This window comes from Erinaceus europaeus, chromosome 1 (assembly GCF_950295315.1).
Source record: "Erinaceus europaeus chromosome 1, mEriEur2.1, whole genome shotgun sequence".
NCBI lineage: Eukaryota > Metazoa > Chordata > Mammalia > Eulipotyphla > Erinaceidae > Erinaceus > Erinaceus europaeus.
Genome location: NC_080162.1, coordinates 157,751,984 through 157,807,869, shown reverse-complemented (window position 1 = coordinate 157,807,869; position 55,886 = coordinate 157,751,984). Strand labels below are relative to the sequence as shown.

The 55,886-nt window shown below is 40.5% G+C and overlaps 1 protein-coding gene across 1 annotated transcript; it reads left to right on the top strand.

Annotated features, from left to right (window-relative positions):
- The first annotated feature begins 8,842 nt into the window (after positions 1-8,842).
- Positions 8,843-39,480, top strand: LOC132540494 (DNA repair-scaffolding protein-like). Its single transcript, XM_060198659.1, has 5 exons — positions 8,843-9,310; positions 28,524-28,676; positions 29,268-29,334; positions 32,466-32,645; positions 38,235-39,480. Exons 1-5 carry the CDS (start codon positions 9,278-9,280, stop codon positions 38,441-38,443), a joined length of 642 nt encoding a protein of 213 aa, XP_060054642.1. The 5' UTR covers positions 8,843-9,277; the 3' UTR covers positions 38,444-39,480.
- Positions 39,481-55,886: the final 16,406 nt, after the last annotated feature.

Below are 55,886 nucleotides of genomic sequence, written 5' to 3'. Positions count from 1 at the left end.
AGACAATGCCCTGAGGGCACAACATGGCGGAACAGGCACTCGCAGAACAAGCAACAGCCTGAGGGGACAACATGGCAGGTGTGACTGCATCTGCACAATTTCCCAGCAATTCTCAACCATGAGTTCCTGAGTTCAATGCCTGGCAGCATATGTACCAGAGTGATGTCTGGTTCTTTCTTTCTGCCTGTCTTTCTCATGAATAAATAAATTAATTAAAAAAAAAAGACTCATGTCTTCCTGAGTAATCTATAAAAAAAACCCCACAAAATAAAAAAGACATTGTCTAGAACATAAATAAAAAGAATAAAAGCTAAGAGTTAGAGGCTCTTTTTATTATTTTATTTAATTTATTTATTATTGGAAGAGACAACCAGAAATCAAGAGGGAAGGGGGAGATAGAGAAGGGTAGAGAGAGGAGGGGCCAGGCAGTGGCGCACCTGGCTAAATGCTTATATTACAGTGTGCAAAGACCCAGGTTCGAGCCCCTGGTCTCTACCTGCAGGGGAAAAGCTCATGAGTGGTAAAGCAGGGCTGTAGGTGTCTCTCACACACTCTCTCCCCTCCTATTTCAATTTTTCTGTCTCAATCCAATAATAAATAAATATATATGCATATATGTTTTTTAAATGAGGAAGAGATCTGCAGGTAGAGAGTTTTCACCCTAAAGGTGAAGACCAGGGCTCAAGCCCAGTTCCTTGCACACTGTAACATGTGTGCCACCACCCTGCCATTATTATTATTATTATTATTTTGCCTCCAGGGTTATTGCTGGGTCTCAGTGCCTGCAATGAATCCACTGCTCCTGGAGGCCATTTTCCCCATTTTGTGGTCCTTATTATTACCCTGTTGTCATTATTATTGTTGTCATTGCTGCTGTTGTTGGATAGGACACAGAGAGAAATCGAGGGGGGAATAGAGAGGGGGGTGGGAGAAAGATGCCTCAGTCCTGCTTCACTGCCCATGAAGCAACCTCCCTGCAGGCTTTTAACATTCATTTCTCTTTTCCTGGATTTTACACTGTAGATTAAAGCTGCTGTCTTTTGCTCATACTAATGTCGGCAGCTGGGTCTCCTACAACGTGGCCAAAGAAGTGGAAGAGTTGACTACAGAAACTTATTCATGACCCTTTGGGCTCCTGCTCTTCTTGCATACCTGGGACACCCTCATTCACTTTGACTAAGTGACAGATGGCTGAGATGAAACATGTGAACAGTTCCTCCCATGCTCCTTGCACATATTTTTCTCTCTTTATACCATGGGTCTTCAAGGTCCTGGGTTGTTCTGATTTCTCTACTCCTGTCAAGAACATCATACATCCTATTAGCCCACTAAATGATTTTATAGAGTGATGATTTTTATATAGGAAAATGGCTCAGTGATAAGAGTGTAAGACTTGCATGTGTGAGGCCTTAGGCTCAATCCCTTGTGATGTGTATAGTGGAGTAGGGTTCTGTCTCTTTCAGTCTTTCTTTCTGAAATAAATGAATACATTTTAAAGAATGGAAAATATACAGAGTAATTTTTTGGGTACATTTCCATGTCTGCAGTGCAATTTTTTCCATCTTTATGCCTGAAAGAGGTTTTTATTTTTTTTTTACCTCCTGGGTAATTGATGGGGCTTGGTGCCTGCACTAGGAATCCACTGCTCCTAGAGGTTATCATTCTTTCCATTGCTGTTGTTGTTGCTGGATAGGACAGAGAGAAATTAGAGAGGAGGGGAAGACAGGGATGGGGAGAGAAAGACACCTGCAGAGCTGCTTCACCACTTGCGAAGCGACGCCTCCCACCCCGGAGGTGGGGAACCGGGGACTTGAACAAGTATCCTTGCACCAGTCCTTGGCTTTGCACTGTGTGTGCTTAACTTGGTGTGCTACCACCCACTCCCTTCTCCTCCCTCCCAGAGTTCTTTGATCTTCATGGGAAAACATGGTAGATAAATTACATATTATAAAATTTTGCCTAGTAATGATTCTATAGTACTCCTCTCATTGTATAGAATGAGTATGTATTTTCAGAATTACTTGACCTAGGAGCTAGTCATGTTTTCTTTCTTTTTATTTATTATTTTTTAAAAATTTATTTATTTATTGGGGAATTAATGTCTTACATTCAACAGTAAATACAATAGTTTGTACATGCATAACATTCCCCAGTTTCCCATTTAACAATACAACTCCCACTATGTCATTTATCATCCTTCATGGACCTGTATTCTCCCCACCCACCCACCCCAGAGTCTTTTACTTTGGTGAGATATTTGGGTCTTCTCCCCTTTTTGTTTTGTGAGTCTGGCTAAAGGTTTGTCGATTTTGTTCACTCTTTCGAAGAACCAACATTTACTTTCGTTAATCTTTTGTATGGTTTTCCTATTCTCAGTGTTATTTACTTTTGCCCTAACTTTAGTGATTTCTGTCCTTCTGGTTGCTTTAGGATTCCTTTGTTGTTCTTCTTCTAGGTCTTTAAGATGTGCAATCAGGCTGTTTATTTGTGCTTTTTCTTGTTTCCTAATGTGTGCTTGTATAGCTATGAACTTCCCTCTTAGGACTGCTTTAGCTGTGTCCCCAATATTTTGATAGCTTGTGTCTTCATTTTCATTGAACTCTCGAAACATTTTGATTTCTTCCTTGATTTCCTCTTTGACCCAGAAGTTGTTAAGAAGTGTACCGTTGAGCTTCCACATTTTGGCACTGTTACTAATCTTTTGTTGATTGTTAAGTGTTAGTTTAATTCCACTGTGGTCTGAGAAGATGCTTGGGATGATTTCAATGCTCTTGAATTGGCTGATGCTGTCTTTGTGGCCTAACATATGGTCTATCCTTGAGAATGACCCATGTGGATTTGAGTTAAATGTGTATTCCAGTTTCTTGGGATGAATGACTCTGAAAATGTCCAATAGTTCTAGTTTATCTATCTCTTCATTTAGCTCCCTTATGTCTTTATTGATTTTCTGCCTGGATGATCTGTCAAGTTGAGAGAGTGGGGTGTTGAAGTCCCCTACTATGATTGTGTTATTTTTAATATATTGCTGTAGCTCTTTCAGTAGAAGTTTGATGTATTTAGATGGCTTCTCATTGGGTACATAGATGTTATTAATTGTTAAGTCCTCTTGATTGACTGATCCTCTGAGCATTAAGTAGTGTCCATTCCTATCTTTTTTAATCTTATCTATTTTAAAGTCTATCATGTCAGCTATGAGAATAGCTGTTCCTGCCCTTTTTTATGGGCCATTGGCTTGTATGATAGTTTTCCATCCTTTCACTTTAAGTCTGTGTCTTGTTGAGTTAGGTGGGTTTCCTGTAGACAGCATATTGTTGGGTTGTGTTTTCTGATCCATCTTCTTACTCTGTGTCTTTTAATAGGTTAATTCAGGCTATTGCCATTTATTGATATCAAAGATTGAAGATATTTTAACGCCATTCTTGTAGAGTTTTAGAGTGTTTTGATATATATCCTATTTGTGGTGGTCTGGTTGTTTATAGGAGACCTTTCAGAACTTCTTTCAGGGCAGGCTTGGTGATGGTTGGTTCCTTCAACTGTTGCTTGTCTGAGAAGGTTTTGATGCCTCCATCTAGTCTGAATGACAGTCTAGCAGGATATAGTATTCTTGGCTGAAAGCCTTTCTCATTGAGCACTCGATAGATATCTTGCCATTCTCTTCTGGCCTGTAGTGTTTGTATGGAGAAGTCTGCTGCTAATCTTATGGGTTTTCCTTTGTAGGTTTTCCTTTGACTCTTTGTTTTTCTCTTGCAGCCTTGAGGATCCTTTCTTTATCCTTACTCCTTCCCATTCTAAGTATGATATGTCTTGGTGTCTTTAGGTCTGGGTTAATTCTGTTTGGGACCCTCTGGGCTTCTTGAATCTTTATGTCTTTGGTGTTGTCTAGACTAGAGAAGTTTTCAGCTATTATGGCCTGGAGAATGCTTTCTTCCTCTCCTTCTCTTTCTTCCTCTGGTATGCCAATAATGCGTATATTGTTTCTTTTGAAGTCATCCCATAGGACTCTGTTGTTTTTTTCAGCCTCTCTTAATCTCTCTCTTTTTTTTAAATAATTTATTTCTTTATTGGGGAATTAATGTTTTACATTCAACAGTAAATACAATAGTTTGTACATGCATAACATTCCCCAGATTCCCATTTATCAATACAACCCCCACTATGTCATTCATCATCTTTCATGGACCTGTATTCTCCCCACCCACCTACCCACCCCAGAGTCTTTTACTTTGGTGTAATACTCCAATTCCATTTCAGGTTCGACTTGTGTTTTCTTTTCTAATCTTGTTTTTCAACTTCGGCCTGAGAGTGAAATCATCCCATATTCATCCTTCTGTTTCTGACTTATTTCACTCAACATGATTTTTTCTTTTTTTTTTTTTAAAAGATTTTATTTATTTTATTAATGAGAAAGAGCCAGACATCACTCTGGTATATGTGCTATCGGGGAATTGAACTCAGGACCTCATGCTTGAGAGTCTAGTTCCTTAGCCACTGCACCACCTCCCGACCACTCAACATGATTTTTTCAAGGTCCCTCCAAGATCGGCTGAAAACGGTGAAGTCACCATTTTTTACAGCTGAGTAGTATTCCATTGTGTATATATACCACAACTTGCTCAGCCACTCATCTGTTGTTGGACACCTGGGTTGCTTCCAGGTTTTGGCTATTACAAATTGTGCTGCCAAGAACATATGTGTACACAGATCTTTTTGGATGGATGTGTTGGGTTCCTTAGGATATATCCCCAGGAGGGGAATTGCAGGGTCATAGGGTAGGTCCATTTCTAGCCTTCTGAGAGTTCTCCAGACTGTTCTCCACAGAGGTTGGATCAATTGACATTCCCACCAGCAGTGCAGGAGGGTTCCTTTGACCCCACACCCTCTCCAGCATTTACTGCTGTTACCTTTTCTGATGTGTGACATTCTCACAGGAGTGAAGTGATATCTCATTGTTGTCTTGATTTGCATTTCTCTGACAATTAGAGACTTGGAGCATTTTTTCATGTGTTTCTCGGCCTTTTGGATCTCTTCTGTGGTGAATATTCTGTCCAAGTCCTCCCCCCATTTTTGGATGGGGTTATTTGTTGTCTTGTTGTTGAGTCTGGCAAGCTCTTTATATATGTTGGTTATTAAACTCTTATCTGATGTATGGCATGTAAAGATCTTCTCCCATTCTGTGAGGGGTCTCTTAGTTTGGGTAGTGGTTTCTTTTGCTGTGAAGAAGCTTTTTAATTTGATGTAGTCCCATAGGTTTATACTTGCTTTAGTCTTCCTTGTAATTGGATTTATTTCATTGAAGATGTCTTTAAAATTTATGTGGAAAGGGGTTCTGCCAATATTTTCTTCTAAGTATTTGATAGTTTGTGGTCTAACATCCAAGTCCTTGATCCACTTGGAATTTACTTTTGTATTTGGTGAAATACAGTGATTCAGTTTCATTCTTCTGCATGTTTCAACCCATTGTTTCCAACACCATTTGTTGAAGAGACTCTGCTTTCCCCATGTAATAGTCTGGGCCCCTTTGTCAAAGATTAGATGTCCATACGTGTGGGGCCTCATTTCTGGGCTCTCAATTCTATTCCACTGGTCAGTGTGTCTGTTCATGTTCCAGTACCAAGCAGTTTTGATGACAATGGCCCTATAATACAGTTTGAGATCTGGCAGTGTGATGCCTCTGGTTCTGTTCTTTTTTCTCAAGATTGTTTTGGCAATTCTAGGTCTTTTCTGGTTCCAGATAAACATTTGTATCATTTGTTCTATTCTCCTAAAAAATGTGCTTGGGATCTTGATGGGGATAGCATTAAATTTGTAGATGGCTCTGGGTAATATATTCATTTTGATGATGTTAATTCTTCCAACCCATGAGCATGGAATATCTTTCCACTTCTTTGTGTCTTTTTCAATTTCTTTGAGTAGTGACTCATAATTTTCAGTATACAAGTCTTTCACTTCTTTGGTTAGGTTTACTCCTAGATATTTTATTTTTTTTGTTGCTATAGTAAAAGGAACTGATGTCTGGATTTCAATTTCTTCTAACTTAGTGTTTGCATAGAGGAATGCCACTGACTTTTGAATGTTAATTTTATAGCCTGACACATTACTGTATTGCTTGATGATTTCCAAAAGCTTCTTGCTGAATTCCTTAGGTTTTTCCATGTATACTATCATGTCATCTGCAAATAGGGAGAGTTTGACTTCTTCTCTTCAAATCTGTATTCCTTTAATTCCTTGCTCCTGCCTGATTGTTATAGCAAGAATTTCCAACACTATGTTGAATAGTAATGGTGATAGTGGGCAGCCCTTTCTGGTACCTGATCCTATTTGTGGTGGTCTGGTTGTTTATAGGAGACCTTTCAGAACTTCTTTCAGGGCAGGCTTGGTGATGGTTGGTTCCTTCAACTGTTGCTTGTCTGAGAAGGTTTTGATGCTTCTATCTAGTCTGAATGACAGTCTAGCAGGATATAGTATTCTTGGTTGAAAGCCTTTCTCATTGAGCACTCGATAGATATCTTGCTATTCTCTTCTGGCCTGTAGTGTTTGTATGGAGAAGTCTGCTGCTAATCTTATGGGTTTTCCTTTGTAGGTTTTCCTTTGACTCTTTGTTTTTCTCTTGCAGCCTTGAGGATCCTTTCTTTTTTTTTTTTTTTTTTTTTTTTTTGCACTCAGTTCGTAGCCCCATCGATGAGCTTCCCTCCGCCCTACGGATCCTTTCTTTATCCTTATTCCTTTCCATTGTAAGTATGACATGTCTTGGTGTCTTTAGGTCTGGGTTAATTCTGTTTGGGACCCTCTGGGCTTCTTGAATCTTTATGTCTTTGGTGTTGTCTAGACTAGAGAAATTTTCAGCTATTATGGCCTGGAGAATGCTTTCTTCCTCTCCTTCTCTTTCTTCCTCTGGTAAGCCAATAATGCGTATATTGTTTCTTTTCCATAGGACTCTGTTGTTATTTTCAGCATCTCTTAATCTCTTTTTGAGATCTCTTACTTCTTTTTTAGTTGTCTCTAATTCATCCTCAATCTTGCTAATTCTGTCTTCTGCCTCATAGATTCTATTCTCTCTGCCCTCTACTGCTTTCTGGAGTTCATCTATTTTGTTACCCTGCTCTGATACTGTTTTAGCTTGTTCAGCTAGTTGCATTCTTAGGTCAGCGATTTCAGCTTTCAGCTCTCTAATAACCATGAGATAATTAGTATTTTCTTCCTTATTCTCATTTGTTGTTCCTACGTTTCTGATTACAACTTTTTCAAATTCTTTACTCACTCCTGTTATTATTTCCTTAGCTAATGTTTGGATGTTGAACTCGTTGTTTTGTGCTTCACCCTCTGGAGGACTTTAAGCTGGACTCTTGTCCTGGTTCGATTCTCCAATGTTTTTTCTTGTTGTTTTAACCATTTTATATATTATGTTATGAGTTCCCTTTATCAGTACTTTTCAAATTATTGATCACTATTGCTTGGATTGACTTGTGTCTAAGTAAATTAATTAAAGGGTTCACAGTGGTGGAAGTTAACAGTTGTTTCAATCCCTGAGTTGGAGCTCAGTGGTTTAAAAGCCTCTTTTTTTTTTTCCTTCCCTGTAGGCTATGGGAGCCTGAGGGCTTTTAAACTATCAATAGGCTTCTTAGCTTATTCACTGACTCCTGACCAAGAGATAAAGCAGGGTGTGGCAGAGATAACCCAGTGGTTATGCAAAGAGACTTTCACAGCCCCTCAGCTATGCCACCGAGGTATAGGTCTTCTCCTGAGTTTCCTGGTTAGATCTCTGTCCCCTGGTGTCCCTCCTTGTCACTGCTCCAGATTCTGAGCTAGTAGCAATGGAGACTCAGAGTTGCACTTGGTGAGTCTCTGGGGAGTCCTCTCCTCCCTTAAGCTGTCCCCTTGTTGGTGGAGCAGACTGGAGGTGGTGTCTCCACTGATAAACTGCTGAACTGTTAGCAGTCACTTAATCTCTCCTTAGGCTCCTCTCTCCTCTCTGTCACCAGCCACGCATGTTTGTACTCACGGGTGATTTCCTGGGTTCCTGTGGTCATTCTAGTCCTGTCTTGTTTAGGTCCTGGGTGGTCTCCTTTGGTATTCCTAGTTGATCTGGGAGAGGAGAGGAGAGGAGAGGAGAGAAAGCGATCTGCTGCTCGTAGCTCCGCCTCCGGAAGTCGAATCCCCTTTCTTTTTATTTTTTTAAATATTTATTTTCCCTTTTGTTGTCCTTTTTATTGTGGTTATAGTTATTGTTGTTATTGGTGTCGTCCTTCCTTTCTCCCTCCCTCCCTTCATCTCTCTCTTTTTAAATATTTATTTATTCGCTTTTGTTGCCCTTGCTTTATTGTTGTAGTTATTGATGTCGTCATTGTTGGATAGGACAGAGAGAAATGGAGAGAGGAGGGGAAGACAGAGGGGGAGAGAAAGACAGACACCTGCAGACCTGCTTCACCGCCTGTGAAGTGACTCCCCTGCAGGTGGGGAGCTGGGGCCTCCAACTAGGATCCTTATGCCGGTCCTTGTGCTCTTTCTCCCCTCCCTCCCTTCTTTCTCCTTTTCTTTCACCAGAGCATTGCTCAGCTCTGGCTTATGGTGCTACAGGTTATTGAACCTGGGACTTTGAAGCCTCCCACATGAGAGTCTCTGCATAACCATTATGCTATCTATCCCCTGTAGGCATTTTCTGTGTTTCTCCCTTGAGGTCAGCTTCTGACCATGGAGTTATATTTCATTTGTCTGGAAGGATGCCTCAGGCATGAGTCTCTTTGCATAACCACTATACTATCTACCCCCGCCTCTCCTACAAGCATTTCTTTTTTCTTTTTTTTTAAGAATTTATTTATTTATGAAAAAGATAAGAGAAAGAACCAGCCATCACTCTGGTACATGTGCTGCTGGGGATGGAACCCAGGACCGCATCCTTGAGAATCTAGTGCCTTAGCCACTGCGCCACCTCCCGGACCACTACTGTAAGCATTTCTTAAGTGTTCATTATTGCATTCGGGTTTTCATTGTATTTTAAATTTAAGGTCGCATTCAGGCCCGCCCCTCCCCTGTGCACCTGGTTCACTGCAGCTTGGCGCCTGGAACAGGGAGGACAGCCTCTGTGAGGTCCCGCCCCCTCCAGCGTGCCCACCCGCCCATTGGGGGGATCAGCGGGGCTCGCGGATGGGGGCGGTTCCTCGCGAGGCTCCGCCCCTCCCCTTGCGTCAGCGCCGGCGTGGGGGGGCGAGTGGGGCGGGGCTCTGAGTCTGTTCCCGGGGGTGCAGTCTCCTGGCCTCTGGAGGAGGTGATCTGTCAGGAGATGTCGGGCGGTGGCGGCTTTCGCGGCCAGAAGGTACATACAGTGGACCCGGAGCCGCGCTTCCCGCTCCGTCCGCGCCCAGGGTGCACATGGCTGGCCCGAGGCGGCCAGGGGCGCGCGGCGGGCGCCCTGTCTGGGCTGAGGTGGGCGGGGCCTACGGGGCGCCTGCGCCGAGATGGGCTCGGTCTCGCAGGACACGCGCCCCTTGGAGGCGCGGGGACTAGGCTTCTTCTCTGGGGAGGGACAGGCGCCAGCGCGGGACGACAGTGGGCGGGGCTTCCAGGGGTGTGGCACCTGTGCCCTCTCAGTCACTCCCGCACTCGCGTCCTCTCCTGCCATCCCCGGGGCCACCCGTCTCCTTCCTGCAAGTCCAATGTCCTCTTAATGTCTGCTGCCGCCGGGACGTGGGTCCCCGCAGAGGCGCAGGGTCTGGTCGCGGAGTGCGGGGTAGTGAGCCGCGCTGGCATGATGTGGAAGGACTTGCATGTCCTTTCATCCGCCCTGGCGTGTGTGCTTTCTATCATCATCATCATTATTGTTAACTATTATAGTAATGAAGTTTCTTTTGGCTTTATTTTTTAAATCATAATTTTAAAATTTGTGGTGAACAGTGACTCGCAAGATTGTAAAATTGCAGGCCATATAAAATTCCATATGGTACCCACCACTAAAGTTATGTGTCCCCCCAATTATTATTATTTTATTAGTTTTCTTAACTTTTTAAAAGTAATTTTTATTATTATTGGATAGAGACAGACAGAAATTGAGAGGGGAGGGGGATATAGAGAGGGAAACAGAGAGACATCTGTAGCCCTGCTTAACTATGCATAAAGCCTTCCCCCTTCATGGGGAAGCTGGGGACTCGAACCCGGATCCTCACCCCGGTCCTTGTGCTTTGCGCCACGTGGGCTTAACCCGCTGAGCTACTGCCGGACTCTGTTGTAGCTATTATTGATGTTGTTGATATCATTGTTGGATAGGACAGAGAGAAATGGAGAGAGGAGGGGAAGACAGGGAGAGAGAGACATCTGCAGACCTGCTTCACTGCCTGTGAAGCGACCCCCCTGCAGGTGGGGAGCCGGGGGCTCAAACTGGGATTCTTATGTCCGTCCTTGCGCTTTGCGCCAGGTGCGCTTAACCCGCTGGGCTACCACCCGACTCCCTCATTTGCTTATTTGTTTTTACCAGAGCACTGCTCAGCTCTGGCTTATGGCATTGCTGGGGATTGAACCTGGAACCACAGAGACTCTGGAATGAGTTTTTTGCATAATCATTATGCTGTCTTCCCAGGCCCCAGCTTCTCTAATCTTTGGGATGTTCCTCCCCAAAGCTTATTTTATTTTGGGTGCTTCCTTTTTTTTTTTTTAATTTCTTTATTGAGGGGTTAATGTTTTACAGTTGACTATAAATACAGTAGTTTGTACATGTATAACATTTCTCAGTTTTCTTTTTTTAAATATATATTTATTCCCTCTTGTTGTTTTATTGTTGTAGTTATTATTGTTGGCTAGGACAGAGAGAAATGGAGAGAGGAGGGGAAGACAGAGAGGGGGAGAGAAAGATAGCATCTGCAGACCTGCTTCATTGTTTGTGAAGCGACTCCCCTGCAGGTGGAGAGCCAGGGGCTCTAACCTGGATCCTTACGTTGGTCCTTGCATTTTGTGCCACCTGCACTTAACCACTGCACTACTGCCTGACTCCCCATTTCTCAGTTTTTTTTTTAAATTTTTTATTTAAGAAAGGATTAATGAACAAAAACATAAGGTAGGAGGGGTACAACTCCACACAATTCCCACCACCCAATCCCCATAACCCACCCCCTCCCATGATAGCTTTCCCATTCTCTAGCCCTCTGGGAGCATGGACCCAGGGTCATTGAGGGTTGCAGAAGGTAGAAGGTCTGGCTTCTGTAATTGCTTCCCCGCTGAACATGGGTGTTGACTGGTCGGTCCATACTCCCAGTCTGCCTCTCTCTTTCTAAGGTGTGTCTCTGGGGAAGCTGAGCTCCAGGACACATTGGTGGGGTCTTCAATCCAGGGAAGCCTGGCCAGCATCCTGGTGGCATCTGGAACCTGGTGATTGAAAAGAGAGTTAACATATGAAGCCAAACAATTTGTTGAGCAATCATGGATCCAAAGCTTGGAATAGTGGAAAGGAAGTGTTAGGGGGGTACTCACTGCAAACTCTAGTGTACTTCTGCTTTCAGGTATATTTTTGCACTAGTTTATGGATACGTGTGCACATAAGCTCTCTCTCACAGAAACTGGTGTATATCTAGGTTATGGGACTTTGTTAGAAAGTGAACTACCTGAGATGAAATTAGAGTGTACTATAAAAGGAAAGGTCTCACCCGAGTAATGAAGCTGAAGGGTTGTCATTCTACACGTGAAGTCTCTGGATACAGTCTGAGGTGAAGCATGTTGAGGTGGCAATCGTTGCGTTGGTTAGGTTGTGATCGGCGGATGCAATATTATTTGGTTTGGATTGGGAGATGCATACGGGAAAGTGGGCCCTATCCAAGGATTCCAGGACTGGGGGAAGAAGGGGCTCTATAGTGGAGATGTGAGGTTCCTGCTGTCTTAGGGTTCAAAAAGACAATCGATAGTTAATATTATCATCACATTATTTGTTAATTGGGTTAACTTTGAAAAGTCCCTTTGTTATGGTTTGCTGTACAGTACCCAGTATCTTGTATATAGCTGTGCTATTGGAAGCTTCTAATCTACTTGGTCTAGGCTTTTGAGAGAGTCCGCATATCAAATACATAGCCTATATATTAAAAAGATTCAGTTTGTCTTTTGAGAAACTTTGAGACATACAATTGATTTTCCCCCTCTCATATTAATTAACTACTGATTTATATGTCTACATTTTGCTAGGAGTGTACATAAACACCATTCCCACCACCAAAGGACTGTGACCCATCCCTCCCACCCACTCCCACCCCCCACTGGCCCAGGAAGCTGCATGTCTACCCCTCACCACTGGGTTTGTACTTTGGTGCCCTACTTACAATTTGATCAGGTCCTACTTTTAGTTTCCCTTTCAGATCTTCTTAGTCAGCTTCTGTTGATGAGTGGGATCATCCCATACTCATCTTTATCTTTCTGACTTAGTTCACTTAACATAATTCCTTCTAGCTCTGTCCAAGATGGGTCAGAGAAGGTGGGTTCATTGTTTTTGATAGCTGCATAGTATTCCATTGTGTATATATACCACAGCTTTCTCAGCCACTCATCTGTTGTTGGTCACCTGGGTTGCTTCCAGGTTTTAGCTATTATGAATTGTGCTGCTATGAACATAGGAGTATACACCTCTTTTTGGTTGGGTGTTTTGGAGTCCTTGGGGTATAACCCCAGGAGAGGAATTACTGGATCATATGGAAGGTCCATGTCTAGCCTTCTGAGAGTTTTCCAGACTGCTCTCCACAGAGGCTGTACCAATTTACATTCCCACCAGCAATGTAAAAGGGTTCCTCTGTCCCCACATCCTCTCCAGCATTTGTTGCTGCTGTCCTTTTTGATGTATGCCATTCTTACAGGAGTGAGGTGGTATCTTAGTGTTGTCTTAATTTGCATTTCTCTGACAATCAGTGACCTAGAGCAGTTTTTCATATGTTTGTTAGCCTTTTGGATCTCCTCTGAGGTGAATGTTTTGTTCATTTCCTCTGCCCATTTTTGGATGGGGTCATTTGCTTTTTTGGTGCTAAGTTTGCTGAGCTCTTTATATATTTTGGTGATTAGTTTCTTGTCTGATGTCTGGCATGTGAAGATCTTCTCCCATTCTGTGAGGGGTCTCTCTGTTTGTTTAATAGTTTCTTTGGATGTGCAGAAGCTTTTCAATTTGATGTAGTCCCATTGGTTTGTTTCTGCTTTAGTCTTCCTTGCAATTGGGTTTGATTCATCAAAGATGTCCTTGAGGTGTATGTGGGAAAGTGTTTTACCAATGTTTTCCTCTAAGTATTTGATTGTTTCTGGTCTGACATCTAGGTCTTTGATCCATTTGGAGTTGATTTTTGTTTCTGGTGAGATAAAGTGGTTCAATTTCATTCTTCTGCATGTTTCAACCCAGTTTTCCCAGCACCATTTATTGAAGAGAGCCTCCTTTTTCCATTTAATCCTTTGGGCCCCCTTATCAAAGATTAGATGCCCATAGGTGTTGGGATTTACTTCTGGGCTTTCAATTCTGTTCCACTGGTCTGTGTGCCTATTTTTGTTCCTGTACCATGCTGTTTTGATGATGATGGCTTTATAATATAGTTTAAGGTCTGGGAGTGTGATGCCTCCATTTCTGTTTCTTTTCCTTAAGATGGTTTTGGTGTTTTCTAGGTGTTTTCAGGTTCCAGATAAATGATTGTAGTGTTTGTTCTATTCTCTTAAAGAAGCTTGGTGGAACTTTGATGGGTATTGCATTAAATTTGTATATGGCTCTGGGGAGAATATTCATTTTGATGATATTTATTCTTCCAATCCATTAGCATGGGATATCTTTCCATTTCTTGGTATCAGTTTCTATTTCCTTGAGTAGCGACTCATAGTTTTCAGCATACAAGTCTTTCACTTCTTTGGTCAACTTTATTCCTAGGTATTTGATTGATTTTGCTGAAACAGTAAAGCGGAGTGATTTCTGGATGTCTTCTTCAGATTTGGTGTTTGCCTAAAGAAATGCCACTGATTTTTGTACATTGATTTTGTAGCCTGTTACCTTGCTATATTGCCTAATAACTTCCAGTAATTTTCTACTGGATTCTTTAGGTCTTTCTATGTATACTATCATATCATCTGCAAATAGTGAGAGCTTGACTTCTTCCCTTCCAATCTGTATTCCTTTGATTTCTTTCTCTTGCCTGATTGCTATGGCAAGAACTTCCAATACTATGTTGAAGAGTAACGGTGACAGTGGACAGCCCTGTCTAGTCCCCGATCTGAGGGGGAATGCTTTCAGCTTCTGTCCATTGAGTATGATGTTGGCTGTAGGTTTGCTATATATAGACTTCACTATCTTGAGGAATTTCCCATCTATTCCCATTTTTTGTAGAGTTTTGAGCATGAATGGGTGTTGGATTTTGTCAAAGGCTTTCTCTGCATCTATTGAGATAATCATGTGGTTTTTGGCTTTGCTTTTATTGATGTGGTGAATGACATTGATTGACTTACGGATGTTGAACCAGCCTTGCATTCCTGGGATGAATCCCACTTGGTCATGATGAACAATCTTTTTGATGTGTTGCTGTATCCGGTTGGCCAAGATCTTGTTTAATATTTTGGCATCTATGTTCATCAGAGATATTGGTCTGTAGTTTTCCTTTTTTGTTCTGTCCCTATCAGCTTTTGGTATCAGGGTGATGTTGGCTTCATAAAAGGTGGAAGGGAGTATTCCTGTTTCTTTAATCTTATGGAATAGCTTAAGAAGTATGGGTGTTAACTGTTTCCTGAAAGTTTTGTAGAATTCGTTTGTGAAGCCATCTGGTCCAGGACTTTTGTTGTTGGGGAGATTCTTAATAACGGTTTCAATTTCTTTATCTGTGATTGGTGCATTTAGATTTTGTAGTTCTTCTTGGTTCAGTTTTGGAAGTGCATAGGTTTCTAGGAATTGTTCCATTTCTTCCAGATTCTCTAGCTTGGTGGCATATAGTTCTTTATACAAGTTTCGCAGGATTCTCTGGATTTCTGTGGTGTCAGTTGTGATATCTCCTGCATCGTTTACAATTCTATTAATTTGAGTCTTCTCTCTTTTTTGTTTGGTCAGTCTGGCTAGGGGTTTGTCAATTTTGTTTAATCTTTCAAAGAACCAACATTTGGCTTCATTGATCTTTTGTATGGTTCTTTTATTTTCGATGTTGTTTATTTCTGCTCTAACTTTAGTGATTTCTGTCCTTCTGGTTGCTTTAGGGTTCCTTTGTTCCTCTTCCTCTAAGTCCTTGAGGTGTGCAGTAAGGTCATTCATTTGGGCTTCTTCTTGGTGTTTAATATGTGATTGTATGGCTATAAGTTTCCCTCTCAGTACTGCTTTCGCTGTGTCCCAAATATTTTGATAGGTTGTGTCTTCATTTTCATTAGTTTCCAGGAACTAGTTATTATTGTTATCAATGTCATCATTGTTAAATAGGACAGAGAGAAATAGAGAGAGGAGGGGAAGACAGAGAGGGGAAGAGAAAGATAGACACATGCAGACCTGCTTCACCGCCTGTGAAGTGACCCCCCCTGCAGTTGGGGAACCAGGGGCTCGAACCAGGATCCTTACGCCGGTCCTTATGCTTGGCGCCATGTGTACTTAACCCACCGAGCTACCGCCAACCCCCAATATTTGACTTATTTAATACAAGAGATACAAAGAAATTTACAAAGAACATTGCTCAGCTCTGGCTTATGATGGTGCTAGGGATTGAATCTGAGACCTCAGAGTCTCATGCATGAAAGATATTTTTCCCCCAGGGTTATTGCTGGGGCTTGGTGGCTCATTGCTGGCACTATGAATCCACTACTCCCTCTGGCATTTTTTTCTTCTTTTTTCTATTTTATTTGATAGGGCAAAGAGAAATTGAGAGGGGAGTGGGAGATACATAGAGAGAAAGACATCTGCAGACCTGCTTAACTGCTTTTGAAGGGTCCCATCCTGCAGCTGGGGAGTGGGCACTTGAACTTTGAGTTCTCTGGCATGGTAGCAGGTATGCTCAACTGGATTTTCCACCACCCAACCCCAGGCATGAAAGTGTATTTGTTTATATTGTCACTGGTGTCAGGATTATGAATTCACTGCTCTCAGTGGCCATCCCCCCTTTCTTTCCATCTCTCTCTCTCTTTCTTACTTTATCTGAAAGGACAGAGATACATTGAGGGGTGGGAGAAATAAAAGAGGGAAAGAGAAAGATAGACAACTGCAGAGCTCCGTTATCGCTTGTGAAACTATTCCCCTGCAGGTGGGGAGCAGGGTGTGAACTGGATCCTTGAGCATGATAATGTGTACGTTCAGCCTGCATCACCACCACCTATCCCCCTATGCAGGAAAATCTTTGGCATAACCATTTTGCTCTCTCTCCAGCCCTATTTTATTTTATTTTTTTATTTTTTATTTTTTTTATTTAAATTTTTAATTTAAGAAAGGATTAGTGAACAAAAGCATAAGGTAGGAGGGGTACAACTCCACACAATTCCCACCACCCAATCCCCATAACCCACCCTCTCCCATGATAGCCTTCCCATTCTCTAGCCCTCTGGGAGCATGGACCCAGGGTCGTTGAGGGTTGCAGAAGGTAGAGGGTCTGGCTTCTGTAATTGCTTCCCCGCTGAACATGGGCGTTGACTGGTCGGTCCATACTCCCAGTCTGCCTCTCTCTTTCCCTAGTAAGGTGTGTCTCTGGGGAAGCTGAGCTCCAGGACACATTGGTGGGGTCTTCAATCCAGGGAAGCCTAGCCAGCATCCTGGTGGCATCTGGAACCTGGTGATTGAAAAGAGAGTTAACATACAAAGCCAAACAATTTGTTGAGCAAACATGGATCCCAAGATTGGAATAGTGGAGAGGAAGTGTTGGGGAGGTACTCACTGCAAACTCTAGTGTAATCCTGCTTTCAGGTATATATTTTGCAGTAGTTTATGGATACGTGTGCGCATACGCTCTCTCTCACAGAAACTGGTGTATGTCTAGGTTATGGGACTTTGTTAGAAAGTGAACTACCTGAGATGAAATTAGAGTGTACTATAAAAGGAAAGGTCTCACCCGAGTAATGAAGCTGAAGGGTTGTCATTCCACACGTGAAGTCTCTGGATACACTCTGAGGTGAAGCATGTTGAGATGGCAATCGTTGCTTTGGTTAGGTTGTGATCGGCGGATGCAATATTATTTGGTATGGATTGGGAGAAGCATACGGGAAAGTGAGCCCTATCCATGGGTGCCAGGACTGGGGGAAGTAGGGGCTCTATAGTGAAGATGTGAGGTTCCTGCTGTCTTAGGGTTCAAAAAGACAATCAATAGTTAATATTATCATCACATTATTTGTTAATTGGGTTAACTTTGAAAAGTCCCTTTGTTATGGTTTGCTGTACAGTACCCAGTATCTTGTATATAGCTGTGCTATTGGAAGCCTCCAATCTACTTGGTCTAGGCTTTTGAGAGAGTCCGCATATCAAATACGTAGCCTATCTATTAAAAAGATTCAGTTTGTCTCCTGAGAACCTTTGAGACATACAATTGATTTCCCCCTCTCATATTAATTAACTACTGATTTATATGTCTACATTTTGCTAGGAGTGTACATAAACACCATTCCCATCACCAAAGGACTGTGACCCATCCCTCCCGCCCATTCCCACCCCCCACTGGCCCAGAAAGCTACATGTCTACCCCTCACCACTGGGTTTTTTCTTTGGTGCCCTACTTACAATTTGATCAGGTCCTGCTTTTAGTTTCCCTTTCAGATCTTCTAAGTCAGCTTCTGTTGATGAGTGGGATCATCCCATACTCATCTTTAACTTTCTGACTCAGTTCACTTAACATAATTCCTTCTAGCTCTGTCCAAGATGGGTCAGAGAAGGTGGGTTCATTGTTCTTGATAGCTGCATAGTATTCCATTGTGTATATATACCACAGCTTTCTCAGCCATTCATCTGTTGTTGGGCACCTGGGTTGCTTCCAGGTTTTAGCTATTATGAATTGTGCTGCTATGAACATAGGAGTACACACCTCTTTTTGGTTGGGTGTTATGGAGTCCTTGGGGTATAACCCCAGGAGAGGAATTATTGGGTCATATGGAAGGTCCATGTCTAGCCTTCTGAGGGTTTTCCAGACTGCTCTCCACAGAGGCTGTACCAATTTACATTCCCACCAGCAATGTAAAAGGGTTCCTCTGTCCCCACATCCTCTCCAGCATTTGTTGCTGCTTCCAGCCCTATTTTAGGTGCTTCTTAAATAAAGATAAGGACATGATAGATACTAAATACAATGTATATTACCACTTTGCACTGAAACCACACAAGGCTACATTTCAAATGAGAAATGTTTTCTTTTTCAGGAGAGGGCAACATTTTACTTCTTTGTAGCAGAAAGGAGGGAGTCAATAGGGAAAGTAAGAATGTTTTAATATTCTGTAGTGATTAGATTTTGTTACAGAAATATAATAGGGCTTTTTATTGCTTTAGAGTGTAGGCAAGAAAGAGCTCAGGGGTTGGGAAGCTGACTGATTTTTACAATGGTTTGTTTTGATCTATGGTGCCATGTGAGGGCTTGAGCTTTGATAACAAGTGGGAAGATAGCAGTAAGTGTGGGTATAGGACTTGTTCTTGTGTGTGATTCAGGTATGAACACACATTTGTGTGTGATTGTAGGTAATTGTGTGTGAGTCTAAAGGGATAGGGAATCAGTGTATATTCACTAACACTGACCAGTGAGATAATAAGAAAGCATGGAGGACCAGAGAAATAGCTCACTTGGATGGTGTGCTGCTTTTCCATGTGCATGACCTGCTGGGCTAGTGACACGAGAGAGATGACCCAGGAACTGAGCTGGTGGTGGCGAGGCATTTCAAAATCTTTATTTATTCCCGTGCCCAAGCTCTTAAAGGCCAGAAAACGGAAGTGGCAAGTCAGAAACGTTAGTGGCTTGACAATACTATACATGGTTAGGAAAGGGGTGGAGAAAGGTAAAACGGGCTGGGAAAGGTAGGAACTTCCTTAGCAACTGTTGTGAGGGGTTTAACTGGTAGAATTAATAATACTCTGCAGGCAGGGAGGGTCTTGAGCATAGAAAAAGAATATATCAAATGAGCAGAATGGGTGGGGAAACAGGGAGGAGACCTTAAGTCATTTGTTAGACAAAGCAGAACATTGATATGTAGATAATAAGCGAGCTGGCAGGCCATTGCATCAGGGAATGCAGGGTGAAGCAGGGGAGCTGGCTTAATGTTTTAAGGAATGCCGAGCCCCTGGAGGCAGAAAAATGCAGCATCTCTGGAGACAGGGCGTAAGCTAACAGGGAGGCAGAAAACTGAGGTCCGTTCTTCTCCCGAGCTCAACTTCAGAGAGAGAGAGTTTGACAGGAGATTCGTTTCCTCAGTTCCCTATTTTTCAATGGGAAAAAACTCACCATGTTCAACCTGGTTCTCACAGTATTCCCAGTACATGACCCAGGTTCAAGCCTAGCCCCCACCATATTGAAGGAAGCTTCAGTACTATGCTCTCTTCCATTCCCCCTCTTTCTTTCTCACTCTCTCTTTCCCTCTCCCTCGCTCTCATTCTATGTCTCTATCCAAAACCAAAACAAAATGAAACAAAGCACAACTCCCCCCCCCCAACAAATCAACAACAACAAACCCAACAACAAGAAAACATGGAGGAGTGGTATTCTCATTGGACTGTTTTTATGGTAGCCATGTGGATTGGTGACTGACAAAGTGAGTTGGCAAGAGGTTTGGTAAATCATTGCTTGGTAGGCAGTGCTATAGATGCTCAATATAGCATGCAGAATGGCAGCAGAGACATTAGGAAAAGGACAATAAGGGAAATAGCAGTGTAGATTTGTTACTTCAAAGTCCTGATAGTTTTGATACTCAGAGCCCAGTCAGATTCTTTATATATCCTCTACTATTATAGGTTTCTCCAGTGTTTTTTCTCTTAGTTCTTGGTCAGAGAACAGGAAGAAAACTTAGTTTTTTTAAAAGTTGTTCAGAGGTGTGACCTTGGAGGTGGTGCAGTGGATAAAGTGTTAGACTCTCAAGTGTGAGGTATTGAGTTCAATCTTTCCCTCTCCCTCCATTCTGCACCCACTCAAGTAAATATTGGGTTGTAGGATGTCAAACTTTTTTTCTTTTCTTTTTCTCTTTTCTCTTTTTTTTTTTTTAAAGATTTTATTTATAAGCAAGATAGGAGGAGAGAGAGAGAGAGAGAGAGAGAGAGAGAAAGAACCAGACATCACTCTGGTGCATGTGCTGCTGGGGATTGAACTCAAGACCTCAAGCTTGAGAGTCTATGCTTTATCCACTGCGCCACCTCCTGGACCACACAACTTGATTTTCTAACTTGATTTTCTTCTACGTAAAAATGCATCATTACTTTTCTGACAACCCAGTAAGTAAACAAACAAACATTAAAAGAATGAAGTTCTTGTTGAATGTAAAACATTAATTCCCCAATAAAGAAATTAAAAAAAAAAAGAATGAAGTTCTTTAGCTATGATGAGAGATTCTCTCATAGTTATCTTGATAAGAGTTCCACAGTCCAGTCATAGCCATTACTAATTCCATAGGATGGTTAATTGGTGATACTACTTCTCAGAATTAGACAGCTAAGGCATCTCAGTTTTTTTTTTGGGGGGGTAGATAGCATAATGATTATGCAAACAGACTCTCATGCCTGAGGCTCTGTCAAGTCCCAGATTCAGTCCCCCACACCACCATAAGCCAGAGCTGAGCAGTGCTCTGGTTAAAAAAAAAAAAAAATAATAATAATAGAGATTGTCTTACCCTTAAAATTGATTGGAAAGGTAACACTTACTGTACAATTTCTGTAAAGTAATTCACACACAACACACACACACCCCTCCCAGTGGAAATAAAACATTCTAAATCAAAATAGTTTGTACTTACAAAGAAGAAAAAATTTTACATGCAAGTATCTTTTTTTTTTTATTTTTATTTTTTGCTTCCAGTGTTATTGCTGGGGCTTGGTGCCTGGCCTGCTCTATGAAGCCACTGCTTCTGGTAGCCTTTTTTTTTTTCCTCCCATTTTATTGTATAGGGCAGAGAGAAGTTGAGAGGGGGAGGGGGAGATAGAGAGGGAGAAAGCTAGATACCTGCAGACCAGTTTCACCACTTGTGAATAGATCCCCTGCAGGTAGGGAGTTGGGGGCTCGAACTGGGGTCCTTGCGTGTGTCCTTGTGCTTTGTACTATGTGCACTTGACCTAGTGCGCCATCACCTGGCTTCCACATAAAAGTATAGTTCTGTCATAAATCAGTCACTTTTTTTAAAGCATAGTTCTGTCATAAGTCACTTTTAATTTTTTTCACTTTTAATTTTTATTATGTTTTCTTTTTTAAAATTTATTATTTATTTATTTATTCCCTTTTGTTGCCCTTGTTGTTTTATTGTTATAGTTATTATTGTTGTCATTGTTGTTGGATAGGACAGAAAGAAATGGAGAGAGGAGGGGGAAGACAGAGAGAGGGAGAGAAAGACACCTGCAGACCTGCTTCACTGCTTGTGAAGCAACTCCCCTGCAGGTGGGGAGCCGGGGCTTGAACCGGGATCCTTGATGCCAGTCCTTGCGCTTTGCGCCACCTGCGCTTAACCCGCTGCGCTACAGCCCAACTCCCTTATTATGTTTTCTTTACCAAAGCACTTTTCAGCTCTAGCTTATGATAGTAAGGGGATTGTATCTTTGTTCTCTGGTGGCTGAGGCAGGAATGTCTGTTACACCACCACTGGTACTATGTCCCTAGCTGGCAATCGTTTAAAATTAGTTTTTAAAAAGATTTATTTATTTACGTGGTCCGGGAGGTGGTGCAGTGGCTAAGGAACTAGACTCTCAAGCATGAGGTCCTGAGTTCAATCCCCGGCAGCACGTGTACCAGAGCGATGTCTGGTTCTTTATCTCTCTCCTCCTATCTTTCTCATTAATAAATAAATAAATAAATAAATTCTTTAAAAAAAGATTTATTTATTTATTAATGAGAGAGAAGGAGAGAGCGAACCAGAGCATCACTCTGGCACATGCAGTGATGAGGATTGACCTCATGCTTTAGAGTCTAATACTTTATCATTGTGCCACCTACCTGCTGGGCTTGAGCAAGTCACTGTTTAAAACTGAAGTGCTTGTAGGATCACATATAGTTGTAGGAAACGATACAAAGATAGTATATATCCTTTACTCAAGTTGTTTCAGTGGTAACAGTTTACAAAAAAAAAAAGCAATATCATCATTAAGATATCGACACAAATCAGTCCAACTGTGTTAACATGTTTCAGTTTTATATGCCTGTACAGATTTATGTGCTTTCTCTCTCACTCTCACTCACCCTCTCCCTCTCACCAGAGCACTGTTCAGCTCTGGCTTTTGGTGGCGCTGTTGATTGAACTTGGGACCTCAGAGCCTCAGGCACTAGTCTTTTTTACATAACCATTATGTTGTCTCTGAGGCTTTGTAAAGTTTTTTCATGTGGAAAAATGTCGAGGTTTGTGTTCTCCATCACAGTCAAGACACTGACTGGTTCCATCAGCAAAGGGCTCCTTTTTAAGCAAACCTTTTTCAGTACCCCACCCCCCTACCCCCATGCCCTGGCAGTCACTAAAATGCTCAGCTTTAACATATTGTTGTCATTTAAAAATATTTTAGCATTGGAATTCTAGAGTTTAGGCTTGTTTTTCTTTCCTGTCTCTCCCCAATGTAATATTTTGGAGATTTATCCAAGCTGTTTATATTTGTGTTTTGTTCTTTTGATTGCTGAGTAATACGCCATGGAAGGTGTGTATACTAATTTGGCCTAATGTTTTGTCGGTTGAAGGACATCTGGGCAGTTTCTAGTTTTGGGCTGTTATCACCAAAGTTGTTGTGGGCACTTGTGTTCAGGGTTTTGTGTGAGCATAGGTTTTCATTTCCCTAAGACAAATATCCAAAAGTATAATTGCTAGGTTATATAGTAAATGGATAGTTGGCTTTATTATAAACTAACGTAGTTTTCAGGGTGGCTGAAAAAGTACAGCTGCAGTGTCTGAGTGACTCACTTTCACCAGTTATAAATTTACACTTTTAAAGTTTCATTTAGGGTTGGGTAGAGTCCATAATGGTTATGCAAATGACTGAGACTCTGAGCTTTCAGGTTCAATCCTCAGCACCATCAGAAGCCAGAGCTGAACAATGTGCTCTGGTTAAAATAAATCAATAAATGAATAAATAAATAAAATTTATTTTAAGTTAAGGCTGGGCAGTGGTATACCCAGTAGAGCGCACCTGTTTCCATGTGCACAGACTCTGGGTCCCCACTTGCAGGGTAACTTTACTAACATTGAAGCAGTGCTGCAGGTATCTCTTTTCCTGTCTCTGTCTACCTCTCTCTTCTTTTTCTCCTTTCAATTTCTGTCTTTAAAAAAAATAGGCTGCCAGGAGCTGGACTCATCATACATGCACTGAGCCTCAGTGATAACCCTCGTGGGGAAAAAAGGGAAATAAAGGTTTTATTAGACTTGAGCAAATGTTCTCATTACAGAATGTTTTTCATCACCCTTAAAACACAGAGTGCATTCTGGGAGGTGGTGCAGTGGATAAGACATTGGACTCTCAAAGGTGAGGTTCCAAGATAGATTTCCAGCAACTTATGTGCTTGAGTTAGCCATGGTCTGGTTTAATCTTTTTTTTTTTTTTTTAAATTTTATTTATTTATTTATTCCCTTTTGTTGCCCTTGTTGTTTTGTTGTTGTAGTTATTGTTGTTGTTGATGTTGTTGGATAGGACAGAGAGATATGGAGAGAGGAGAGGAAGACAGAGAGAGGGAGAGAAAGATAAGACACCTGCAGACCTGCTTCTCTGCTTGTGAAGCGACCCCCCTGCAGGTGGGGAGGCGGGGGGGGGGGGGGTCAAACAAGGGATCCTTATGCCAGTCCTTGCGCTTTGCGCCACGTGCACTTAACCCACTGCACTACTGCCCGACTCCCTTTTTTTTTTTTTAAAGAAATCCTATTAGCAGGTCCTCCCTACCCTCTCCTTCCCTGTCCCTTGGCAACCTTCCCTGTCCCTTGGCAACCACATAACTACTTTGTGATTAGGTTTGAATTAGTTTTCAGGAATAGTAAAAACATGTCAACATTTTTATTTGTTTTTAACCATTTAGTGACTATAGTTAGTTGTGTAGGTTTAGAACTGCAACACCCTCAGGCCCCATTCACAGTGATGACCCAGAAAGTATATTCATTAAGCTGCTCTTTCAGTTGATGGCAGTAAAGAGCTTTTCCTAACCAAGTAAGTGTTATATGTACATATATGTATATGTGTATATACACACACACATATATTAAATTATCTTTATTTATTTATTTGGGTAGAGATAGCCAGAAATCGAGAGGGGAGGAAATGATAGAGGGAGAAAGACAGAGAGACACCTGCAGCCCTGTTTCACCACTTGTGAAGCTTTCCCCCTGCAGGTGGGGACTGGGGGCTCGAACATAGGTCTTTGAGCACTGTAACATGTACGTTCAACTAGGTGCACCACCACCCGGCCCATAATATATATATATATATATATATATTTTTTTTTTTTTTTTTACCAGAGTTCTGGTCAGCTCTGGTTTATGGTAATGGTGGTGAGGATTGAACCTGGGACTTCTGACGAGATCGGGCTTGTTCAGGGTGGTATGGCTGTAGATAGAACTGGGACTTCAGAACTTATAACCTATTGTAATTTAAAAAAAAAGACTTCATGGGGGCAACTGCTAGTAGCAGGTTTAAGACAATCAAAATTTATTACATGGCAGTACAGTAGTACAGAACAGTTTATTTTAGGTACAGCAAGATAGGCAATTATTGTCAGAGGTAAGACTAGGCTGGCTTGTGAATCCACAAGTTGATTACCAGATTTCAGCTACACTTGTACAAGTCCCAGGAGGACTGGCCATTGTGGGCAGGAAAGCAGGGATCTGCAAGATAGGGAGCCTAGGAACAGAGAGCGAGCTCCTGACTTCTGCTGTATGTTAATTACATTCTCAGTGTTCAACCTCAGTCATATGCTAACCAAGTCCCAAAGTCCTATTCATGGCTGTGTCACAACAACTATTATGCTAACTTCCCTGCCTGAGAACTTTGTTTATTTTATTTTTTGCCACCAGGTTTATTACTGGAGCATAGTCCCTTCACAATGAATCTACAGTTCCTGGTATCCATTTTTTTACTCCTTTCTCTCTTTCTTTCTTTGCCTTTCTCTCTTTCTTTCTTTCTTCCTTTCTTTCTCTCTCTCTTTATTTCTTTCATAGGATAGAGAGAAATTGAGGTGGGGAGAGAGAGGAAGAGAGGCAGAGATACCTGCAGCCCTGCTTCACCACTTGTGAAGCTCCCCCCTCCCCTGTAAGTGGGGCCCAGGGGCTTGAACCTGATGAGTCCTTGTACATGGTTATATGTTCTCTAAATCAGGTATGCCATGGCCTGGGGCCTGTGTAACTTTCATAGATGGAGGCACAGCTACACATACTGAAGAGAGAAGGGTTATTTTCTCATTTGTATAAAGATGTGATCCTGCTGAGAACACAGTCCTTGAGTTTAGACTAGCCTGAGTCTGGATCCTGGCTCTGCCATTTTAGGTGTATAATATTGGATAATGTCTTCAACACTTAATTTCATGACAAAGCACGGACCGTTTGGACCGTCCTCCAAAGGTGAATTTTACTCTCACATGCCATGCCTGAGGCTCCAAAGTTGCAGCCTCAATCCCCAACACCACCATAAACCAGTGCTCTAAACAGAGCTCTGGTAAACAACAGCAAAAGCAGATGATTTGGGATTTATTTTAACTGAACATTTTAAATTATCGAAATGGTTATTGACTCTTTTCTAAAACTCATTAATTAATAGAAAAGATAATCTGAGATAGTGTAGACATAGACCTCCTTACACGGAGTAGTGATCTAGGTGGCCTCTGAACTTATTCAGGATATATAGTTGACCGTCTGTATCTGTGGCATCTGCATTCATGGGTTCTAACCATAGGTTTAGAAATCTGTACTCTGGGGAGTTGGGCAGTAGCGCAGCGGTTAAGCACAGGTGGTGCAAAGTGCAAGGACCAGCTGGAGGATCCGGCTCCCCACCTGCAGGGGAGTCACTCCACAAGCGGTGAAGCAGGTCTGTAGGTGTCTTTCTCTCCCCTCTCTGTCTTCCCCTCCTCTCTCCATTTCTCTCTGTTCTATCCAACAGCAATAACATCAATAACATCATCAATAATAACTACAATAATAAAAAAAGGACAACAAAAAGGAAAAAAATAAATATTTAAAAAAATCTTAAAAAAAGGGAGTTGGGCAGTAGCACAGTGGGTTAAGCGCAGGTGGTGTGAAGTTCAAGGACCTGTGTAAAGATCCTGGTTCGAGCCCCCCAGGTCCCCACCTTCAGGGGAGTTTCTTCACAAGTGGTGAGGCAGGTCTGCAGGTGTCTATCTTTCTCTCCCCATCTCTATCTTTGCCTCCTCTCTCCATTTCTCTCTGTCCCATCCAACAGCAATTGTGGGACTATGTGAAAGTTTGGTAGAGCTTGGGGAAGCTCCCCCCATCCTCGGATGGAGGTCTGGAAAGACACCTCTCTTGTTAGCCTCTTTCATTATAGAGATGAACCAAGAGGAAAACTCTCCCAGACTCAGCTTGCCTTGTTAGTCTCCCAGGCTTACAGAAATCCTATAGGCCCCTCATACTTAGTTCCCCCTGCTGTCAGCCAAATGGTTGCCTGCTTTAGGATTCACTCACTCAAAGTTTACACATTCCACTTCACCTTTTGATCACAAAGGAAGAACACATTTGTCACACACTGAAAAGCCCCCCAAATCTTATTTCCTGGTGTCCTTTGATGTCATTAATTTACATCAAGCCTTGTTCTTCCTTCTCTATCTCACAGGTTCAACCCCTATTCTTCTCTCAAATGCCTTTGGATAATTAAATGCCTGCATCAGGCGACTAATTGTTTTGACCTTTATGTATCACATCAACTCTTGTCATACCAACCCCCAACCATAGGGGGCAAGCTGACCTCTAAGAAACCTGTGAATTCTGACGTATTTGTTTTTTGTTTAACTTTCTACATTAACCCAAACCCACCTCCCAATAAATGAGTGTTTGTACCAGAATGCTCCCCGATGTCTCTTGTCTAGATCTTTGAACCCCTAAGAACCAAAGAGGGAGAATCAGTAAGCTTACCTCCTGGCTGGAGCCACCCCACGTGAGTCCCAGCATGACATCAATAACAATAACAATAACTACAACAACAAAAAATGAGGGCAACAAAAGGGAAAATAAATAAATGACAATAATAAAAAAGAAATCTGTACTCTGTAGTTAGGCCTACAATGGCTCCTACATGGAATATATATGGACTTTATTCTTCTGTTCCTTAAATACCACACCATAATAGTTATTTGCAATAAACATTCATAGTGTATTAGGCTTTACAAATAGTGTAGAGATAACTTAAAGTATATTGGAAAGTGTGTAGGCTATATGCAAAAGTTACACCATTTTATATAAAAGACTTGAGCATCAATGAACTTCGGCATCTGGGTTTTCTGGAAACAGTTCCCTGGGTCTTCTTTTTTCTTTGTTTCTTTTTTTTAATATTTATTTATTTATTTATTCCATTTTTGTTGCCCTTATTGTTTTAGTTATTATTGCTGTTTTGATGTCGTCGTTGTTGAATAGGACAGAGAGAAATGGAGAGAGGAGGGGAAGACAGGGGGAGAGAAGGACAGACACCTGCTGGCCAGCAACTCCCCTGCAGGTGGGGAGCCGGGGCCTCGAACCGGAATCTTTACACTGGTCTTTGTGCTTTGCGCCACAAGCGCTTAACCCACTGCGCTACCACCGGACTCCCTCTTTGTTTTTTTTTATTCCTGTGTTGCTAAGCAGTTCCACTCCTGTCACTTCTCACTTTGGAGCCCTGAGTGTCTGTAGCTTCCTTCAGCCCTTGGGTTTTTTTTTTCAGGGGGTTAACCCTTTCCAACTCACTTTTTTTTTCTTTTATCTTTTTCTTTTATTTGTTATTATATAAAAACAGAGAAATTGAGAGGGGAGGGGGAGATAAAGAGGGAGAGAGACAGAGAGACACCTATTACCCTGCTTTACCACTTGTGACGTTCCCCCTGCAGGTAGGGACCAGGGGCTTGAACCTGGGTCCATATGCATTGTAATGTGCGTGCTTAGCCAGGTGCGCCACCTCCTGGCCTGTCCCAACTCACTTCTTCTCAGGAACTTTTCCCCAATCACAGAGTTCCAGTTCAAGCACCCAGATTCTAGTTACATACTAGAATCTGAGTGCTCGAGTCCTTGTTCCCTTGCTTCTTCTTTCTAAACTCTGACACCATGCAGGACTTTGGAGGGTTGGTTACAAGCTCTCACTACTTGTTGAGTGTTGTCCATGCATCTTTCTTTTTTGCTCACTTGTAACACTTTAATGTGGGAATTCAGAGACATCACAAAACGATGCCTTCATCCTTGTCATTCATATGACCTCACATTGTGCTTTGCCAAATTAATGAGGCTGATTCTCTTTTTTTCTTTGAAAACTTTTTCTCCAGAGAAAAAGAAACTGGGATACAGATTGCCCATCCTTTCCTGGGGAGAGTCCTCTGCAGTCCAGTAGAGTGGGGCTCGGGACAGTGGGGACAGCTGCCCTCTCTGAAGCTTGGCTCCGGTGTGGAGAAGGATTTTTGGACACTTCTAGGACTCAGGTAAAAATAATTATAAAATGGTTTTCTTTAAATTGCCAGAGAATAAACCCTACATTCATGGCCACTGCAACTATATTCCTATAGAATTTCCTTTCTTTCAGGACCCTATAATTGGTTCTCCTTCCAGTTCTTTAAATTCCTTTAATGACTAACATGTTTGACCCCACGTTCAGCACACATAGAACCTTTATACTTATTTGTTTGTAAATGAAGATACATATTGAGAATTGTTCTCAGAAGATCAAATCTTTGAATATCCTACTTTTTTGCCAGAAGTAAATTCATGAAATGCTAATTATATATTGATAATCTTTTGCCGGTGACATTTTTAGTTAATGTTTGTCTATGTGGTATCTTTAAAATTCACTGTGGAGAAATACTATTGCAAACTGAAAAGACTATTTAGACAACTCTGTTTAGATTCTGGAAAAATATGCACACATAAATATGAGGAGTTTGTGCTTTGAGAATAGTTACTGGTAAATATAAATATAGAAGAACATGCAGAGGAGGATGAAAAAGGTGTAGAATATTTGCATACTATTGGTTTTTAGTCCTTGTCATTATATTGTTATTATTTTCTGCCTGCAGTTACCAACAACTGAAGAGAAGGCTGCTACAGAAAAACACCTTGAATTATGCCCTAGGTCCAACAAAGGTATTATTTTGTTGACTTATTTACAGAGAAGACACAAGGTTAGACAGGGGTAGCATAATGGTTATGTATAGAGACTCTCATGCCTGAGGCATGGAAGTCCCAGGTTCAGTCCCCTGTACCACCATAAGCCAGAGCTGAGCAGTACTCTGGTATTTCTCTCTGTGTCTCTCTCTCTGCATCTCTCTCAAAAATAAAATAAGTAAAATAATTGTATAAAAAAAGAGAAGACACAAGGTTAATATATGTTCCTTTGAGGTTTTTTTTATTTTTAATAATTTATTTATTTATTCCCTTTTGTTGCCCTTGTTTTATTGTTGTAGTTAGTATAGTTGTTGTTGATGTCGTTGTTGCTGGATAGGACAGAGAGAAATGGAGAGAGGAGGGGAAGACAGAGAGGGGGAGAGAAAGACCAACACCTGCAGACCTGCTTCACCGCTTGTGAAGCGACCCCCCTGTAGGTGGGGAGCCGGGGGGCTTGAACCGGGATCCTTACTTCGGTCCTTGCACTTTGCGTCATGTTCGCTTAATCTGCTGTGCTACTGCTTGACTCCCTATTGTTGTTGTTATTGATGTCGTTGTTGTTGGTTAGGACAGAAAGGAGGGGAAGACAGAGGGGAGGAGAGAAAGATAAGACATCTGCAGACCTGTTTCACCGCCTGTGAACCGACTACCCTGTTTTTATGTCTCCATAAATGCCAGAGCTGATAAGTGCTATAGTTAAAAATAAGTAAAATATAACAATAGTGATATTGTTATATCACTATAGTGATATCACTGTAGTGATATTGTCATATCACTGTAGTGATATTGTTATATCGGGGGCTAGAAGCGGGATTCTTAAGCCGGTCCTTATGCTTTGTGCCACATGCGCTTAACCCCTTGTGCTACTGCTCGATTCCCTCATTTTTGTTTTTTAAGAATTAATTTATTTATTAATGAGAAAGATAGGAGGAGAGAGAGAAAGAACCAGGCATAACTCTGGTACATGTGCTGCCAGGGATTGAACTCAGGACCTCAAGCTTTAGAGTCTAGTTCCTTAGCCACTGCACCACCTCCCAGACCATGTTTTTTTCATTCTTTAAAAATTAATTTAACATTTCTAGCGACTATATATTTACAGTTAGGAACAAAACAACCTAAAATATTATTTTTAGAAGCCTATCTCTTTGTCACCATCAACTTTATTCTACCTGCCTTCTATAAGTAATTATTAAAAAGAAATTTGTGTGTCCTTTCTGAGTTTACTATATTAACAGAACCCAGTAGGTTAGTTCAGGTCCCTATTCCAAAGTTTTAAAGTATTAATAGTATTAATATTAAGTATAAATGTTAATAGTATTAAGTATTAATGTTTCAGGGAATAAAATTAGACCCTGTGACATAAGGACTAGTGTACTAGAAAGTCTTTCTTGGTGACTTATTATTTTTTACCAGCACTACTCAGCTTTGGCTTATGGTGATTCGGGGGATTTAACCTGGGACTTCAGTCTCAGGCCAGAGAGTCTTTTTGCATAACCATTATGCTATCTATCTCTACCCGTTGGTGAATTATTTTTTGCAAAGCTTTTATTTGTTAAGTTGTAGAAAACTACTAGTTTTTTTAAAAAAATTTTAATTTAGTTATTTTTTTATTTATTAGAGAAATTGAGAAGGGAGGGGGTGATAGGGAAAGAGAGACAAGTGCAGTCCTATTTACCACTCGTGAAGCTTTCTCCCTGCAGTTGGGGACTAGGGACTTGAACCCAGGTCCTTGAACACTGTAATGTGTGTGCTTAACCAGGCACACCACTGCCTGGCTCCTGAAAACTGTATTTGTACTTTAGCAAATGGGGTTGAGTCTGAGATGTTGGGACTTAGAACACTAAGAAATGATTGGAGGGGGTGGGGATAGATAGCATAATGGTTATGCAAAGAGACTCTCATGCCTGAAGCTCCCAAGTCCCAGGTTCAGTCTCCCACACCACTATAAACCAGAGCTGAGTAGTTCTCTGGTCAAAAAAAAAAAAAAAAATGGAGGAGGGATGACACAATTTAGTCCATAGTACCAGGTGCCAGTATAAAATGGCACAAAATATATTCTCAGAGATACTTGGTTAGGGTTAGGGTTAGGATTAGAGGTTAGCGTTAGAGAGAAGCACTGCTACCTATTTGCGTTTCTCTCCCTCCCTCCCTCTCTGCCACCAGGGTTATCATGGGGGCTTGGTGCCTGCACTATGATCCATTACTCCAAGTAGTCATTTTGTTCTTTGTTTTTCTTCTTTTCTTTCTCTCTTCTTTACCTTCATCTTCCCCTCCCTCCCTTCCTTCTTTCCTTCCTTCCTTCCATCCTTTTACTTGATAGGACAGAGAGAAGTTGAGAGGAGAGGGGGAGATAGGAGAAAATGAGAGACACTTGCAGCACTTCTTTATTGCTTATGAAGCCTCCTCCCTTATGGTGGGGGCTTGTTAGTTGGGAGAGAACCAACCAGACTATCACTCTGACTGTCATGATGCCCTGGATCAAACTTGGGACATCATGCTTGAGGGTTCAATGCTTTATCAACTGTGCCCCTTCCCAGGCTCCTTTATCATTTACTTTTGTCTTCACTTGTTCTCTGTTTTCCTTGTCATTTATAACTTGCCCCAAATAAATTTGCCTCTCTTTTTTTCTTTATAATTCAGCTTTAGTTCAAAGAATCTTAGCCAAAGTCTACATAGAACTTCAGACAGGAAGATTAAGACATCAGATGTTGCTTTTTTTTTTTTTTTACTATTTATTTATTGCATTTTGTTGCCCTTTTTTAAATTGTTGTAGTTATTATTGTTGTTATTGATGTCGTTGTTGTTGGGTAGGACAGAGAGAAATGGAGAGAGGAGGGGAAGACAGAGAGAGGGAGAGAAAGACAGACACCTGCTGACCTGCTTCACCACCTGTGAAGCAAACCCCTTGCAGGTGGGGAGCCGGAGGGGCTCGAACCGGGATCCTTACTTCGGTCCTTGTGCTTGGTGTCACCTGCGCTTAACCCGCTGCGCTACCTCCCGACTCCCCAGAATTCTATTATTTGTTACCTAGGCAAAATCACATGCACAAAAATCTCATTCTGGTAAGCAGTTGTATCAGTTAATTGTGTCTTTTTCCTTTTCTTCAGCAGAAACTGTGGCATCTAAGAGTGTCAGTGGACTTGCAGAGATAACATGGAGTTCTAGTGGAAGTGATCTCTCAGATGAAGATAAAGCACTTTCTAAATCACAGAGAGCTAATGAACATGACTCAAAAATAGATAGATTTTCTAACAGTGATATTTTATGTTCAGAAGATGAGGCCTGTGAAGGTAAACTGATAATGTTAGAAATTTATTTCTATTATATGTTGAATTTAATATTTGAAAAAGCAGGTATTTTGATACTTATCATTGATTATGATCTGAGTCCGAGACTTTACACTAAGCTCCTTAGAAACATTTTCTTATTTAATATTTATCACAAAATTCTGATAAATATCGCCAGCATTATTTTCACCCTTAATAACTTAAGTGTGAATATATCAGAATTGGTTGAGATTCAATTTTGTGTCTCTTACAAGAAACTCAGTTCTTTCAACTACTTTACAATGCTATACTGTTGCCTTCTTGCTAACCTGTTTTGGGTAAATAGTATGACAACAAAGGTATGGTTGAAGTATAGCTTATTAAGAAGTTTTTCTCTTGATAACCATTTTTATAAATTTATTTTGGATAGGGACAGAGAAATTGAGAGAAAATAAGGAGGTAGAGAAGGAGAGAGGGAGACACCTACAGCACTGCTTCACTGATTGTGAAGCTTCCCATTACCGGTGGGGACTGGGTGCTTGAACCTGGGTCTTTGTATGTGGTAATGTGTGCTTAACCAGGTGTGCCAACACCCAGCCACTTGATAGCATTTTATATTACATCATGCTTGACAGTTTATAACAAGGGTTTTCAGCCTTGGCAGTATTTCATTTTGCACTAGAAAATTCTTTGTTGGGAAGGGGGCAGTAGGGGTCTTTTCTGTACATTTTATGGTGCTTAGGAGTATCCTCTGACCCATGTCCACTAGGGATATAAACACCCTTAGCCTAAATTGTGATAGCCAGAAATGTCTCTAGATGTTGTCAGACATAGAATTATGGAAATCATGTTTTGCAAATTTAAACATATATAGCTCATTTTTTAGTATTTTAAAAGTTTCAGTGCTTTCAGAATAAGCTTTGAGTTTTAACTTTTTTATTATATGTATATGTGTGAGCGATACATAGACTGAAACCACAGTGCTACTCTGTCATAGGTAGTGCTATGGATCAAACCCAGGACCGTATGCATGCCAGGCATGTGCTCAAACATTGAACCATCTCCCTAAACTAACTCTCATAGTGATACATTCTGCCCATCTTAGTAACTGCCAGTTGACATTAACTTATAAACAAGTAGTAAATCATGTCATGCATAAATACACAGGACTTACGTTGTTAACCAACCATATTAAATGAAATTTATTGTGTAACTCTTGATTGGTCACATATTTAGAATGTAAGTATATGAGTCATGCCAATAAGGCTGGTATTGAAAAACGTAAGCGGCCAAGAAGTTGACTCAGTGTCAGAGTGAGAGGCTTGGATCTGTGAGGCCCTGAATTCAGTCTCTACCATCTTATTTGCCAGAAGAATGCTCTGATTCACTTTCTTCCTTCCTTCTTCCCTCTTATAAATAACTCTTTAAAGGACATAGAGGGCTGTGCAAAAAGCCTTTTATGTCTGAGGCTCTGAAGTCCCAGGTTCAATACCCAGTACCACCATAAACCAGAGCTGAGCAGTGCTCTGATAAAAAAAAAAAAAAAAAAAAAAAAAGAACAAAAAACAACACAAAACATAAAAGCTGAGTGTGGTATCTTTTATTAAAAGAGATACTCAGTAATTTCCAAAACTGTTTAGGAATGAAAAGATGTTTCTCTGGAAGATGGCTCAATTTGTAAAGTACATGTTTTACCATGGATGAGGTTCTAGGTTCAATCCTCAGAAGGGAACTTGGGTGTTAGAGATGTGCAATGTAGGCTTTTTTAAAAATTTATTTTTTCCAACCAGGGTTACTGTTGGGGCTTTGTGCCAGCACTACAAATCCACTGCTCCAGCCATTTTTTCTTTCTGTTTTATTTGATACGATGAGGGGGAGATGGTGTTTGAGAAGGAGAGAGAAAGATAGGTACCCGCAGCCCTGCTTCACTGCTCGTGAAGCATCTCCTCTGCAGGTGGGGAGCAGGGGTTTGAGCTGAATCCTTGTGCATAGTAATGATGCTCGACCGGGTGCTCCACTACTGTGTCTACTTTTGGTTACTTGCTATTTTCTAAAAAAAAAAGGGGGGGGGATAAATATCACACTGGAGAGGTAACAGAAATTTTACAAAAGCATAAGGTCCTGGATTCATTCCCCAGCACTGCATTAAAGAGAAGAGTGCAAAGATGCTTTATACTAATGACTTAAAAGTGAGGTGACCTCATGTTTTTAGCTCTAGTCACTATAATACTTCCTGGGCCTCTATTCACATAGTTTTTCAAAGTTACTGTGTATCATTGATATATTTTTTAATTGCTGAGAATAAAAATAGATTTAAAAATATTGAGGCAATAGAAAGTTACATTTAAGGAGATTGGTCAGTGCTGCATCCAGTTGTCCCACACATTATCATGCAGTAAGGATCTGGGTTCAAGCCCCCCAGTTTCTCCCTGCAGGGTGAAGAAGCTTCATGAGCAGTGCTGTAGCTGTCTCTCTTTATCTCCCTTTCTCTACCCCAGCTCCCCCAATTTCTCTCCTATTAATGAAAAGGAAAAAAACAAAACAAAAAAAGAAAAAAAAAAAAGAAAAAGGAAGGAAAGCAAATGGCTGCCAGGAGTAGTGGATTGGTTGTGAAACCTAGTAGTTAAACCTGGCAGTTATAAAATAAAAAAAAAATGAAATTATGTTTAAAATTGTATTTTTATATCTTGGGGTGAATCTCATGAAAGAAGTTAAGGACCTTTACAATGAAAACTATAAGCCATTGCTAAAAGAAATAGAGGACACACAGAAGAGGAAGAATATTCCTTGTTCCTAGATTAGAATAAACATTATTAAAATGGGCATTCTGGGGGTTGGGCGGTGGTGCACCAGGTTAAGCACACATATTACAAAGTGCAAGGACCTGTGAAAGAATCCCAGTTTGAGCCTCCAGCTCCCCACATGTGTGTGGGGGTTGTCACTTACAAGTGGTGAAGCAGGTCTGCTGGTATCTCTGTCTCTATCTTTCTCTGTCTGTCTCCCTCTACCCTCTCAGTTTTTCTCTGTCCTATTCAAAATGTTGAAAAAAAAAAAGCCAAATCTACAATTCCAATGCCATGCCTATCAAAATTCCAAGATTTTCAAGCAAATTGAACAACTTATCCAAAAACATGTGTGGAACCTCAAAAGGCTATGAATTGCCAAATCACTTCTGAGAAAGAAAGAAAAATATGAAGGTGTCACACTCCTCAACTTCAGTTTATACTACAAAACAATTGTAGTCAAAACAGCATGGTGCTAGAATAAAAATGGACACTTGGATCAATGGAGCAGGATTGAAAGTCCAGAAATAAACCCATACATATATAGCCACCTAGTATATGACAAAGGGGCCAAAACCATTCAATGGGGGTAAAGTTCTCTTCAACAGATGGTGCTGAGAAAATTGGACAGCCACATGTATAAAAGTGAAACAAGACCCCTACCTAACACCGTACAACAAGATCAAATCAAAATGGATTAAAAAATCTAGATATTGGACCAGAAACTCTTAATTTTTAAAATTTTTTAAAAATTATTATTAATGAGAAACAGGAGGAGAGAGAAAGAGCCAGACATCACTTTGGTACATGTGCTGATGGGCATTGAACTCAGGACCTCATGGTTGAGAGTCCTATGTTTTATCCACTGCGCTACCTCTCGGACCACAAAACTAAAATATATAGAAGGAAATGTTGGTGGAACTTTGCAGGACCTTCACGTCAAAGATGATTTGGAGACTCAACCCCCAGGGCATAGGAAATGAAAATAAGAGCAAATAAATGGAATTACATGAAACTAAAAAGCTTCTTCACACCAGAAACAAACAACACAAGAATAACCAGGCAACCCAATAAATGGGAGAAGATATTTTCACATTACATATCAGACAGGCTACTGATATCAAAAATCTATACAGAATTGGTACATTTCTATAGATGAAGCAAAATTAACCCAATAAAAAAGTGGGCCAAAGAACTAAAGTTTTTTAAAGAAGAGATACATATGACCCACAGTCACATGAAGAAATGCTCCACTTACCATTAGAGAAACGCAAATTAAAACTATGCTGAAATACCATCACACACCTGAGAGAATGGCCTACATTAAGAAACCAGGAAATGACAGGTTGTGGAGAAAAGGGAACTCTGCTACATTGCTAGTGGGAATGCAAACTGGTACAGCCCCTTTGGAAGCCTGTATGGACAGTCCTTAAATAAAAATAGAATTACCTTATAACCTAGCATTAACACTTTAAAAAAATATTTATTTATTTATTTTGAATAGAGACAGAGAAATTGTGAGGGGAGGGGTAAATAGTATGGAAGAGAGACAGAGAGACGCCTGCAGCCCTGTTTCACCACTTGTGAAGCTTTCCCCCTGCAGGTGGGGACCAGGGGCTTGAACACGGATCCTTGCACACTGTAATGTGTGTGTTTAACCAGGTGTGCCACCGCCTGGCTCTAGCATTAACACCCTTAAATATTTACCCAGCGGACACCTGAGCACTAATTCAAAGGGACATATGCACCCCTATGTTAACAGCTACATTATTCACAATAGCCAGAGTGGAAGCAGCCTCAATGCCCATCATCAGATGACTGACTAAAGAAGTTATGGGATGGGAGTTGGGCGGTAGTGCAGCAGGTTAAGCACATGCACATGGTGTAAAGTGCAAGGACCGGCATATGGATCCCTGTTCGAGCCCCTGGCTCCCTACCTGCAGGGGAGTCACTTCATAAGCGGTGAAGCAGGTCTGCAGGTGTCTTTCTCTACCCCTCTGTCTTCCCCTCCTCTCCATTTCTCTGTGTCCTATCCAACAACAACAACAAGAATAACTACAACAATAAAACAACAAGGGCAACAAAAGGGAATAAGTAAATAAATATAAAAAAGAAGTTATGAGATATATATTCCATAGAATATTACTATGCAATCAAAAGGATGATATTGTGTTCTTTGAGACAAAATGGATGGAACTGGAGGTGACTATGCTTAGCGAAATAAGAAAAGAGAAGAAAGACAGCTGCCAGATGGCTTCACTCATATGGAATCTAGAGATCTGATTTACATGAACTGCCACAAACAGGAAAAAAAAAATCCAAACAAAACAGACACAAGGAAACTGTAAGACTTATAAGAACTATGGTGATTATCTTTGGGAGGTGGGAGGGTGGCGATACAGAGCTTTGGTGGTGGGTGTCCTGTGGAATTATGCATTGTAATCTTACAATCTTAAACTATTAATATCAAATACAAATAAAAAAAGGAATCATTAAGTGAGATCAGCTAGAAAGAGAAGGGTGAATATGGGATGATCTCATTCATGGACAGAAGTGGAGAAATCAGAACAGAAGGAGAAACACAAAACAGAACTTGGACTGGGTCTGGTGTATTGCCGTGAAGTTAAGGACTCTGGGGGTTGGGGACATTCAGGTCCTGGTACATGATAGTGGAGGAGGACCTAAGCTGGGGGAGGAGGGGAGTTGGTGGTGAGACTGTTTTGCAGAAAACTGAGAAATGTTACACATGTACCAACAACTGTATTTATGGCTGACTGTAAATCATTAATCCCCCAATAAAATATATTTACCAAAATTTGTATTTTTTCAGATGAACTGCAGTTTATTGACTGGGAGATTGACAGTGACAGAGAAGAGACTAGTGAGCATCGCACAGTGGAAGAGGAAGAGGGCGAGAACGCAGTGGACATTTCAGACAGTGCTTCCTGTGCGAGCAGTCACTCTCTGACAGGTGAAGAGACACTGCCTACATGTCCTAAGGTAAGCACAGGTGGCTTGAGATTTTTCCTCCGCTTATGACATTTGTTCATCAGGGCCTTCTGGTCTTTTTTATTTTAAACTTCTTCCACAGGGACAGCTACCTTTGACTCTTAGAGGAGCCTTTTTTTTTTTTTTTTTTTAATATAACCAGAGCACTGCTTAGCTCTGGCTTATGGTGGTGGGGGGGATTGAACCTGGGACTTTGCAGCCTCAGCCACGAAAATCTCTGCATAACCATTATGCTATCTACCCTCCTGCTTAGAGGAGTCTTTTGTTCTCTATCTCAACCGGCTTATGTGAAGTAAAGCAGTTGTGATGTGGTTTTACTTGGGGTCTGTATACTCAGTCTTTTCTCACTACTCCTGACTCCCTGTTAACACATTAAACTTTTCCCTTGCCACCTCTAAGAACAGATCTGACATGGTTTGGCTAGTTTAGAATTCAGTTTGGTGTTATGGACTTTCAAGCATGAGGCCCTGAGTTCAATCCCTGGCAGCACATGTGCCAGAGTGATGCCTGTCTCTCTGTCTCTGTCTCTCTCTCCTGTCTTCTGCATGAATAAATACATTAAATCTTTGGAAAAAAAAGAAAAACATACAAAAAATACGTCATGATTTTCCCAACAATCAAATAGCTGATAATTGATGTGACTGTCCATATTTTTAATATTGCTATGTAGGTTTCCAGTTGATTTTAGCGGGGCCTTTCAAGAACCTTCCTACAGAGGGCAGCAGAGACACAGCAGTGAGCTCTTTTCATAGCCTACACTTTCAGGAAGTGTGAAGGAAATGCGGTTTACATGAACTTTGTTATATAATTCTTAAGTACCTTAAGTAGCAATTCTTATGCAAACACAGGCTAATAAATGCCAGATAGCCCGAGTGAAGGTCAACCCTTTGTTAAAGGTGTGGAGCAAAATGAAGCTGGCTGGCACATATACAAGATCTAAAAGTAGTTCGTGTCATTTTAAAGAGAAAGCAAAGGTGATTTACAAATCTGAAATATTAGTATGTTGTCATGAAATGTTTTCTTTGTGCTGCTAATAGTTGCCAAATGCATGATTACATATCTCAGAAGGTAGGATATGGAAAAAATTTCAATAAGGTCAAAGTGTTGTCCAACAGATCCTTGAACAATTCTGCTTTATTCAGACTTTTTGTTATAATGTTGATGAGAAAAAACAAAACAAAACTGAATCCTGGTTGAGGTTGACTGAGTAGAGTTCTTTCCAGATCTGCTTAGAGCTCTGGCTTCTATTGCTTCCCAAAGATGGGCACATGAGGTTCATTAGTGCATCTAAGTTGTCTCTGTCTGAGTGAAAGTGCAGAAGTGTGTGATTCAACCTGTGTGAAAGGGCGTCCTGCCCAGGTTTGGGCCCCATCTTGTAGTCTCGAGCTACTGAAATAGACTCTGACCTCTTTCAACCATGCACTACACTTAAGAGAATGAATGGGGCGTGGGGTCCTGCCGCAGCGCAGAGGGTTAAGCGTGGATGGCGTAAAGTGCAAGGACCAGCATAAGGATCCCTGTTCAAGCCCCTAGCTCCCCACCTGCAGCGGGGTCACTTCACAAGTGGTGAAACAGGTATGCACATTTCTTTCTCTCCCCTCCTCTGTCTTCCCCTCCTCTCTCCATTTCTCTCTGTCGTATCCAATAACAATGACATCAATAACAACAATAATAATAACCACAACAACGATAAGAAAACAAGGGCAACAAAAAGGGAAAAAATAGCCTCCAGGAGCAGTGGATTCATGGCACAGGCACTGAGATCCAGCAATAACCCTGGAGGCAAAAAAAAAAATGAATGAATAAATGAATGAATGAATGGGAAATGAATGAATGAATGAATGAGTGAATGTGCCTGATTGTCAAATATTAGAAGTGTCCGTGTGTATGTCTCTAGAAATCTGGTGATACTTTTGTGATCAGAAATATATAATCGGAACTTAATGTTTATTTTTTTATAAAGTAGCTTATGACTGCAGGCCAGGCAGTAGCACACCTGGTTAAGCATACACTATGTGCAAGCACCTGGGTTTAAAGCCCCCACTCCTACCAGCATAGGAATGCTTCATGAGTGATGAAGCAGGTCTGCAGGTATCTTTCTCTTTCTATCTCCACTTCTTTCTCAATTTCTCTCTGTTCTACCAAATATTAAAAAAAAAAAAAAAGGAAGAAAAGGCCTCTGGGAGTGATGGATTCGTAGTGCCCGCACTGAGCCCCAGTGATATCCCTGGTGGCAATAAACTAATTTGAAAAGAGGAACAGAAAGAGAAACTCAAAGCAAAATCTGACTGAGTTTGGAGTATGGCATCAAAGTAAAAAATCTCTGGGTGGAAGGTGAAGGTAGATGTTCAGCATCACTGAAGGTGTGAGGGGGGAGACAAATAGATCTTTGGTGGTGGGAATAGTGTTAATATACACTGCTATTAACTTACAGTCTCACAAATAATAATAAAAAACAATAATTTGTAATTTTACTTGCCAATGTTAAGTCATGACTTACAGTATTCTTGAATTGGAGTGAATTATAATCCTATATAAAGTGATCTAGCAAACTTTAGAAGTACTTTTCATTAATTTTTAAAAAAACTTTTATTTAATTTTTTTATATTTATTTATTCCCTTTTTGTTGCAAATTTAAAAAAATTAATTGGTGCATTGCACTAAAGTACAAAACTCTCGGGTGGGGGGAAGGGTTCAGGTCCTGGAACATGATGGCAGAGGACCCAGTGGGTGTTGTATTATTATGTGGAAAACTGGGAAATGTTAAGCATGTACAAATTATTATATTTACTGTTGAGTGTAAAAATACCTGTATAAAAAATAAAATCTTATTAAGGGAATTAATGGTTTACAGTAAATTTGTTGATACATGTGTAAAATTTTTCAGTTTTTTTGTAAGACGCTCTCATCCCCAGCCTAGGTCTTCCTCCACCACCATGCACCAGTACCTGAAAGCCCCTCCCCTCATGTACCCCCCCAAAGAATCAAACACATCCATCCGAAAAGATCTGTGTATACCTGTGTTCATAGAAGCACAATTTGTAATAGCCAAAACCTAGAAGCAAGCTAGGTGTCCAACAACAGAAAGTTGTGGTATATATATATGTATACAGTGGAATACTACTCTGCGATTAAGAAAGAATTCACCTTCTTCACCTCATCTTGGATGGAGCTTGAAGGAATCATGTTAAGTGAGATAAGTCAGAAAGAGAAGGGTGAATATGGGATGATCTCATTCAGGGACAGAAGTGGAGGAATAGGTAAGAGCAAGCAGAATGGGGGAACACAAAGCAGCACCTGGACTGGGTTTGGTGTGTTGCACCAAAGTACTTTTCATTTTGATGAGCATTATTTGTAATTCTCTCTCTATTATATTTGTGTAGAAATTTGAATGTAATGTATTTAACTAATTATTTACAATGGCAAATTAAAATAAAATGATAAATATATATTGATTGCTAATGTCTAAGAACTGTCCTCATATACATTATATATGGAGTTGAAAGAATTTAACTGACAAAAATGTGTTTTTTAAATTTTTATTTATTTCCTTTTGTTGCCCTTGTTTTTATTGTTGTTGTTATTGATGTTGTCATTGTTGGATAGGACAGAGAGAAATGGAGAGAGGAGGGGAAGATGGGGAGAGAAAGATAGACACCCGCAGACCTGCTTCACCGCCTGTGAAGTAACCCCCCTGTAGGGGGCTTGAACTGGGATCCTTACGCCAGTCCTTGCATTTTGTGCCATGTGCGCTTAACCTGCTGCACTACCGCCCGACTCCCAAAAATGTATGTATGTTTTAAAAGCCCCCTTTCAAGTATAATTGTGTTTATAGAGAAACCAACAAAATTTAATGCCTGTAGAGGGGAATCTGGAGTTTTGAGTTAACCTTTTTTTTTTTTTTGTATGACTGTGCTTTACAGTTTTCACTATGGAATTTTAAGGGGAAAATCATATTTCAATCCCCCCACCCCCAGCACTGCTCTGGCTATGGTGGTGCAGGGGACTGAACCTGGGATTTTAGAGCCTCAGAAAGTCTCTTTGAAAGTCTCTTTGCTTAACCATTATGCTATCTATCCCTGCCTCCAATGTGTTCTGAAGGTGAAAACAGAATAATTGGCTGGGGGGAGAGTACAGGTCCTGGAAAAGTACAGGTCCTGGAAAAGGATGACAGAGGACCTAGTGGGGGTTGTATTGTTATGTGGAAAACTGAGAAATGTTATGCATGTACACACTATTGTATTGTATTTACTGGTGACTGTAAAACATTAATATCCCAATAAAGGAAAAAAAAGATATCTCAAGAGAGACTGGGAAATGTCTCACTTGCTAAGCTCTAGTCCTTGCCATGCACACAGATCTGGGGTTGAACATCCAGCCACCATGAGGGAGCACCAGGCAAGGGGGAATTTCCACAAGTGGTAAAGACAAAAAAAATAAAAAGAATAACATTGGCTATTGCATTGACGATATATAATTTTAGTATGTATATATTTTTTGTTATGCATAATTTATCTGTTGATAATCTCATAACACTATGTATTTTAACTTTTATTCTCTTTTTGAAAGTGTGTGACAGCATCTGTAGCCTTTGTCAGAATTTATATCTTTCAGTTTATATTATCTGTCCCTGTCTTTTTTTTAGTAAGAGTTATACACTTATCAATGATAGAGAGGAGAAATGGAGAAGCAGAGCAGGACTCTGGCATATATGGTGCCTGGGATTAAACTTGGCACCTCATTCTTATAAGTGTAGTGCTCTGGTCACAGTGCCACTTCCTGCAGTATCGCTCTTCTGAATTGAGTGACTGTAGTCTGTGAGCTAGCAGTCCAGAGATTAGCAGTTTGCCTTTTCCTTAGTATAAATAGTCTGGATCTTTCACAGTCACCCTGTCATCATATTTCCCTTCATGTCTGTCTTTCTGCTGCTATTCATGTCCATCTTTCTGCCACTTTGTGTATCAAATACATCTGCTTTCTGATGTAAGAATAAAAAAAGAACTGCTATAGTTACATACATATTATTTAAAAGTAATGATATAAATAATTATGACTTTCCATGGTCTGAGTTTTCTGATTTAAAAAATAATTTCGGGTGGGGGAAACAGCATAGTGGTTATGCAAACAGACTCTCATGCCTGAGGCTCTTAAATCCCAGGTTCAATCCCCCACACCACCATAATTGAGAGCTGAGCAGTGCTCTGGTGTTTCTCTCTGTGTGTGTGTGTCTCTCTCAAAAAAATAAAATAAATAAAGTTTAAAAAAAATTTCTCTGGGTTCTACTTTCAGTAATCATGGAATAACATGTGCCAGATTATCTTTCTTGAGAATGACAGTGAGGGGCCAGGCCAGGGCACATCTGAAGTGCATACATTACAGTGCATAAGGGGAAAGCTTCACAAGTAGTGAAGCAGGACTGCAGGTGTCTATCTCTTTCCCTCTCCCTAACTCCCCTCCCCGCTCAATTTCTTTCTCTATTTAGTAAATAAATAAGATTAAAAAATAGCCGGGAGTCGGGTGGTAGTGCAGTGGGTTAAGTGTAAGGACTGGCATAAGGATTCCGGTTTGAGACCCCGGCTCCCCACCTGCAGGGGAGTCGCTTCACAGGTGGTGAAGCAGCTCTGCAGGTGTCTATCTTTCTCTCACCCTCTCTGTCTTCCCCTCCTCTCTCCATTTCTCTCTGTCCTATCCAACAACAATGACATCAATAATAACCACAACAACAACAAAAAAAGATTAAAAAATAGCCAGTGTAAAAAATGATAATGATAAACTTTGGACACTATAAACTTTTTTTTGACACTATAAATTTCTTTATGTGTTATATAAAAGTAGAAAATGTGTATAATATATTTGAAGGCTCAGTATAAAGACAGACAATAGGTAGAAACTGGAGAATGTTGACATTTGGAAGATGAACATGGCATAAAGTATTTCTTTTTTCTTTTTTTGTATTTATTCCCTTTTGTTGCCCTTTTTTATTGCTGTAGTTATTCTTATTGTTATTGATGTCGTTGTTGGATAGGATAGAGAAAAATGGAGAGAGGAGGGGAAGACAGAGAGGGGGAGAGAAAGAGAAGACACCAGCAGACCTGCTTCACTGCTTGTGAAGCGACTCCCCTGCAGGTGGGGAGCCGGGGGCTCGAACTGGGATCCTTATTCCAGTCCTTGTGCCTCGCGCCACGTGCACTTAACCTGATGCATTACCTCCCAACTCCCGAAGTATTTATTTTTTCATACCCTCCTCCCCCGTAGGCCCTAATGAATATTGTGTATGGTGGTTAAAACCTGGGCAGAATTTCAGAGCACAGAGTTTGTGGTAGCTGTAGAAGCTAGAACGATAGTGTAGAAAAGAGCCTCACAGAGGAATGTGCCCCCTATTCTGCATGTAAACTTACAGGCTTAAAGAACTACAGAAATTTCACTTGTGGTCCACCACAGGGGAGAGACTGAAAAGTGAATGTAGCCAGACTGACTGCCTGTTAAGCAAAAAAATAGATACTTTTTGTAAGAGCATAGTAGAATCTAGACTCTAAAAATTAATCACTCAATGTCAAGGAGCTACTCATATGTAGTAGACACACTGAGAGAAACATATGACCTGTATGGAAATGAAAAGGCAGTTAACTGAGACAGACCCAATGCAAGGTAATATGCACCTGATCCTTGTTGAGATGGATTAGAACTGTGCTTTTTCACTCGTACAGATTTTTATCAGAGTCATCAATACATTGATTTCTCTTTTTGCATTATCTTTTCATTTTTAAATCTAGTGTGTGAAATTTGTATAACATCTGTATTTATGGCAATTTTGACATAAGTAGTGGCAAATGATTCATCTTATAAACAGATGAAATAAACTTACTATCTTGATAAATACAGTATTTATCAGTGTGTTTATATTATTGTTTACTGAGTACAAATAGAGAAATTAAGAAGAAAGGGGAATATAGAGATGGAGAGAGGGGCCAGGTGGTGGCACACCTGGCTAAGCGCACACATTACAGGGCTCAAGACCTGGGTTTGTCCCGTGTTCCCCACCTGCAAGGGGAAAGCTTCACAAGTGGTGAAGTAGGGCTGCAGGTCTCAGTCTCTCTCTCTCATTCTCATATATTATTCAAGAGAAAAATAGGAGGAGAGAAAGAACCAGACATTGCTCTGGTACATGTGCTGCTGGGGACTGAACTCGGGACCTCATGGTTGAGAATCCAGTGCATTATCCACTGCGCCACCTCCCGGACCATTATCCACTTTGCCTCTCTATATCCCCCTCCCTTCTCAATTTCTTCTGTCTGTGTCCAGTAATAAATAAATAAGAAGAGAGAAAGACAGACACCTGCAGACCAGCTTCACCGCTTGTGAAGCGACACCCCTGCAGGTGGGGAGCCGGAGGCTTGAACCGGGATCCTTATGCCAGTCCTTGCGCTTTGCGCCACCTGTGCTTAACCTGCTGGGCTACCGCCCGACTCTCAGATAATGTGCTAAACCTAATTAACAAACCACTACAGCTCTCATGGGCCTATGAATTTTGCAAAAATCAAGCTACTTAGTCAGACTGAGGCCTTACAATAATTGCTTGCCCAGGACTTCCATACACATTAAGGGTGACCCTGTTCAAGGTTATTTTGGTAGCTTTGATCCAAGTTGTTGGTGGGATGTTACCACTGTATTCTTTTAGCTTAAATATTAGCCTTGATGAGACTAGGGAATCTTTGCAAGAGTGCAGGACAGAATGAGTAAGGCCAGATTTCACTTTGTAGAAGCATAGTTATTATTTAGTGATTCTTCATGGATAAGTGAGCACTGGGCGGAAGTAAAATCAGTTAAATCTGTGAGTTTTTCTCAGTATGACTGCCTATGAAGTGCCCTGAACTATGGAGAGAAGAGGAACAGCAATCATAGGATTTACAACCTTTTTTTTAAAGGATTTTACTTATTTATTTATATTTTATTGTTATTATTATTTAATTATTATTATTATTTAATTGTTGTAGTTATTATTGTTGTTATTGATGTCATCGTTGTTGGATTGGACAGAGAGAAATGGAGAGAGGAGGGGAAGACAGAGGGGGAGAGAAAGATAGACACCTACAGACCTGCTTCACCACTTGTGAAGCGACTCCCCTGCAGGTGGGGAGCTGGGGTTCGAACCGGGATCCTTCCTCAGGTCCTTGCACTTTGCGCCACTTGCGCTTAACCCGCTGCACTACCGCCTGACTCCCTTGGATTTTATTTATTTATTAATGAGAAAGGAGGGGAGAGAAAGAACCAGACATCACTCTGGTACATGTGCTGCTGGGGATGGAACTCAGGACCTCATGCTTGAGAGACTAATGTTTTATCTACTGCACCCCTCCTGGAGCACTTATTTATTTTTAAGATTTTATTTATTGAATTACAGCCTTCAGTACTCACAAATAAACATGAATATAATTATAATTGTAGCACTGTTTTATCATTTCCACTGTAAATATCTGTAAGAAGACTTATCGGGGACCGGGCGGTAGTGCACTGGGTTAAGTACACTTAGTGTGAAGTGCAAGGACTGACACAAGGATGCCAATTCGAGCCCTTGCCTCCCCACTTGTAGGCGTGGGTGTCGGGCGGTAGCGCAGCGGGTTAAGCACAGGTGGTGCAAAGCGGCCTCAGGATCCCAGTTTCAGCCCCTGGCTCCCCGCCTCCAGGGGAGTTGCTTTACAGGCAGTGAAGCAGGTCTGCAGGTGTCTAGCTTTCTTTCCCCCTTTCTGTTTTCCCTTCCTCTCTACATTTCTCTCTGTCCTATCCAACAACGACGACGACATCAATAACAACAACAATAAAACAAGAGCAACAAAAAGGGGATAAATAAATAAATATTTAAAAAAAGGTAAGTGGTGAAGCAGGTCTGCAGGTGTCTGTCTTTTTTTCCCCCTCTCTGGTTCCCCCCACCTCAATTTCTCTCTGTCTTATCTAGCAACAATAACAAAATGGAAAAAGAGGCCTCCAAGAGCAGTGGATTCGTACCTAGTGTAGACACTGAGCCCCATCGATAACCCTAGACGGGGGAAAAAAAAGACTCATTTTTATTTTCATTTATCTGAAGAAAATTAGAAGATAAAATACTAAGGTCTGTAAGAATGGTTACTTATTTAGACACTTCACAAGTGTATTTAAAATGATGAAATAAGGGGTTGGGCGCTAGTGCAGCGGATTAAGTGCAGGCGGTGCAAAGCGCAAGGACCTGCTTAAGGATCCTGGTTCCAGCCCCCACTCCCCACCTGCAGGGGGGGGGGTTGCTTCACACGTGGTGAAGCAGGTCTGCAGGTGTCTGTCTTTCTCTCTTCCTCTCTGTCTTCCCCTCCTCTCTCCATTTCTCTCTGTCCTGTCTAAGGAGGACGGCATTAATAGCAACAACAAAAATAACTACAGCAATAAAAACAACAAGGGCAACAGAAGGGAAAAATAAATAAATAGAAAAAAAAGATGAAATAAACAGCCCATGGTTTTATTTATTTAAAGCAAAACTATAGTTCTTGAGTTTAACATACTCATTAACATTCTTCTATTGCTGCTTTAATTTTTTTGCTGTTGCTTTAATTTTTATCCACAATAAAATTTAGTTAAGGAGAATGTAGTTTTGTGTAATGATAACCTTGTTGTGGCATGATTGTATAGATTTTCCTCACGTCTTCATGTTTGTCATTTAGATGTATTTTGATATTGTTGCACCTTCTCTCTTTACTATCTAACTCAATAAAGAATTTCTTTATTGAAGGGGACCACAGAGCTTGATTAGTGAATGTATGCACTTAGGGCATTGTTCTTCATGGCCTGAAGTTCTGTATGGTTGGTCTTATTCTATGTCATTGCGAGATAAACCAAAATAACTCAAAATAATTATACTTTTTGTTTTCTTGAAAATGTAGTTATCCTACATTAATAAAACTTTTACTTAACCCTTATTCTTTTATTATAATTAAGACATTATGTAATGTCTGCTTTGATCATGTTATTTTCAATATTGTTGAGTCTGGTTTGCTTATGTTTTGCTTAGGTGTTTTGTATCTGTGTTCACCAGAGATTCTGGCCTATAATTTTCTTGGTATGTTATGTCCTTGTTTTTGGTATCAGCATAATGTGTGCCTCATAAACAGAGGTGGGAAACTCTTCTTTCTCTTTAGTCTTTTGGAAGAATTTGAGAGGAGTGAGTATTAAATCCTCTTTAAATATTTGGTAGAGAACACCAGCTGTTTATTCCTGGACTCTGTGTTTGGGGAGGATTTTTATTACTGTTTCAGTTTCCTTACTTGTGACTTGGTCTGTTTATGTTATGTTTCTTCATGATTTAATCTTGGATGGTTGTATGATTCTAAGAATTTATTCATTTCTTCAGGTTGCCCAATTTGTTGGCATATAGATGTTTCAAAATAGTCTCTTAGGAGTTGTTGTGATTCTGTGTTATTTGTTATAACTGTTTCATTTCTTATTTTGAGTCTTTTTTTTTTGTAATGAGTTTAGCTAAAAGTTTGTCAATATAGTTTCTTTTCTGAAAGAATCAGTTCTTAGTTTCATTGATATTTAAAAATTACCTTTTTAGTCTCTGTTTTCTTTTCTCTTCTTCTCTTTTCTTTCCTTTTCTTACTCCAGGGTTATTACTGGGGCTTGGCGCCAGGACTATGAAACCATCAATTCCAATTCCAGTAGCCCTTTCTTTCTTTCTTTCTTTCTTTCTTTCTTTCTTTCTTTCTCTCTCTCTCTCTCTCTCTCTCTTTCTTTTTATCTCATAGGACAGATAGAAATTGAGAGAGGAGGCTTAGATAGAGACCTGCCTCACCATTTGTGAAGCATCCTCCTCACTGTAGGTGGGGAGCAGAGGCTTGAACCTGGGCCTTTGAATGGATCCTTGTGCATAGTACTATGTGCGCTTAAGCAGGTGCACCACCACCTGACCCCTGGTCTCTGTTTTTATTTCTACTTTAACTAGATTCTTTGTTTTTAAATTTTTATTTATTCATTACTGGTTAGAAAGAGAGAAATTGAGAAGGGAGGGGAAGGTAGGGAGAGAGACAGATACCTGCAGCTTCACAAAGATTTTAGTATATAGTGATTTTTTTTTTTTAGAGATTTTATTTATTTATTCATAAAGAATGATAGGCCGAAAGAGAGAAAGAACCAGATATCACTCTAATATGTGTGCTGCCGGGGATTGAACTTGGGACTTCATACTGGAAAGTTCAGTGCTTTACCCACTGTTCTACCTCTTGGACCACTGATATGTAGTGTTTTCACTTTTGTTTGTCTACAGTTCTTTTTTTTTTCCCCTTACATTTAAGTTTTTTAAATTTAACATTGGTTTACAGTATTAGAGGATCTTAGTATAATTTCATGCACATATATACATACATACACATGTATGTATATGTATATTACATACTTACACATCTGCGTATGTACAATACACTGTACATAGAGGGTCCATAGTTCAGCTGTGAACATAGGAGTGCACCTAGCTTTTCAAATTAGTATTGTCATGTCCTTTACATGTGTGCTTAGGAGTGATATTGCAGGACTTTTAGGTTTTTTTTTTTCTCTCTCTCTGGAGCTAGAGAGCTCATGTGCAATTTCATTGTTCCCAGGTCAACTTTCATTCATAGGAAGAGACACAGAATGAGAGACAGAGAGAGACCACAGTACTGGGCCTTCCTTGGTGCTGAAGTACTTCTGTGTGTTGCTGAGGCTTGAATCTGAGCTCTGTATGTCAAGACACACCCTACCTAGTGTGGTATCTTATCCCCCAGCCTCCACTTAATTTTTTTGAGGAATCTCAACACTGTTTTCTGTAGAGACTCCACCAGTTTGTGTTCCCACCCACAGTGTGCCAGAGTTATTTTATCTTCATGTCCTTCTCTGCCCTTATTTCCAGTCTTTGATGTAGGCTATTCTCACCAGTATGCATTGGTATCTCTTTGTGGTTTTAGTTTCTATTTCTCTAATAGTAAGTTACACTGAGCAATTTTAAATCTTTGTGTCATCTGTATGTCTTCTTGGGAGAAAAGTCTATTCAGATCTTTTGCCCATGTAAAAATTTATTTATCAGTATTTATTTATTTATTACTAGTGCACTGCTCATCACTGATTTATAGTAGTGCTGGGAATTGGACCTTGGATCTTCAATGCCTCAGGCATGGAAGCCTTTTTTACATAATCATTATGCTATCTCCCTAGCCCTTGCTCACTTTTTTTATTAAATTGATTTTTGTTGTATGATTTTTTTCATATATGTCAGACATGTGATATGCAAAAAACTTCTCTCATTTGCTAAGTTGCTTTTTTATTTTTATGGTAGGCTTTTATTTATTTATTTATTTATTTTATTTTTAAATTTTTTTATTTAAGAAAGGATTAATGAACAAAAACATAAGGTAGGAGGGGTACAACTCCACACAATTCCCACCACCCAGTCTCCATAACCCACCCCCTCCTATGATAGCTTTCCCATTCTCTAGCCCTCTGGGAGCATGGACCCAGGGTTGTTGAGGGTTGCAGAAGGTAGAAGGTCTGGCTTCTGTAATTGCTTCCCCGCTGAACATGGGCGTTGACTGGTCGGTCCATACTCCCAGTCTGCCTCTCTCTTTCCCTAGTAAGGTGTGTCTCTGGGGAAGCTGTGCTCCAGGACACATTGGTGGGGTCAATCCAGGGAAGCCTGGCCAGCATCCTGGTGGCATCTGGAACCGTTTCCAGAAGATGTGATCAGAGCACACGCTGCTAGCAGCTTCTCAGTCCGCCATCTTTATTTTTAATGTGCAAAAGCCTTTTAATTTGATGTCCCATTTATTTATTTATTTATTTATTTATTTATTTATTTATTTCTTTCCTTTGTCAAGGGGGTTGAATAACCCAACACATCTTTGACGTTAAGAGTCTGTTTTGGTAGTCCAGGAGGTGGTGCAATGGATAAAGCATTGGATTCTCAAGCATGAGTTCAGTCCCCGGCAGCACATGTACCACACGTTTCTGGTTCTCTCTCTCTTGCTATCTTTCTCATTAATAAATAAAATCTTTAAAAAAAAACTCTGCGTTTTGATTTCACCTTTTCTGCATACTGTTTGCTCTCTATATATTTGTGATTTTTCTAGATTCCTCCTCATAGTTGATTTCTAATTTTATATCACACCTTTATACAAAATGCTTACACTAGGGCAAGTCAGTCGAAGCTCTGTATTATCTTTGTAATTCTTCCTTGTGCTCAAAATGTTATCAATAGAAAAAATTAGAAAAATATTCCTGTCATATAAGACTTTCTTTTCCTTTGTAACAAAACACTTTACTGAAGAAACGTTGACTTTCGTCACAGGGGTACAAATCTAGGTGTCCATATACCTGACTCTCTGCCAAACCACTCCTTCACCATAGAGCTTCATTGTAGTTTCCATAATTCTTTATGTTCATACATGAACAATAAGTACTGCCTTCATGTGTGTGTGTATATATACAAAAACAACCAGGCTCATTTATTATTATGTGTAATGAATAGTTTCTGGAGTATTATCAGGTGATCTCTGCATCTAATGTTCATAATTTTGGAGTCAGGCTGTCTAAATTGTTGAAACACTTTAGTACTGTAGAGTATTGTACAAGCATATATCCTTGCAAATGTTTAATATGAGCATACTCTTACATAAAATTAACTAATATAGTGAGCAGTGCTTTTTAAAAATTTCTTTATTGGGGGACTAATGGTTTGCAGTCAGCAGTAAAATTCAATTGTTTGTAAATGTATAACATTTCCATATAACAATGCAATCCCCACTAGGTCCTCCTCTGACATCCAGTTCCAGTGAACAGTGGGGTTTTAAAAAAATATTTATTTATTTATTTATTTATTTATTTCCTTTTTGTTGCCCTTGTTGTTTTTATTGTTGTTGTAGTTATTGTTGTTGATGTCGTCGTTGTTGGATAGGACAGAGAGAAATGAAGAGAGGAGAGGAAGACAGAGAGGGGGAGAGAAAGACAGACACCTGCAGACCTGCTTCACTGCCTGTGAAACAACACCTCTGCAGGTGGGGATCCGGGGGCTTGAACCGGGATCCTCATGCTGGTCCTTGTGCTTTGCCCCATGTGTGCTTAACCCTCTGTGCTACCTCCTGTCTCCTGTGAACAGTGTTTTTTTAAATGGTTACAACATAGACATGACAGTAGAGTTGAATTTTTGATTATGTAACAGCAAAGTTTTAATACAAAGCTTGACTGCTAAGCATAATTTTGGTTCATGTGCTCATAAGTGTGAGTTAGCATCAAGATATTTAGGTTTGTTTAGTGTTCATTTAAGTAGCTCATGTTTAGTTGGAAGTACAAACTTTTATCTTAAGGCAAATCATATATTTTATGATAGTACTACTTAAAACTAATAGTACTTAAAACTTTATGGGCAGAGTAAATGGCATGATACTTATGCAAAGCGACTGTCATACCAACGTCCCAGGTTCAGTCTCCTGCACCACCATTAACCAGAGCTGAGAAGTGCTCTGGTAAAAACCAACAAACAAGCAAACAAAATTTCATGAATGTAAGTTTAGGAAATAATTGTTATAATTTTGTGAAAGTAAGATTTAAAGTACATTATAATTTTGAAAAATAATTATCAAAATTCCATAACTTTTAAAATTAATTAGTTAATTATTTTTTCTTGCTACCAGGGCTTGGTGCCTGCATAATGAATCCACTACTTCTGGCAACTATTTTTCCTTTTTTAAAATTTTTATTTGATAGGATGGAGAGAAATTCAAGGGGAGAGGAAGATAGAGAGACATCTGCAGATCTTGCTTCATTGCTCCTGAAGCTCACCTCCTGCAGTTGGGGAGCTGGAGCTTGAATCCAGGCCTAGAACATGATGATTTGTGCATTCACCTGGGTGCACTACTGCCTGCCCCCTAACTTTTTATTACGTTGAAAAACATCATTTGACTATGTGCTTCTATCTTTTTCCAGAGACTAATTCATAAAAATATTAAAATCGGGAGTCGGGTGGTAGCACAGCGGGTTAAGCGCACGTGGCGCAAAGCGCAAAGACTGGTAAGGATCCCGGTTCGAGCCCCCGGCTTTCCACCTGCAGGGTAGTCGCTTCACAGGTGGTGAAGCAGGTCTGTAGGTGTCTTTCTCTCCCCCTCTGTCTTCCCCTCCTCTTTCCATTTCTCTTTGTCCTATCTAACAACGAACGACATCAGTAACTACAACAATAATAACTACAACAGCAGTAAAAAAACTAGGTCAACGAAAGGGGAAATAAATAAAAAGAAAAAAAATCAAAATCAGACATTATGCTCCTGTTTCATTTGACAGGATTCTGCATCTTAAAAGCAGTAATGAATGAAGAATAAAAACTTCAAAGTTTAAGGGTGAACAAATAAACACTTGTCATTCCCATTAGTGTCTTCTCCTAGCATAGACTGCTGGATGTTTTGTGGTTTTCTTTTTGTCCAGTAAACACTCAGAGACTTGCACCAGAGTATAAGGTGATTGTGAACTGCTTAGATTAATATTGAGAATGAACCATCACAATTTTCTACCAAGGGTTTTAGGGGAACCTGGAGTTTAGAGTAGAAGAAAAGGTGAGTGGCAAAAATTAAAGAAAAAGGCTAGAGCTTTTTTGAATGGAATCTATGTAGATTCTCTACTAAATGATGTTTTACTTGCTTGCCTTCTCACTTGCACCTTGCTTCTATGGATGAATGAATACAACCTGTGTGGGAATGACCTAACTTTACTCTTACCTGGTGTCTGTACATTGCGTGAGAGAGCTGAACTGTGGCCTATATTTTTCTTAAGGGCTTTCTGAGGAAGTGAGTCAATACATTGTTTCTGGCTTTACTTGCTTTGTCCCTCCCTAATATGCAGCTCAGGGTGCTTTGGAATTTTCCAGGTACATTATTAGAGGAGGAAGAGGACGTAGCACAGAAGGTGTGCCAGAACGTTCGTTCACTGTCTTTGACGGAGGGCTCTAGTGATAGTCCAGGGAAACATTTCACTACAAGTGACCCAAATGGGGTAAAGGGAGGGGGGACTACTTGAAACAAACATGTATTGAAAATCCCGTACTACATTTAAGTCACAATTTTTATCACAATTTATCACATTTATCACAATTTTTAACCTAAATATAAGCTGAGATTCTTTTTGGCATGGATTTCAACACCTTTTTTTTTTGTGCCTGTGCCAAGAACACAGAGTTCTGTTAAGTCATCCAGTGACAAAGATTACTGGCTGGCTGCCAACCAGGGTCAAGTTCATTCAGATAACTTTCAGTGTAGGTTTTGAACTGAACGAGGAATGTTTTCTTTGTCTTTGGCATGCTAGGTGGGGTCTGAAGATTTGGTTGTTTATAAGTGAGATTATTAATACTTTTGTATTTTAGGAATATGTTTTTTTCTTTTTTTATTACCTTTATTTCATAGAGACAGCCAGAAATTGAGGGGGTAAAGGAGTGATAGAGAGGGAGAGAGGCAGAATGACACCTGGAGCACTGCTTCACCACTTGCAAAGCTTTCCCCGAAAAGCTCGAACCTGGGTCCTTGTGCACTGTAACATATGTGCTCAACTAGGTGCACCACAACCAGCCCCCTTTTTTTCCTTTTAAGGTTTTTCATGTAAACAATTCTTGTAACAGTCACCACATTCTTGTATGTTTATTGATTTTCCATAAAATATCACAATTCTCCTAATCATACCAGACAGCTATCTAGTACATATCACATGAATTCTGCTGTGTCATCTAAAATATTTATTTAAAATATACACGCGGGAGTTGGGCAGTAGCGCAGCGGGTTAAGTGCACATGGTGCGAAGCGCAAGGACGGGCTTAAGGATCCCGGTTCCAGCCGCCGGCTCCCCACCTGTAGGGGAGTTGCTTCATAGGTGGTGAAGCAGGTCTGCAGGTGTCTGTCTTTCCCTCCTCTCTCCAATTCTCCCTGTCCTATCTAACAACAATGACAACAATAATTACTGCAACAACAATAAAAAAAAACCCAATAAGGGCAACAAAAGGGAGACTAAATTAAAAAATATACACACATAGCAAAACAGATGCTCTAAGTGAGCTATTTTGCCAGCTCAAATATTGATAACTATATTGCTAAAGAAAACACATATTAATATATTTTTTAAAATCACATGTGAATTGAAAATTGGAAAAGGTGATCAGAAGCAAGAAAAATACAGTGTTTGCTAAGGAATATATACCTGTCAAAATCTATCTTTTTTTTTTGGTCTTCAGGGTTATCACTGGGGCTCAGGTACCAGCACTATGAATCCACTTCTCTTGGCGGCCATTTTTTTCACTTTATTGGATAGGACAGAGAAACATTGAGGGAGGGAGATAGGAAACACCTGCAGAACTGCTTCACTGATTGTGAAGCGACCCCCCTTGCAGGTGGGGAGCTGGGGGCTCAAACCAGGATCCTTGTGCGGGTCCTTGCACTTCATACTGTGTTGCTTAACC

What these genes read in the sequence shown, in the direction of transcription:
- LOC132540494 (XM_060198659.1), top strand. Translation starts at nt 9,278, where the DNA reads ATGTCGGGCGGTGGCGGCTTTCGCGGCCAGAAG. An exon ending in TGGACACTTCTAGGACTCAG is followed by an intron (nt 28,677 to 29,267) that starts GTAAAAATAATT and finishes TTCTGCCTGCAG; the next exon opens with TTACCAACAACTGAAGAGAA. An exon ending in ATGCCCTAGGTCCAACAAAG is followed by an intron (nt 29,335 to 32,465) that starts GTATTATTTTGT and finishes TTTCTTCAGCAG; the next exon opens with AAACTGTGGCATCTAAGAGT.